The 69,299-nt window shown below is 45.0% G+C and overlaps 4 protein-coding genes across 11 annotated transcripts; 1 reads left to right on the top strand and 3 right to left on the bottom strand.

The window, feature by feature from the left end:
• Positions 1 to 11,078: 11,078 nt before the first annotated feature.
• Positions 11,079 to 16,693, bottom strand: CNGA4 (cyclic nucleotide gated channel subunit alpha 4). The gene is made up of 6 exons (XM_037051625.1): positions 16,516 to 16,693; positions 16,276 to 16,377; positions 15,976 to 16,082; positions 15,053 to 15,698; positions 13,930 to 14,279; positions 11,079 to 12,097 (listed from the first exon to the last, which is right to left on the bottom strand). Exons 1-6 carry the CDS (start codon positions 16,575 to 16,577, stop codon positions 11,637 to 11,639), a joined length of 1,728 nt encoding a protein of 575 aa, XP_036907520.1. The 5' UTR covers positions 16,578 to 16,693; the 3' UTR covers positions 11,079 to 11,636.
• Positions 16,694 to 19,445: 2,752 nt separating this feature from the next.
• Positions 19,446 to 44,792, top strand: FHIP1B (FHF complex subunit HOOK interacting protein 1B). Of its 8 annotated transcripts, XM_037051571.1 has the most exons (14): positions 19,446 to 19,556; positions 21,131 to 21,275; positions 23,930 to 24,037; positions 29,314 to 29,641; positions 29,773 to 30,411; positions 30,757 to 30,915; positions 31,093 to 31,179; positions 31,388 to 31,555; positions 35,465 to 35,544; positions 35,735 to 35,940; positions 36,308 to 37,087; positions 39,575 to 39,753; positions 39,912 to 40,074; positions 42,405 to 44,792. In XM_037051571.1, exons 4-14 carry the CDS (start codon positions 29,504 to 29,506, stop codon positions 42,764 to 42,766), a joined length of 2,961 nt encoding a protein of 986 aa, XP_036907466.1. In that variant the 5' UTR covers positions 19,446 to 19,556; positions 21,131 to 21,275; positions 23,930 to 24,037; positions 29,314 to 29,503; the 3' UTR covers positions 42,767 to 44,792. The 8 variants fall into 8 exon arrangements, with proteins under 8 accessions (XP_036907466.1, XP_036907467.1, XP_036907469.1 ...); XM_037051572.1 differs by lacking the exon at positions 21,131 to 21,275; XM_037051574.1 differs by lacking the exons at positions 21,131 to 21,275; positions 23,930 to 24,037 and having other exon boundaries at positions 35,735 to 35,898.
• On the bottom strand, positions 43,308 to 48,116 carry CUNH11orf42 (chromosome unknown C11orf42 homolog). Its single transcript, XM_037051579.1, has 3 exons — positions 48,045 to 48,116; positions 43,729 to 44,527; positions 43,308 to 43,453 (listed from the first exon to the last, which is right to left on the bottom strand). Exons 1-3 carry the CDS (start codon positions 48,114 to 48,116, stop codon positions 43,308 to 43,310), a joined length of 1,017 nt encoding a protein of 338 aa, XP_036907474.1.
• Positions 48,117 to 53,080: 4,964 nt separating this feature from the next.
• Positions 53,081 to 54,149, bottom strand: OR52W1 (olfactory receptor family 52 subfamily W member 1). Its single transcript, XM_037051624.1, has one exon. It carries the CDS (start codon positions 54,041 to 54,043, stop codon positions 53,081 to 53,083), a length of 963 nt encoding a protein of 320 aa, XP_036907519.1. The 5' UTR covers positions 54,044 to 54,149.
• Between the last annotated feature and the right edge of the window lie 15,150 nt (positions 54,150 to 69,299).

Raw genomic sequence — 69,299 nt, 5'->3', positions numbered from 1 at the left:
AGGGGTCATTCTGAATGCCTGTCCCTTTATGCTTCTTCATCCCGGTGTGGACCCTATGATGAAAAGCCCGGACTCCTTTCCAGAAAGGAAGGCTTTGTTCTCCAGCAGCTGAGAGAGCTGTTGGAAGAGAGCCCTCAACTGTCAGGCCCTTCAGGAATTGCCTGAGCTGAAGAAAGCTGCCTCCTGGAAGGTCGTGTTTGCTTTTGGGGACATCTTGCATCCAATGACCAATGAGTAGAGAGGCATAACAGTTCACCCCCCTCATCCCAACATAGGGCAACTGTTAAACACATTTTCAGCTCCCTATTGGGGCTGACTGAGGCCTTTCTTGGGACCAAATTACTGCTCAGCTTCTCTGTTTGCCCAATTCTCCTTTCACCCTCTTTCTTACACAGGTGTTGGCTCCAAGAGCACTCTTTAGTGAACATCCTGCACAGTATTTCTGTTTTAGAGTCCACTTCCTGGGAACGTAACCCCCTCGCTCCCATATTTAATCATTCATAAAGCCCTGTTGATTTTAGCTACTGAGTGTCTCTTGAATCGGCCTGCTTGTATCTTCATGGACATCACCCCACTTGTTTCTTGCTCTACTCTCCTAACCTCATAAGTGGTTTACAACATTTTACTGATGCCTCCGTACATCCATCCTCCACCTTGCAGCTAGAGTGATATGTTCAGAACACAGATCTGATCATGGCACTCTTCTGATCTCTGCCTCGGTCCAGATAACATCTTTTAACAGAGTCTGTGAAGCTTGCATGCCCGGACTCCTTCTGGCATCTGTAACCACTGTTCCAAGTCATCACACTTCCCATTCTGTCTACTGTAGACACACTGGCCTTCCTTTAGTCCATTTTTAAAATACATGTCCTCCAGTTATGTGGATTTTGCTCAAGCTTTCCTTCCTTTTCTAATTAACTCCCACTCATCCTTCCCATCTCAGCTCAAGGTCTCAGCATTTCTCAGGGGTGTTTTTCTGGTTTCCCTTCTGTGCTAGGCAGAATTATAAAATGATCCTCAGTGACTCTCACTCTTGTATAATCTCCTTCCCTCGAGTGTGGCTAAAACCTGTGAATAAGGTGCTATTCCTAAGATTATGTTATATGGCAAAAGGGAGTTTGCAGATGTCATTAATGTTACTAATCAGTTGATTTCACAATAGAGACATTATCCAAGTAGTCCTAACCAAATCACATGAATTCTTCACTCAAAATAAGCCAGTCTCCTACTTCATGGAGAAAATGGTAACTCTCAGATAGCAACTGCCACTCGAAACTCTGTTCCATTTTAGACATGTTGCATTCCAAAGGTCTATTAGACATCCAAGTAGGAATTCTGGTAGGAAGCTGAATGTACAGGCTGCATAGGAGGTAATGCAAACTGTAGAATTAGTGGAAATGTGTTGTATTAAGAAGAAATGAGGAACCAGGTCCGAAGTCTGGAAAAGGCCATTATTTAAAAGATAGAGAAAGACCAGCCTGCAAAAAAGACCAGGAGGAGCCGAGGGCTGGGAGGGAAATGAGGGGGGCATCATGAGAGTGAAAGGAGAAAGTGATAAACGGATCCAAAAGCTGTTCCTGCACCGAGGCAATGAGGGCAGAGAAATGTGCTCTGAATTTAGTGACCTGGAGACCTTTGACAACTTTGGGGACAGTGCCATTGTGGGGAGGTTGTAAGAGAAGTTAATTACTAGTGCAAAAATTCTGAGAAGGCAGGAAGCTATGGAACCCAGAGCACATATGGAGGGCTCTAGATAGGAGTAGAGATTCAATTGTAAGAAGAAGTTAGTAAAAGAGGATAATTAGAGATGAAAAATAAATAATGGCCAAACAGACAACGACTATATTTCCTAGATTTTTGGCAGCTAAGTGTGGCTTTATGACCATGTCTGAACAGTGGTTGTGGGTGACAGTAATAAATTCAGCTCCCAGATCAAGGTCTTACAGGAGAGGAGTAGACTCTGTCTTCCTCACTGTCTTTTCCTGCAGATCTAGTGTGGATGTGACGCTGGCCACCTTTCTTTAGTCATGCATCGGAGGGAACACACTAGGGAGGACTGAGTGACAAAGTGGACGGGACCTGGGTCTTCCATGCTCTCAAGCTATTTTACCACCTCTGGTTCTCCAGTATGAAAAAGGAAGAAACTACAGTTTTAAGCCCCACAATTCCTTTAGCCTCTTGTGTCATAGCAACTTGATTTGTATCTTCATTAAGGTAGTAGGTGTGTAGATTTGGCGAGACGAAGCTGCAATCTGAGAGTTCCTATTTTCTCTATGAGGTTGGAGATCTGGTTACACTGAATAATGTGTGTGTGTGTGTGTGTGTGTGTGTGTGGTCTGCCCAGAAAATATCCAGCCATGTATCATGAAAAATACAGGCATTTGTTGAAGAGGATGCAAGATGCAAGAAACATTGTACATAGAACAAGGACACCCCAGTCTCCTTCAAAGCAGTCACCTTGGGACCTCATGCAGTTCTCACAACTGCAGCATGATGTTCCTTCTGCTCTAGTAGTAGAAGCTGTGGAACACATTTAGCCATGACGTGTTTCATGCCAATATCCTGCATCAAAACCTCAGACACAGTAGTTTTATAGTCTCCAGATCAGCTTCCAGTTCCTGCGCTGTGAGTCACTGATCTTTGTGGATTGCTGCTCATACATGTTCAATATTCCCAGATGTTCAGCTTGTTGTACGCCTTCTAGAACATGGATCACTTTTAAGATTCTTAAACATCTTTGAAGCATTTGTGCCATACTTTTATTTGTTTTGCACTCATTCTATCATCTCCAGAAACTTTCTGAATCATCCCAATAGTTTCTGTGGAAGAATATTCAAGCTTAGTGCAAAATTTGATGCAGATTCATTGCTCTACTCACTCAGTGATTTTGAATGTGGTGGCTACACAGTACACATGCTTATTCAACAACATCTACTGCCCCCACTGACTAGTACAGTGAAGTCGTCATTGTTCACACATGCTCAATCCAGCCCACTCTCTTTGGCTACACGGTTATATCAATGTCATGTAAACCATTCTTGTTATACTGGCAGTGACTGGAATACACACACACACACACACACACACACACATGAGATTAAAAAGTTAGGAGTCAAGATAGTTTGAAACACTGTATATAATGGGAAAGGAAGATGGAGACCTGAGGAAGGTAGTAAGATAATTAGGTAAATAAGAAGGTAGTAAGGTAGTTAGGTGTTGAGGACACACTGAAAAAGAATTTCTAGTGGTATCAGTTTCTCCAGCAGAGCTCAGATGGTTGGATGCCAGCATGGAGACTGTTGATGGTTCCAGTTTATCCAAAGTTGAGATTTTACTGGGTGGGTGGGATAGAAAAACAAAGGGACAAGGGCGAAATAATGGCCATGAAATCTCAGCTGGACATGGAGAAGACAGAACAATGAAGTAGGTGGCAAAGTCTAAAGTGAATGAATAAGTGGGCTTCAGAGGTGTGAAGGTTGGCAGCAACAGAAAAGGGAAGAGTGGAGATCTGAGTGTCAAGGAGCAGGGGTCTGTTGGGAGTGTAGCAGCTGCACTGGTGAGTGCAGAGGGTACTAAATCTATGTACATGGGTGCGAGAGGGTATGAAGCCATTGCCCTCTGTGCCATCTTTATAGGACTGCTGGTTATAGTTAACCAGCAGTCATGGTTAACTGGTTAACTATGGAAATTGGGAGAATGTTTAAAGAAGTTGAAAATACGAGAGTTTGCTGATGTTGGAAAAAGAGTTTCAGAGGACAAACTTTTTTGAAAGGCTTTCCTTAACCCCACGAGTCCGGGTTAGGTGTCTCTCCTGTACCTTGCATGATGGCGATTCTTACCATTACAAGTTTTGTACTTGCCCTTTTTCTGTTTATATTTCAAGGGCCTGCTTCTGGCCTTTTCTCCTACAGTTTTTCAAACCACTCTCACTACTTATTTTCTATCTTTTCTTTATGCTCAAGAAACCTTGAATTGCTTAGAGAGTTTCAAGGTGCATGCATATTGTCCATCAGCCTTGTACCTTGCTTATATTCTTTCCTCTAGCTAAAGGCAGATGGGTAATAGGAGGTGAAGGCCAGGAGATGGTGGGCACAGATGGTTTCAAGAAGATGGTTTGTAAAGAGGGACCCCGCCAAGTAATATAGGTACAGTGGAGAAATGGGATATACTGTGAGCAGAGGAAGGAGTGAAACTGCAGTGCTGAGAGGGTCAGAATTTATTTTTCAAAATCAGGAAATCCCATCTATGCCAAGGATTAAGCCAGCATTCAGAGAGACTGGAATTGCTCAGGGCCAGGAGATGGGAACTCAAGATCAGACTAAGGAGGGAACTGCAAAGTTAGTATGGGTAGCCAGAGGAGAGAGACCTGCACCCTTGTCCCAGAACGAGTTAGAAACCCAAGAGGTCAAGGAAGTAAGTGCAAGGTGTCCTGAATCAGGGCCAGGCTCAGTCCTGAAGGAACTTGCCTTTCTGACTCAAGACTTGACCTGCCAAGGTTGTTGGGGTTTTTTTTTTGTGTGTGTGTGTGTCCCCTCCCCCACTCAAGCCTCTCTCTGTTTTGGAAGGAGGTACCAGCCCACCTAGCTTGACAGCTTGACTCCTGTGGGTAGGACAATTTACCTTTCCCTCAGGAAGTCTTGATCACCCAGCTACTGCTCTACTGGCCCAAGTGGCACGTGGTCCTTCTTTCAACAGTGTCACAACTGAAATAAGAGGGGGACACTCAAACAACACTTCAGTACGTGTTGAGCAGAAACAACTAAGGAGATGAGAATATAGTGCCTAATGCCCAGCCAGATAACCTGCTTTACAAAGTACTGCTTATTCTAGATAGCTTGCAGGTCCACAGAATAGCATCCTACGCAGGAAACTCAGTGCTAACGCATACAGTGGTGTGAAGGTCATGGAATAGGCTTTGCCTCCAGCATTCCTCTCTCTCTCTCTCTCTTTCTCTCTCTCTCTCTCTCTCTCTCACACACACACACACACACACACAGGCACATGCGCAGTGCTGGGATCCAGTTTAGTAGGGAAACTATGCCAGTTTAGTCCTTGAGGCGCTCACTCCTCCATTAGCTTAGCCCCTCGCTCTGTGGCTGATTAGGCTGCCTTCTCCCCGAGTCCTTCAAGGCCTTCTTTTCTCTGCATTTCTATGATGTGCAGATATCTTTCTGTGCTGAGCTCCTGCCCACGCACTCCCTGCCCACATAGGAGGCTTTTCTCTTGGGATAATTGAACGAAGAAGGAGCGTGCTGAGAAGACAGAGGGGGCTGAAGGAAGAGCAAGCAGGGATGTGGGCAGAGAAAAAAAAAACAGATGATAGGACAGGCTTTCCAGAGCCTGGGGCTTGTGCTGGGGAGAGCAGAGGGATATGCGCGGGCTGGCCCAATTAGACGGCTACACTTGGCTTCAGACATGGTTCTCACAGGTATGTGAAGAGATGCCTGGATCTTCCAGATCAGGGCCTCACTTGAAGGCTAAAAAAGCCATAGGAAGGCTTATTCAGGAAGTCATCCAGGGCTTCTGTGAACACATCCCTGTCATTAGCCTGTGGAGCCCTAGGGGACCCAGAACAGCAAGGCTGAAGACAACAGGTCAAGGTATTGAAACTGGAAAGGCAATGCCAAACACAAGGAGGGCCTGTGCCTTCTGGGTGAAAGCCACCAGGATTTTTCAAGTCCTGAATTCTTGAGGCCATGAGATGGTGCCACCCTCAACAGGGCTGCCTTGGGCTCTGATTTGATCAAACTCCCTCTGTAATGTCTCTCAGCACCACCACTGCTGCATTTTAGTCTTTCTTTAAAAATCTGAGTAAGTCAAAACCACCATTTTCTCCCTAAATTTCCTTTTTTTTCCCCTGTATAATTCTCCCAACTTTACAAGGCAATGCAATACTGAGGCCTGGGAGTTAGCTGGAAAGAGGGGAGAAGGAGGACCTGTGCGCCCTCTGCCGGCCAGTTTTGGTGTTGCCAAAACTGACCAGAGGCCTGGGGTCAAGCAGGGATAGACAATCTGTGTGTGCTCCGGGGCCCTCAAAGGCACAGCTGCTGCTAGAGGGGTAAGAGGAATAATGGTCATAACTACTATTCATTGTTAAGCAATTGCTATCTGCCTGGCACTCATAGGCAGTTTGCATTCATTATCTTATTTGCATTTTAATTCTCCAAGCATTTCTTTCAATAACACTGAAAGATTTTGTAGGAGATTGAGAATACCCCAGCTAGTAAACAATATTTCAAAAAAAAAAAGCTGACTCTGATTGGCTCCCAGCACCCAATCGTCTCTAACCTCTTTCCCATCTGTTGAGCTTTTAGGCTAGCCTAATAGTCACCCTGACTTGGGCCATGACTGTGACCCCAGCTTGACTGTTTATCTCTGATCCAAGCCTTGAGCCAAACCCTAGCTNTCTCCAAGCATTTCTTTCAATAACACTGAAAGATTTTGTAGGAGATTGAGAATACCCCAGCTAGTAAACAATATTTCCAAAAAAAAAGCTGACTCTGATTGGCTCCCAGCACCCAATCGTCTCTAACCTCTTTCCCATCTGTTGAGCTTTTAGGCTAGCCTAATAGTCACCCTGACTTGGGCCATGACTGTGACCCCAGCTTGACTGTTCATCTCTGATCCAAGCCTTGAACCAAACCGTAGCTTCAGCCGGAAGCTAGAATCCACCCACTCTGCCTCCTGCTCCTGGCTCCTAGTGTTTGTACCAGATCTCTCCTTCAGTTGAATAGCCCCTCTCTCTATGAATCAGATTTCCTCCAAGCTTGATACTTTATTTTTGTTTGTCTTGGAGGAAGGGAGGCTAGCTGCCAAACCCCTGGAAAGAAAAGGACGGAGTGGGGAGGGTCCAAGAAGCTCCTGTGGGGGAGTAGCTAATTGGGACACAGAGGAGGAGCGTCCATCCTAATTCTTAGCTAGGCTGAGGTGTCCTGAGGTTGGTGACCCAAAGAGAAAAGTGGGTGAGATTCTAGGTCCTGTGGGATGGAGAAGAGCTAAGCCAAAAGCAGCTGGGCTGTCAATAGGAGCCCCTGGGACAGCTCCTGACACCCCTGTAGGAATCTAGCACCGACTCCAAGATACCTGCCCTCTGCCCACAACTGCACAAATGTAGCCAGGAGAGCAGGAACTGGCAGCTTTCGTCTAGAGCAGTGGGTGGTCCCTTGTCTTTGGCTGAAGCCCTGAGATCACACTTCTGCACACTGGGCAGGCTTGCTGGTGATTCACAAGCGTTGCTCCGCTTGACTGGCTCCTTCTGCCTGGTTACCACCGGTTACTGTCTGTAACAGTCATTCTCAAAAAGGAAGGCAGCTTGCCTGGCTTGGCCTCAAGCTGAGGTAATCCCTTTCCTTATCTCCCTAAAATAAAAGACAGACCTAGGTTTCATTCCATGGCATTTTAAAATCCCTGTGATACTGGGCAAGGTATTTAATCACCCAGAGCTGTGCTTTGATTTCAAAATGGGGTAATAATAGCATTTTTCTCATATAGTTGTAAGGATGACACAATGTATTCAGACCAGGACCTAGCATAAAATGGACCCACAATAAATTGTACATAATATTTTTAGTTGCTCTATGGGCTTCAGTTTACTTATCTGGAAAAATAAGCATAATAATAATCATTTAGATTTCTTAATATTTTTCTAAGGACCAAATGAAGTAATGTATGTACAGCAGTTATGAGTGATTCTAATCATAACAGTATAAAAATTTGGTCTTTTTCTTGATTCTCTAAATCAACAATTCTCCTCTAACCTTTTAACTACCAACCTATGGAAGATTTAATTCCATCTGTGTTTTGTGGCTTTCTTTCCATTCTCTTTTCCCACAACTTAGTCTCTTGCAAAAGTCTCTGGGGGTTTTACTTTGGACAGACCTTGGGGGTTATGCTGACGTGCATCTTATCCAAGCCTGCACTCCACCTAGGGGGTGCTGCTTTGAGGCCTCCATGCCAACTAGGGCATGGTGACCTTTCTTCAGTTTCCAAAGACTCAAATCTCAGTGTTCCCTATTCTGGGATCCCTGTGGAAGTGGGGTCCAGGCTGCTTCCCTCTCTAGAAACTCCGCCATAGATAGTACAATTTTGGCTCCTAGTACCTTTGCCCTCTTGTGTTATTCCTGTGATTAAGGAACAAGAGATCTTGCTGATATACTTAAGGTTAATAATCAGCCTACTTTATAATTGGGATATTATCCTGGATTATCTGGATGGACTTAGTTATATGAGCCCTAAAAAGTAGAAATCCTTCTCAGCCTTGTAATAGAAGAGAACAGAGATTTGGAGAATGAAGATTTACTTGTCTTTGCTGTCTTGAGGATGAAGGGAAGATGTGTCAAGGAAATTAAAGACCTCAGTCCTGCAACCAAAAGGAACTGAACTCTTTTGACAGCTTGAATGCTTTTGGAAGAAGATTCTTTACCAGAGCCTCCAGAAGAGAGCCTGGCCCAGATGACACCTTGATTTTAGCCTCGGGAAGCCCCAAACAAAGGACCCAGCTGAGCCACACTGTGCAGGCTCACAGAACTGTGAGATAACAAATGGGTGCTGTTTTAAACTGCCCAATTCATGCCGATATACTACAGCAGCAAAAGGAAACTAAATAATGCTCAAGAATCCCACTTCTTTTCCTAATCTTGGAGAGTCTCTGGTCTCTGGGTTTAGAAGCTTCTGCTGCTCCGACTCTGAGCCTTCGCAGATAATTAGGTGTAATTCAGTAAGTGAATTTTTGTGAAAACTTCAGACTCCTTTTTGCAAACAGACGCTAGGGCATAGAAAATGTCTACTTGTAATGCTGTAATTAAAAAAAAAACTTTAAGTCCAGGGAATACAAAGATTTAGGTGCTTTCTTATAATGGGAGGAGTGATAAAATGAATCCAAATGAATCTATCTCCAAGTTTTATCTTGGAGTTTTATCTCTATCTCTATCCAAGTTTTATCTCTATCTCTATCCAAGTTTTCTCCCACATATATAAGTACATAGCCTAGTGCTTGATATATAGTAAGTAATATTTTTGGACTAAAATGTATAATAATAATAATAATAATTATTATTATTATTATTATTATTTTGATTATTCCAGGAGCTTAAAGGTTGGGTTCCCTTTTACCCATCCTGACCTAACTCTATCCAGCTTAATCCCAAATGGTCAAAACATTGTTTTCCACACAGCGATGGAAATATTTCCACGACAAGAAAACCCCAGCATGGAATTGCTGGTGTTCAAGGTGACTTCTGGTATGGTGGCTCTCAAATTATGAGGAACTTAGGACAGGTGTGCACCTTCTAGTATGCCAATGAAAGCGTATTCTCAGTTCCCTAAATCCACCACCAAAATGGCCTCCATAACACACCCACCCCATTCTAGCTCAACGTGAGTTGAGGGCTGAGATGGTAGGAAAAGCTTTTGAGAAATTGACACGTATCTTTCTCCAACTTTGAGCCTCTATATACTTCGACTCTCCCCTCTTTGGTCGCCAAATGTATATTTGGGTACCTACCATGTACCAGGTACAATTTGGGTCCTGAGGATCCGTGGATGAACAATGCAGACCCAGTGCCAGCCCCATGGAACTCATATTTTGTGAGAAAGATATCACAAAGTTACCACATATTTTAGAACAACTTAATGTGCAATGCCCCTCATCATCTCTTCTGTCATGCTGGCTTTAGTCACCTCCTCAGTTCCTATGGCTGTGTGAGAAAGTGTTGTTCCGAGTCTTTTGTGTCTGAGTGCACCTGTATCACCTGCGTCCACCACGTCCAAAGGGTTGGTCAGGTTGGAAGACACCACCAGGTCTGGGGAGCTGTCTCCAGGACCACACGTCAGCCAATGTGCTACACACGTCCTGCCCTCCCAGCACTGAGTACTCCACTCTACATTCTCTTGTACCACCTGTAATCATCATTCTTGATATTCGGTAGTTGGTAGTTTGGCATCTTGAAATCATGGGCCAAACGAATGACCAGAGTTGTTTATATCTCCCCCCAGTACAGCGTTTACAGGTGCTTGAATATCATATTGTGAACCCTCCCACCACAGCACCCATGATCTGTGTTTTGCTTTCTGCCTAATAGGAGATATTCCCATCTAAAAACTCACCAATGTAGTAATAAAGATGTTTTTTTGCCCATGATTTCCCTTCACTCCTCCTGTCTCCTGACCAACCCCGATTCTTCTCTGTGTGGTCCTGTGTGGTGCAGTGTGCCCCTCCTCTTGGGAATTGTAAGTAATAATTTTTTCTTTCAACGGCGTTGACTATACTGTGTCATTCATTACTCAGTCATATTAATAAATTAAGTCCCAGGCACATGTCAGAATAACAAGTGGCCCAGCTCAGGCACAGACTGGCCAGGCCTTGGAGAAGCTGAAGTTGTGACTAGGGTGAGTGTGATTCAGAGATGACATCAGATTCCTCCCCACAGACCCCGCAACACTTTCTCTGCCCAAACCTGCAGACCTTCCAAGTACGACAAAACCCTCCAAACACACATCTCCAGTTGTTCCCAACCATGGCATTCCACTGCATCTAGTCTCTACTCTTCACCCCATGTTTTGGAACACTGTATAGCGAATTAGGGGTGGGTGTCTGCCAGCATCAGGGCCAGCTCCAGCAACTGGCATGGTAGACCAGGGCCAGGTGAGTGGTCCTGGGAACTAGTCTCCCCTTGGCAACAGTCCTGAATGCAGGGTGGCCCTGACCGCGGGCTCCAGGGTAGGGTGAGAGGAGGGAGAAAGGAGCAGACATATCTGCTCCATCCCACTAAGCTAGATCAAACCCTGCATAGCTCACGAGGTTGAGGATGTACAATCTGCTATGAGATGTAGTGGTCAGTGTGTGCATGTGAATATACCTCTGGACGCATGTACACACTACAGCAAGGTGGTGTACCAGCCTGCTTCACCTTGGCTCAGTACTGATTCTCAGTCCATCAGGTATTCCAGCCCCTTTGAATCCAACCACCAGCTACTACACAGCCCAGGCCCGCCACTCTGTGACTTGGAAGTCAGACGGAAGTTGTCCTGCCCACTATTAAAGCCAGTAGCCTTTTCCAGTCAGCTCTGTAAATGCTTAGTGAGGAGGCAAATACTTTATTGAAGTGCAACTTGCAGGGTACACTTGTCACCCCATATCAGGGCATTGAAAGGACATCTTGGAACAAGAGGGTTCTGGGTGTCCTTTTGTGCATTTACAAATGTGTGCACACCTGTGGAGGGTACCTGTGTGTTTACTGGTGTATGGCTGCCGGTGTACGTTTATTTCTGAGGTGCATGACTGAATATGTCCATATGTATACATATGCATATATATGTACATATCATGTGGGTATAAAACATATCTATGTGAGAAAGCATGTATGCTCTGAGAATGGAAACTCCAGAGCATAGTAAAAGAAACACATACTCTCAGTATATGTGTGTGTAACTGTAGTGTGTGTGCATGGGTGTGTGGGTGTGTTGGCGAGTGGGGGATGAACGTGTGCTATGCTCCTACATCTCCAGGTGGGCCTCTGTAGACCTAGTTCACTCCCGTCTCTGTAACCTAGCAGATAAAATGGCAGAGTTTCTATAGGCAAGCCTTCCTGTAACTCTGGATTCACTCGGAGGTGGGGGTCCTAGGGATAGAGCTGGTATCACTCTGGGCCTGCGAGTCCCTCCTGGCCAGCCCTGCCCTCCCCATCCTTAGAAGTTTCCGCCCCAGGCTCGCCTTCATCATCTGCCTCAGCCAGTTCCTCAGGCATTGGCCACTCTCGAGTCTGCCACTCCAGCCGTTCGATACGATAAGCGATCTTGAGTGCGCTGGACTCCAGCTCAGCCAGGAGGCGAGCAAACTTGGTCTGTAGGTCATCAAGTTGTTGGTCAAGCACTTGCAGTCGGGACTCTGTGGCCTCCTGTAGGGCGATCTCAGCTGCCTCAGCATTTACATCAAGCTTGTTCATTTTGAGCAGGATCTCACGGCCCTTTTCCTCCATGACAGTCTGGGCCTTCGGATACTCACTCAGCACTTCCCGCAGGTCTTCCTTGCTCAGGCAAAACAGGTCCGAATAACCTAGACTCTTGATGTTGGCTGTGCGGCGGTTCCCAGACATATTCCCTGTGGCACAGGGGCAGACGGATGGGACGATAATTAGTCAGGGTGAATGTGAGGGGACATTTCACTCCTGAACAAGGACACGCACTCCATATTTGTGCTTCTGAGCCCCTCTTCCTGTTTCAGTAATTCTTTCATTCAGTACTTTACTGGGGACGAAACCTGTGCTGGGAGGGTATTAGTGACCTTCCTCCAAGAAGTCACAGTCTAGAAGAGACAGGCATTTAATCGGATAGTTGCATAACAGCATTGCTGGTGCAGTGTAGACATATGCATCTGGTTCAGCAGGAAGACAGGGAAAGAGCTCCTGACTGTAAGGCAGAGAACTTAGGGAACCCTGGAGGAAGTGGTGCCTGATTGAAGGGGAGGTAACCAGGGAAAAAGGGGTTGGAGCAGCTGCACAGAGGGAGCAACAGGAACTGAGGGATGGAGGTAGGAAAGAGTTTGATGGGAGCAGGAAACAGAACGCAGTCCAGAGTGGCTGAAGTGCAGGGTGTCAGGACAGTGGAAGGAGGAGGGGACAGCCAGGTCACACCAGGTCTTGTTAGCCATGGCAAGGCATTCAGGCCTTATGTTGAGGGCACTGGGAAACTACCGAAATATTCTAAGCAGGAGAGCTATATGGCATCATTAGCATTGGAAGATATTGGTGGGGGCGGTTGGGTGGGAAGATAGGTTAGGCCAAGGAATCCAAAGTCTGAAAGCTAGAAGAGGCAGGAGAGCTACATGCCAGGCACTACTCTGGGTGCCTAACCAATACACCTCATTTAATCCTCATGAAACCTTCTTTATTTTTAATATAATCCCTATTGGATAGGTGAGGCCTGAAAAAGGGAAGTGACTTGTTCAAAGCCAGAGAGACAGCAGCTGACCGCATACGGGATGCAGATCTTGAAGGGGGCCTTTGGGGGACAAACATGAGGCCTTTAGGACAACTGAAGAATAGGGCCCCCAGGCTGAGACAGCATCTAGCCTCATCAGCGACAGTGCTCACTCCCTTTTCAGGTTTTCCCATCTTCCATGTCCTGTGGTCTCAGTGTCTCCCTGCGATTAGGCATAACAACTCCCACTGCACAGGCCGACAAGAGGAATAAATGAGCCAATGTACAGTATGTGGCCTTGACTGGAGCTGATGTTCAGTAAACGGGAATTTCTTTGACTAATCCCATAGAAACAGGCAACAGTGTGGCGACGGCCAGAAGGAAGGGGGCCAAAGGTGGGGAGGGAGAGGGTGGGTGAAGGGAGAGAGAAAATGGGGACATCTGTAATAGTGTAAACAATAAAAGTAAAGTAAAAAATAAATAAATGGGAATTTCTTTGTTTCCATTTGACTGGGAGAAAGTTGTTCTTTGTACTGAGCCCAGGTGTGTATATTTATTACCTGTGTGACCTTGGACAAATTTCTTAACCTCTCTGTGCTCTTACCTTTAAAATGCAGATAATAGTACCTCCCTTAGAGTTGCTGTGAAAACTGAATGAGTTGGTACATGTGAGCACTTGAAACAGGGTGTATAATAAGCATGCAATAAGTACTGTTACTAGTGTTATTATCACCATCTCTGCTGCTTCCCACTGGTGCCTCAGGTCAACACCCGCAGAGCAACTCCCCTCTCTCTTGCAAGGACTCACTCTACTCACTGATCTTGGCTCAGCTTCTTCTCAGGGAACAGATCCTCTATGTCCTAATTCTGTCCTGATCCCTCTAGTGACTCAGGCAAAGGCCCCACGTCCTTAATCCGTAGGATCTGACGTACCATCTGGTCTCAGGACTGGGCTTTGCTGTCCCCCTCCCCCTCCCCTAGCCCTGTCTTAAGAACAAATGCTGGGGTGCCCACCTTTGATGTTGATGATGCTGATCTCCCCAAAGTAGAGGCCTGCCCCAAGCACGGCATACTGTGTGACACCGTCGTCTGCCACCACAGCCAGCTGACCCTCGCGGATGATGTACATCTCTCGACCGATGTCCCCCTTGCGGCAGACATACTCTCCTGGGGAGTAGGTCTGGGGCTGCAGCTTCAGGACCAGCTCCTCCAGCAGGCTCGCCTCACAGTTCTGGAAGATCTGCACGCGGCTCAGAGTAGACAGGTGCACAGACACAGCCACTTCTGCTCGCAAGCGCTCCGGCAAGTGCTGTAGGATGGCCACCTCGTTGGTCATCTTCTTGTTGATCTGCAGGTGTTGGTACCTGGAGACAAGGGAAGCACCGGTTCTTCACCAGCCTCCCATGTGCCACCCTCCATCCCTTCCTCCAGGGCTCAGCTCCGCTTTAGCCAAGAGCCCAACCACACTGAGCTCTCTCAGGGGTCATGGGAATACTTGACAGTTGGTTGATGGATATCTTCAGTGTACAGTCTCCTTTGTTGGTCACAGATACGTTTTGACCTTTTCTTTCTCACCCGGGGCCTGGCAGCCTCCGCCAGCAGGCAATGAATAAGATACCATCTACCTTCCATCAGTTTATACGCCACCCACCAACCAGGGATGTCTGGTACCGTCCAACTGATATCCACTTCAACCACCAAGCCCCAGCTTCTCTAGAGTTTTCTGCTTTAGTTGGTGACACTTCCCTTCGTTCAGTCCACTGTGCAGACTGCCATAACATAGTCAACCATCTTGTTTTTGGCCAACCTGGGGAGTTTTGCTCTTCTCCCTTATACTTCCCAGGGGAGTATAAGGGAGAAGAACCATACCAGGCAGTGGCAGTTCCCACTACCTAGGTTACCTCTCTTGTGCATAAGTTCCTCTCTTCATCAGCCTGACCACACCCCCAATAAGTCCAGATCCAGTTAGTGGATGACGTCCTTTTCCAAGTCCCATCCACCCTCACCCCTGCCCCCCAGTGAATGCCACGTCCTGATTGCCTTCCTGGCCCACCAGGTATTAAGAACGCAGCCACCTGCCTCAGATTCTATCCAGTGCACCTCTCCCTGTCCTGGTCTGGACCCCCAGCGTCCTCACCAGTCAATAACTCGCCGCTCCAGCCGGCGGTTGACATGCTGCAGCTTCATGTACTTCTTTACCAGAGCATGGTCAGGGTAGAAAGCTGCATCTGCGGTGTTCATGTTGTAGATGACAGAGCTCATGCTACCCATGATGGTGGCAAAGCCCATGACGGCCAGCAGGAAGTCACCCACCATAAAGAGGTACTCCTCCTCCTGCTCTGGCAGCGGTGTATCGCCCACGGTAGTCAGGATCAGAGTGGAGAAATAAAAGCTGTAGAGGTACTGGCGCCTTAGGCGCTCAAAGCCAGGTTGTGCGGGGTCTGGGTAAACCCAGGCGTCACGCCCGAAGCCCAGGTATTGGGACAGGGCAAAGTAGAGGCAGCTGTTCCAGTGGATGACCACAAAAATGTAGAGCATTAGTTTGGCAATACGAAAGGCATTGGGGTAAGCTGTGCGGGTCTCAGTGCGGTCAAAGGCTTCAAAGAGGCGGGGTACACGCAAAAAGCGGTTCAGCCTCAAGGTTGGTGTGTGTGGGCCCAGTCGCACGTAAGCAATGTCCGTGGGCATCAGGGAAGCCATGTCTAAGCAAAAGCTCCAGGTGCGAATGTAGCGACTCGAAATCCTACCCTTGTCCACCACTAGGATGCCCTGTTCCAAGAATCCTGGTGGGAGGAAGAGAAGGAGGGGATGGGGTTGGGGGTGGGGTTGAGTCTGGACACTGGCCTGCTCTAATAATAAGGGCGAGGGTGGGCATGCCAGGGTAGGCCAGGGAGACAGTCACAGGAGAGGGTGGGGGCAGCTATTACCTTGCTCCAGGGTGTCTGGTATGCGTAAGGGATACTGTCAAGCATAGAGGAATGTGGAAGGGGTCATTTCATTGTACTAAGAAGCTTTAGGAAGGGAACTTAGAAGAGAGGGTCGGTCTTGGGATTCACTAACCAGTGTGAAAGTGCACCACAATGTCCAGTAGGTATAGCAGGTCACTCGTGTAGTCCAGCACTAACCAGGCCATCAGATAACCATGTTGCAAGTCAGGAAAGCAGGCTCTGTGTGGCGGAGACAGAAGGGCTTGGCTTAAATGCACCCTTCGTGTGTGCGAGGTGGTCTCCCCAAGCCACTCAGTCCTCCCCTCTGGGTTCTTGCTTAGGCCCCGCCCCTCCCCAAGACCCCCCTCCTTCCCGGACCCTTACTCTCTCGCCCTTGTCTCTGCTAAAGCCCTTCCCTTAGCACCCGCCAAACCTGCACACGATGATGATGAGGTTATACATCACTGGGAAGACCATCGTGTTGAGCCACCAGTAGTAGTAATCCCCAGATGGGTCCAGGATAGGCAGTGTTTTCCTGTGGGTAAGAGGGGAAGTCCTGTTTTATTTATTCATCATTCCACATGAAGGTTGTAACTTGGGGCAGGCACCAAGAGGAATCAGGCTCCATCTAGTGATGCAAACAGATCTGACGCAGGATAACAGGTTCTCTCACCTGGCCTTGGATGGCACGGGAGGGCTGGATTCTGTCGTCTTCACTTTGCTGTCCTGGCTCATGTTTCTGTGGCCTGGTGCCTGGGTGTGAGATACCCGGGGCCTCTGCTGGCAGGTGGCTTAAGGAGGTGGGGGCTAGTGCCTGCCTGCCTGCCGACCTGGAAGAGGCAGCCCTTGGTTTCCAGCTGCGACGCCTCTGTCTTTGGCTCGTGAAGCTCTTAGCAACACAACCAGGGCCAGCTCTACTGAAGGGGTGGAGGCAGTGTGGCTCTAGCATCCCGCCCTGTCTCCCAGGGCCTGAGTTTACACCTGCTTAGCTAAACATCTCTAATGAGTTCCCCGGGGAAGGTGAGGGTGCATGCCTCAGAAATAAAGCTGGGCCTTTTCTCTACCTACCACATCCCCCGAGCTGGACTACATAGGGGCCTTCTAGTCAAAGACCTTGGTGACAGTATAGTCTCAGGCATCCTTTCTCTTTTACTTTATGCAAGTTCCTTGTTTGGGCCTCATTAGTTGTTCATTCAGCGACTATTTACTGAATGGCTCATTCGTGTTCGGTGCTGAATTCTCCAGGGACAAATACCTGTCATATCAGATTTGAGCTCTGTTTTTATTATCTGTACCCTACCTTATAACCACACACACCTTACCTAATTCCTGCTGGATGAGTGTGATGGGGGCCATCTGGTGGTGTTTTGCCCCATTCTCCTCTTGTTACCTCTGGTACCTGATTCCACCAGCTATTTCATGGGTTTTCTAGATCCTCCAACTCTTTCATTTCCCTTTCTGTGAATATGCTTACATCTCTCCCATACCAAAGCAAACAAACAAAAACCTAAAACTTCTCCCTTAACTTGATGTCCCTTTCACTACTATGATCTTTTTTAGTCAACAGGTCATAATTAAAACACCTGCTATGTGCCAGGTCAATATTAAACTAAATATTGGGGTCAACTGATGAATGACAAGTGTACTTCGTTTGACAGTCCCAGCTGAGCTCAACCTTGGAGTTGTCCCAGGTATCAAACATGTGAATGAAGCCTCCATATGATTCCAGTCCCTAGCCTCAAGTCACCCACCCCGGGAATTTGGACTTTGTAGATGTCATAGAGCAGACATGCCATTCCTGCTGTGACAGGCACAGATTATCTGAGCATGATAAAATGGCCACTGTCTTATACCATTGAGTCTGCAATGGTTTGTTACACAGCATAGTAATCATAATGAATATGCATATAGAAAAATACACATTTCCTAAGTATACAGTTTGATGAACTTCACAAACATGAACACACCCATGTAAGCAGCACAAACATCAAGAGTCCCACTCTATTTCCAGTCAATGCTTTTCCAACAGTAATCACTATCCTGACTTCTAGTTTAATTTTGGCTGTGTTTAAACTTAAACAAATTAAGCATCAGTTTTTAATTCTTCCTTTTATTTTCCCATCATATTCATCCAATCATCAAGTCCTGGTGACCTACCTTCTAATGTCCACATGTCCATTTCTGTGCATCCTTACTACTCAAATTTGGGCATTACCAATCTCACCATGGATAAAATTCTTTCACAGTTCTCTGTTATAACAAGGATAAAATCTAAACTTCTTAACATGGCCTACAAAGTTCTCTAGTACCCGACCTGTGTCTGTGTCTTCCGCCTTATCTCACAGTGTTTCCTTTACATGTTCCCTAGGCCCCAGAAATGCTGTAACAGATTGTAATTCCCAGGGCACCCTTGACATGTTGTCCATTCTTCCTTGCCTAGGTATGTGAAACTTCCTAGTTTGAATTGAAACTTCCTTTTCTTCAAAAACACTTTTTATTTTCAACCAACTTTAAAATTACAGAAAAGTTACAAAAATAGGACAGAAAGTTCTTGTAAACTTCTTACCCACGTTCCCGTTATCATTTTATATAACCAGAGTACAATGATGAAAACTAAGGAATTAACATTGATACAATACTTTCAACTAAACTACAGACGTTATCTGAAACTTTCATATCTCTTAGTCTATTTTAGTCTTGTTTGTTTTACAAGACTGCTCAGACATCATCTCCTTCTGGAAGGCTTCCCCAAGTCCCTGCGCCCTTCTTGTTCCTCAGCTTCTAGACAGAAATCACATCGTGTGCTATTCCTCCATAGCACTTAACTACGTTATGTTGCAATTATTTAGTTAAATGGCAAGTCCTGGAGGGCCTAGGCCTGTCCTAATCGTTCTGGAATCTCGCCTGACATAAAGACGTTTATTCCATGTGCTTAAGTGCAGGTGTTGAGTAGACGAAAGGAGCGGTCAGAGCCCAGAGGCACAATTCAAGCCATGCACACGGTTCAAGCAAAGCTGACTTGAACTGGTGGCGGTCAGCCCTCTCAGGGATCACCTTTACAACAGGCACCGCCCACCTGATCACACCTCCACTCAGACCTATACTTTCGCGCTAACCCCGCCCCTTCCACGCCCGCCCTTCCACTCCAAACGCAGCCCAGCGCCCGTGGCAGTGTCCCTCCCCTTCTAGCCCCTAGCTCGTTCCTACGCCCCAGCTCCCCGGTCTTTCCTGGGCTCTTAAAGTCGCGTCCCTTCTTAGGTCCCGCCTTCTGCCTTCAGGTTCAACCCTTCCTTCCCAAGCTCCACCTCTAGCCCGTCGGCCTCCAACTCCCCACAGGTCTTTCCCCAACACGATGGCGATTGCGTCCTTCTCAGGGGCGGGGTGTACCGCACGAAGAGGCGGGATCTGGGGAAGAGGCTATACACCGTTCTAGCCGGGCCGTCGGCGACCCCGCCCCTGCGCTCCGTCGTTGCCGGGAAACAGGCATCGACGCTCTGGCTGAGGCCTGGTCCAGCCAATGAGCTGGCACGCCATTGCCCAGTAGTGCGTCTCTGGGCAGTTACGTGTATTGCGCGGGGGCAGGGATTGCGTGGGGCACTGGGCGCGGGGCGGGGCGCGGCTGGTGCGTCTGAGGAGTGATGGCGGCGGCCTGAACTCACCTAGCGGTTCCGCGGCAGTCGGGCCTGGTTGGAATCGGTGTTCCGTGAGTGAGCGGTGAGTATGGGCCAGAGGGCTACGAGAGCACGCGAGGGAATGAAAGAGTGGGGCATGACGGCCCTAGTTTTGGTGACTGTATGGGTTGTGGGTGGACAGGGCTGGGGGCTGGCATCTGATGAGGGGCCGAGTCTCAGGTAGGGGAGCAGGGTTAGAGCCTAGGAGTGGGTGGGCAAGTAAGGAGCTGGCTTGTATGAGGGGCTGTGCAATGTTTCCGAAGGGTCGAGTGGAAGGGACTTGTGAACAGGAGGGGGCTGGGGCTCCTGTGGGCGGGGGTGAGGGACAGCGCCGGGACCCGAATGTGGGGGTAAGGCCCGTGCAGTGTGGGGGAGAGGAAAGGGCTGAGGCTGGAGCGGATAGGCTGCTGGTGAATTGGTGAGGGAGTTGAGGACACGGCATGGGAGGAAGGACTGAGGGTACTGAGATTTGAATAAGGGTGAGAGCTTGGTTCTGAAGTCTCATTCAGTGGACTGCCCTGGCCATTGAGAGTAGTAGTTGTAGACTGAGTAGGACAGCTTGGGTAGAAGTACCCAAGTGCACTTGGGTAGTGCACTTGGCTCTTCAGCTCCTGTGAGTCCTACATATTTCGGAGGACAAAAAAAAAGGCATCATGGGCGAGAATAACTATGAAATAATTTGGGGGGCTTAGTGTTCAACAGAGTAATCGCTGGGACCCCCCATTCTCTCAGGTTCTTATTTGGGACTGCAAGCTTGACGGTGGTCTCTCTCATGGAGGTTTTAGGGCTGTGACTGCCTATTTTTGTTTTCTTTCCACCTGATTCTGGGTAGCCTTACTCTTCTGCTGTCCCTCACCTACGGTGAGCTGTGGGGCTTTGATGGTTGTCATATATATTGGATTAACCACGTTCAGTTGCTAATTCTACTTTCTTGGAAGTCACATGGTTTGTTACATACAACATATTTAGGCTCCCAAACAGGAAGGCTTTGCTCTCATATTTTTACGGTAAAAAAAAAAAAAAACAACTTTAGATAAATTTATGTACAGTAAACTGCTTGTATTTAAAATGTACATGTTGGACGTTTTGACATGTTTACATCTGTGAAACCACTTTCAAGATACTAAATATTTCTNGCTGTGGGGCTTTGATGGTTGTCATATATATTGGATTAACCACGTTCAGTTGCTAATTCTACTTTCTTGGAAGTCACATGGTTTGTTACATACAACATATTTAGGCTCCCAAACAGGAAGGCTTTGCTCTCATATTTTTACGGTAAAAAAAAAAAAAAACAACTTTAGATAAATTCATGTACAGTAAACTGCTTGTATTTAAAATGTACATGTTGGACGTTTTGACATGTTTACGTCTGTGAAACCACTTTCAAGATACTAAATATTTCTCTTGCCCCCAGAAGTTTTGTCCTGTACCTTTGTATTTTATCCCTTCCCCCATGACCTGATATTGGCATCACTTTATTAGCATTTACAAGTCCCTATCTTCCTGCCAACCCACATACACGTGAAAATTTTGAAAGTTCTGCAAAGTAGGATTGACACTCAGTGATGATATCAAGTTAGTTTCACATCAGTACATTTTCCTCTCTGCTGACAGTTTGCCACAAGGCTTAGACAGCTTCCTCCTCATCAGGAAGAGCTAGAGCTTGCCTACCTAGACCCTTCTGAGAATTAGGGGCAGCCGAAGTTCCCATTCTATTCCAGAGACTCAGCATCAGAACGAATTACTATTCTGTTCCATGGTATGTTCTCATTGCTTCTTTCTGGAGGCCAAAAAAGTTTTCATGCTGGCTGAACTCTTGGCAACCTGTTCGGACTCTCAGAACCCTATAGAACCTACATGTATCATAACAGGGTAAACCCTGTTATGGGAGCAGGGATTTAAACACTGGGCCAGGGATTTTGTCAGTCCACGATAAAGTTTTCATCTACCCAAGGGGGAAGGAAAGAAAGACAACATGTAAAACATGAGTTTTTCATAAAAAATTTAATCTGAGATTATTATTTCTATTTTGGTGTTAAAGTGCTCTCCCACTAATGAAGTAATGGTAATAAAAGATGGAGGGTTTTTAAAAAAATGGTCTTATTTAAAAAACACTCCTACATTTTAATATTTAAAAAATATCCCCACTGGTTAGTAAATTCCAGAAATTTAGAGTGATGATGTGGTTGTTGTAGTATGGTGACGAAGCATGTCTTTATAGAGTAATTCTAAAAAACTTCTATCTCTGAACAGCATTATGCTTTATAAAGCAATCTCACATTTTACTGGATTTACATAGATACCTTGTGAAATAGGCAAGGGCAGGAGTTCTTATTTTATAGATGAGGAATCAAATGCAGAAGCCAGAGGCCACATAGTGATAAAGTGCCAAAGTTGAGTCCAAAGTTTGGTCTCTTGAGACTGAGAGTGACTTGGAGAAAGAAAGTTTGTAATAGAGAGTGTAGGTGATATGGACTAAAAAGGCACATGAGGTGTAAGAAGGATTATGATGACGTGGAGGACATTATAGTGGCAGGGAGTGTTTTTATGATTTGCAATTGATGAAAGATGGAAGGTAGTTTGAGGGTGACATAGGGATGAGGGTTCTGCTTAATATGGTGGCAGTGAGATAGGAACAGGTATGCATGATACCTGGATCACATCGTGCTAGTGATAGGATGCTATGTCAGAGGGTTCTTTGGGACTATTCTAAATTCTTGGATATTTTGTAGAAATCACTGGGTTTGGTAAGCTTATTATTTGCTACACTGAATTCTTTGTTGAGTAATATAACCTTATTGAATAGTACATTAAACATAATGGACATGTAGCTCCGTGGTAGATCTGAGAAGATGAAACAGATGAGGGTGATGATGTAGAGATGGAAACATGCGTGTAACCATATATTCCACATTTGCTAGTGCCAGGCATTCTTCCAAGTGCTGGGAGAACAAATTCATGCATTTATATATTAATTCCTTTTATTCAGCAAATACTTTAACATATAGTCTGCCCTTGTGGTGCTCACATTTTATGAGATAACAAGGTAAATAAGACATGGTCCTCTGAGGTCTTAAGGAATTCTCAATCTGGTTAGGAAAGATAGACACATGAAAAAAATAATTTAAATTTAGAGGAAAAATAAAATACAAAAATATATGATAGTGAGGTGATTACATCTCTGTATCTATCTCAGTCTCTTCCTGTGTTCCAATTATATCTGTTAAGTGAGCTGCTATATATCTCCAGATGTATCTCAAATTTAACATGTCCAAAACAGAACTCATTGTCTTTGCTCTGAAAGCCTGCTTTTTCACCTTATGCCCCATCTCAATCCAGGCAAGGACTTCCACGTCATCTTCCTTTCTTTCTGCTCCTTCACCCCTTGCATTTAATCAGTCATTAAAATCTTAATATATTTTCTGTTTTGATATCTCTCTTTCTATTTCCATTGCAATACAGCTTCATTGATAAAGCTTTAATTTCTTCATCTCTCATCTGTACTTCTTTTTGCCCCCAACAGTCTCCTACCTTCAAACTTGTTTTTTTTTTTTTTTCTTGTTCATCCCTGGAATGATCTTTCTGAAAAATACAAATCAGATCATAGAATTCTTCAGTTTAAAAAGTTTTGGCTCTTTGTGTTTTGTAGGACAACATCCAAATTCTTTAATGTGGCATCATTTGGCCTCAGCTCACCTCTCCAGCTTCATCTCCTGCCACTCCTTACTTTGTTCTAGCTTGAATAAATTGTTCACAGTTTTTTCTAACAAACTTGTTACTTTTTTTGAGCCTTGAAATCGCAAACTGCTTCCTCTACTAGGAATGTTTTTTCTTCTCTGCTCATTGAACTTTCTTCTTCTTTAAGATTTAGTTCAGCGTCACTCCTTTTGATGACATCTTTGACATCCTCACCCAGCAGGGGTAGAGGTAACCATGTATGTGACATGGGGATTCACTGTTGTAAAGGGGAGTTACAGTGTGATTCACATGGTGAGTTACAAGGGCTCTGCTGGAGTCGGATGAGAGGATCTCCTGTAAGAAGCAGAGGTTGTACTGGGGAGAGGTGAAGTGGTGAGTTGGGACCATACACTGATAGACCATTTGTCTCACACACATAGACTGAGGGATAGACAAGTTATGTAAGCTGAACTCTAGGTGGTTAGGCTTCTTTGAGGTAGTTCCCTACCCCCCCATTTCTATGAGGTTTTAATCCAGTTTTTTTGCTTTCACTACTTAGGGGTCACAGCCCATCCATACCTCTTATATCAATATCAGTCATCTTGTTTAGGAAGAGAAGCCTTAGGATTTTACTGACCTGTTCTTAGAAGGCCACTCTGGTCCCTTTCTGTCTGTTGTAGGTATTGGCAGGTGTATCCCTACCCCCACCTCCCTTTTTTAGTTTGCCTCTCCTAGGGCAAAGGTTCAGGAGTGAGACTGAGCCACTTCCTGCCTTGTGGTTACTGTTCCAAGGTTGGTGAACACTGGCCGAGTGTGCCTGTGAGGCTGTATTTTGGGCTCTAGGTGAGTGCCTAATCTTGGCTTTTTGTGGGTCTGAAAGGTTATCTTCTCCTTTACTTTTCCCCCCTGTGGTTGGAACCTGAAGGTAAATCTGTAAAGGGGGTGGGGGGGTCCACCTTTTTCCTAGTCTTTGCTATGGGAGAAAGAGGCACAGTAATAGGGTGGTGATTCCATAATCTTTTTTTGTCTTATTCTGAACTTTACAGAGGTTAACAGAGAGTGAGGAAGTCTAACTAGGTGATGAGGGGCACCAGACCATGATTTCTTATATTTCTGTAGTACATGAACAGATTAAGTGTCAGCTTTTAGGTTCTGAGACACTGATTCCAGCCTGGCTCTTGTCCTTGGGGTCTTTGAAAAGAGGGGGTGGGGGTGAGGAAAGGTACTGGGGGCTAGTCCCCCTTAGGTCTGTGAGCAGTGCCCTTTGTTGGTTAACCAGTGGAACAGAAGGGGGCACCCAGGTACATTGCAATGCAGGTTGGTTAATCTTTGGAACTGAGTTCAAGTAGCTGGAGGCAGTTTGGTTTTGGACACTTTTAACGCCTTGCTTTGCTGAGATTGTATGCTTGACCTTCCTTCAGCTGACGGGTGTGAGTGTGAGATGGTGAGGAGTGACATATTAGGGCAGGTTAGATCTTTCCTCGCAGTCAGAGGTGAGGGAATCTCACGGGATCAGGAGTGGGAAGTGGGGAAAGGTAAATGTCATTTATAGAGCACCTGCCTTTATGCCTGCAGTGGTACATAGGTTATCTTATTTAATTCCTAAAACAGTAACAATACTTATTTCATCAGAAATTTATAGATGAGGGAACTGAGAGGCTCCAGTGTGTGAAGTGATTATTTAAGTTCTTACAGCTGGAAAGTGGTGGCCTGAGATTCAAGCCTTTGAGGGACTCCAGAACCCATGCTTTACCTACTTCTTTGTGTTTCTCTTGCTTGACCATAGGGTGACTATTTATTTTCAGTCCTCAAATGAGATGTGATTGAGAAAGCAGTCTGTAAACAATAATACTGTTGTCTCAGTCAGGGTCTTTGCAGGTAACAGATGGCATGAATTGAGTTTGGGACAATTTAATACAGGGTTGATGTTTACAGAGACATGGGCAGAGTTTAAGGAATCCAACAAGGATGACCCAGTATCTCAGGGCTAATAACAGCGAGTGGGCTAGTAAGGCTAGTAACATGAGACTTCTTACCAAGATTTTCAGCTGTTGGCTTTGCCTTCATCCCATGCCTACTTGGGACTGTAAGTATTTGGGCAGATGATGGGTAAGTACCTTTTCTGGTGTATTCCTGCTGCTGATAGTAGTTTGAGTAACTGTTTTTGATGGTTTATAGGAAACCATGCGTGAAAGACTGAGCTTCCATTCTTTGGCTCTGCCACCTTCTCACCCCTTCTCCTTGCCCCCCACTGCCTTGGGTGAATGGTAGATGGAAGGTTGGCTGGGGGTGGTAGTGGTAGATATTTGCTTCCCTCTTTCAGATTTTGGATTTATCTGAAGTGGCATCCATCCTTCATTTATTTCTGTTATCTCCTTTCTTAGAGAAAGTGGTATACCTCTTTTTTCTCTGACTAATCCTGTACCTTATTTTTTTTGTCAGTTATTCCCATCTTATTTACCCATCACCTGTTATTTTCTCCAGATTTCTTTTCCTTACTTGACAAATACCTTTGAGGCTCCCCAGTCTACAACCAGACCAAACCAAACAATAAAAATTCTCTGGACTCCCCACCACCCCTCTCAACTTTTTTAAGCTGTTGCCCTCTTTTCCTCCTTCTCTATATTATTGAATTTCCTGAAACTGTATCTTACTTATCTTTGGCTTGAAGTCATTCTTTAACCAGCTACTTTCCTAAGGTTATCGAAAACTTGATTGCTAAAACCAGTTGACCATTTTCTATCTTCGTTCTTCTTAATCTCTGTAGACTATACACTATCGGAACCTCCAGTTTCTTGAAACGTTTTCCCGCTTGATTTCTAGATTACCACTATTTCTTGGATTTCTCCTCCCATTTATGGCTGACTTCATAGTTTTCTTTGAGCCCTCTTCCTTTGCTTTTCTAAATCCTGGTTTTCCCAGGGATGTCACCCTCAGCTCTTTTTGTGATCTACTGAACTCTGGATGGTCCCACCCACTTTCATAGCTTTATCTACCAAGCTGATGATTCCTGGATTTTTATCTCTTGTCTTGATTTCACTCTTGACCTCAAATATAATATTTTTACTTATTTTCTGGACATCATGGATATTCTGTATGTGTGTCAAAACATGTCTAAAACTATACTTATTCTCTTTTCTAAAACACAATTCCCTTTGTTATTTGTTCCTGGTCTGTTAGTGCATTATGTTTTACTGAGTCTTCTATACTTCATATTAGGGTCTTCTCTTATCCTCCATTTATTTGCCATGTCTTGTTGCTTTTATTTCATAAGTGAGTTAAATCTGGAGGCAGATTTTCTGCATATGCATCCCAGTTGCACTTACTGGCTGTCTAGCTTTGGTAGTTTATTTAACCTTTTTAGGCTTCCTCGTGTGTAAAATGGAGATAATAGTATATCTGGTGTTTTTATGAAGTTTAAGTGAGTTATTATATGTAGTACTTAGAATAGAGCCTGGCACATAATAAGTGCTTAATATATGTTAGGTGTTACAATTATTTTAAAGTCATCATTCAGTTCCACAGGCATTTTTGAATGCCAGGCACTGTGTTTCCACTGAATTTCAAAGAAGAGTGAATGATATGGTCACTTTGTTAAGGAACTTGCTATTAATGGTAGAGATATTAGAGATATAAATAATTTCCATGTGGGACATGCTAAGGTAGAGGTGAATCTCAGATTTACCTTTTCTTTTCTAATCTTGACCATACCAGCTTAGTTTATACCGTCTTTTTTTTTTTAAAGATTGTTGAAATTGATGCTCATAAACTCTCCATTGCCATCTGTTTCTCTGCTCCACCTTATACTGCTATTTGACATATTTTTAAAGGCAAATTTGATCTTGTCATTTCCTTGTTTAACAACCTTTGTCTCCAGGGTGTCCATAGATAAAACCCAAACTCCTTAGCATGGTATTCAGTGATATTATAACTTTTACCCATATTTACTCTCCAACTCAATATTATATCTTTCTTCTCTATATAGTCTGTAAGCCACACCAAATTTGCAGCTGGTCTTCCCATTGGTCATGGTCTTTCGTAGCTCCATAGTTCTGTACACACCGTTCTCAGTATGAACAAGGCCTTTCCCTTTGCTGTCTTTGTTGCCAGTGTCTATCATTGAAGATTTAAGTCAGGTAACAACCTTTCTGAGATCCTTTTATAACCTCCCAGGCAGAATTAGTTGCTTTCTTTTATGCCCCCAAGCTTATAAATATTGTATTTCTTGGATTATAAGACGCACATTTCTCCCCCCTTCCTACCCACACACAGATTTGGGAGGAAAATAGGGTTGTGTCTTACAGTCTGAATGTAGCTTTACATTTACATTGGTGAAATATTATGTTATTTATATTATTAAATATTTTACCACATTTTTTGCTTCAAAATTTTGTTTTCTATTTTCCTCTAAAACCTAGATGCATCCTGTGGTCTGCAAAACACAGTTCTTGTGTTTATAATATTTACTAGAATTTTTTTAATGCTCCCCAGCAGTTTTTATTCATCTCCATATTTCTAGTGCTTATGTAGCAAAGTGCCCAGTACTTTGTCAGTGAGTCTTGCTGCTCTTTAGGACTGGTTCCACTCTTTGTAAGACTGCCTCCTGTCCCACGGAGGGTTTCCTTAAGCACAGGTGCCGTATTCCTTTGGTTGTGAGCTGGGAGTGGTGAGGGAGAGGGTCTGGGTTGAAGGGGATGGCAGTGTGGGGCTGTTGCCAGGTCCCGGAGTTTCTTCAGCTCTTGCTGAGTATAAAGAGGAAGGACAACTAAACCACACCTTTCCTCTGAAGTTTTTGCTTTTATGAGAGACAATCCTGCTGAGGGGTGTGGTGGGTGTGAAAGAGGAGGAACTGTGAGCCAACAGCTCTTTTGGTGCTTTTTCCCCTTTCTTTAGTGAGGGTGTCATGCCCTGTCCCCAGGAGTGAGTATGGGTGTCTGACAGGAGTGGGGAATATGTGTGTACATAGGAGTGTGTCTGTTGTTCTATTCTTTTATTGGTTCTGCATTTCTACCTTTTAAGAGTATTCAGATAATTCAGACAATTAAGGGTCTGTTTGCCCATTTCCTACTGGGCAGGTTTTTAAGGAGGGAACCGTGAATAATAGTGATAGGCAGAATAAAATTTATTCCTCAGCAGTACAATAGGGCTGGAGTCAGATCAAGACTGGGTTTCTTGATTGTTTATTTGTTCATTCATCTGTTTGTTCATTCATTCACTCAATTCACTTAAGTATTCACACATTCAACAAATAATTGAGTCTTTAGGCACAATGGTAAAGAAAACATAAACCACGCCCTCTGTGAGCTTACTTTCTAGTGGGGAATATAGACAAATAAATAATTTCAGGTACTGAAAATTGCTAAGAAGAAAGTAGGATTAGGCAGCTAGAAAGTGAAGGTGGGAAGATGTGCTATTTAGATAGAATTGTTGAGTAAGGCCTCTCCTAGGAGATGGCATTTGAAAAGACCTGAGAGATGGGAGTAATGTGAGGATCAGAAGAGCATTCCAGGCACAGGGAATGGGGAAGTATTCACAAAGGCCTGTGTGTGTAAAGTCTGAGTGAGGAAGAGGATGGCAGCAGGTTACACAGGTTAGATTATACAGGGCTCTATAGGCCAAGGTAAGGGATTTGGATAATGACTGGTGTGATAGGAAATCATTGGAGGGTATTCAGCAGAAGAGATAGAAAATTTAGGTTTTAAAAATAATGCTCTGTTTGCTGTTTGAAGAATAGACACTCAGGGGAGAAGACTGGAAGCCTGGATCCCAAATTGGAAGCTGTTGCAGTAGTGAGACCTATTTTGAAAGTAGAGATGATAAGAGTTTGCTGATGAACTGGATATTAGGAGTAAGGAAAAGAAATGAGGATGACATCCAGGATTTTGGCCTGAGTGTGTAGGCGAATGTTGATTATTATGGAGATAGAGAAGGCTGAGGGTGTAGTAGGTTTAGTGGTAGAAATGAGTTCTGTTTTAGATATGTTAAGTTTAAGCTGCTCATTGTGTGTGTGTATGTATGTGTGGAGTTTTCAGTGGACTAGTAGTTCTGAGTTCTTTCTGCTGGGTAGTGGAGAGTGGCAAACTTCTGTTGACCTCTTCCATTCTCTCTCTTTGAATTAGATTTGCAAGTCTGGACTGGGCAGTAACCTCTGGGCTTGCCACTCCAGCCTGGGCATCTTCTGGCTCCATGGCCAGCTGCTGGCTCCTACAGACCGGATGAAGCTGACTGGAAACACAAGTGGAGAAGGCCTCCAACTGGCAAAGTCTCAGAGTGTGATACTCTGGCCGCTGGCCCTGCCCAGCCTTCCTCATGGAGAGGATGAACTGGCTGAGCCGACTGGCCTCCCGGGGCCCTGGGCACCGTGTAACTCAAGGGGCCAGTCAGCAGACCCCTGTCATGGCTGACCCTGAGACTTGTCTTATGGTCTTCAAGAATCACTGGTCCCAGGTAGGGGACTATATGCTAAAAGGCCTAGTCTGCTGGCTTCCTGAGTCCTCCTAACCTCTGCATTCTGTCATTGACCCATTTAATCACTGTAGTCATCTTAGAGTCCTTCTTTCTTCTGTCCTGTTGTCCAGGTGGTACGAATCTTGGAGCGGCAAGGCCCCCGGGTAGCTCCTGGGGGTGCAGATGATCTCAGCGCTGTGTGCAACCATACTTACCAGATGTTGACGCTGCTGGCAGAGGATCGTGCAGTCCCTTCAGCCCCCACTGCCCCTGGGCCCCTTCTGGAGTTTGCTCTGCGCGAGGATCTGCTAACTCGTGTGTTGGCATGGCAACTTCAGTGGGATGGGCTTGGGGATGGGGTTGAAGAACGGCGGGCTGAGCAACTGAAACTGTTTGAGATGCTGGTGAGCGAAGCTCGCCAGCCACTGTTGCGCCATGGTCCAGTTCGTGAGGCTCTGCTGACCTTGCTGGATGCCTGTGGCCACCCTGTATCCAGTAGTCCAGCACTGGATGAAGGCCTGGTGCTACTTCTCAGCCAGTTGTGTGTTTGTCTGGCCCGGGAGCCTTCATTGCTTGAGTTCTTCCTGCAGCCACCTCCTGAGCCTGGAGCTGCTCCCCGTCTCCTCCTTTTTTCTCTCCTTGTTCCCTTCGTCCATCGAGAGGGCACCCTGGGCCAGCAGGCCCGTGATGCCCTACTCCTGCTTATGGCTCTGTCAGCTGGGAGCCCCACCGTGGGTCGCTACATTGCAGATCACTCTTACTTCTGCCCGGTTAGCACCCCCTGGAATGCGGGGGAGGTAGGGTATGGTGTGTGGGCATTGGACAGGAGATTGAGAGGGTCTCTGTATCAGGGCTCTTTCCTCAGAAACTAGCCTCGTGGATTTGAAAGCAGTGCCTGGAGGCGGGATGGGGATGAAACATGGGCTTAGGTGGGTGGACCAAATACTAAGCTTCTTCATGGGCCAAAGTTCCTAGATGACTGAAACATTGGGTAATTAAATACCTGCTCTGGTAATAGCTCTTCCCCTACTCCAATCAAAACTCTAGTAAGTTCCCTCTTCCTGTGTTTTATATTGTCTGAGCCTTCATAACCTGTCTTTGGGGGTGGCCAACAGGTGCTGGCCACAGGGCTGAGTGCCCTGTACTCCTCACTGCCCCGAAAGATTGAAGTTCCAGGGGACGATTGGCACTGCCTGCGACGGGAGGACTGGCTGGGAGTGCCAGCCCTTGCGCTCTTCATGAGTTCCCTAGAGTTCTGCAATGCAGTCATTCAGGTGGGACTGGGGTTCCCAATTGGTCTAGCCTAAGCACATGATGTGGGAGGGGGTGCACTTTCTGGAGTTCTGCTATTCTGTCGTCTTGGGGGTAGGGTGCCTACTTGTACCACTCTACTTTCGTTCAGACTGTTGTTCCCTTCACAGTCCTCCCGCCTCCTTCTTGCACCCTTACAGGTGGCTCACCCTCTGGTGCAGAAGCAGCTGGTTGATTATATCCATAATGGGTTCCTGGTACCTGTCATGGGCCCTGCCCTGCACAAGGTGAGAGTCATGGGTAGCAAGACAGAATAGGGGAATAGGCCAAGGGGTGGCAACTTCAATGTCAAGACCAATGTGGGAGACAGTGGGCTAGGTACTCCTTCTTTCTTTCCCTATATGCTCCTGGTTTCTTCTTAAAACTCAGGTAAAACAGCTCAGTGTATGTTCAGGGAAACCCTAAATTTCCAAACTTTCCCTTCCCTTTATCCAGACCTCTGTGGAGGAGATGATCGCCAGTACCGCCTATCTGGAACTTTTCCTACGCAGTATCTCAGAGCCTGCCTTGCTCCGTACTTTCCTGCGATTCCTGCTGTTACACCGGCATGACACCCACACCATCCTTGACACCCTCGTTGCCCGTATTGGCAGCAACTCCCGGGTATGACCTTTACCTCTGTCCTGGCTTAGAGCCATCTTCTCTCTCTAAACTTTGTTCTGGAATGGTGTTACTGCCCTTTTGTTGGCTGTTGTCTCCAGCAGTTGACTTTAAAGTTGACAGCATTGACTTTAGTTATCTAACTTTTAACCATTTTGGGTACAGATTTTAATCTATTCCCCTGCTTTTGTAGTTTATAACTCTAGAACACAGTTTCCTTTTGTGGGTGACTGTGGCTGCTCATTATGGCTGTATGTTTTGACATTGTGCTACACTTGCGATGTAGCATTAACATGAGGTTCTTTTTAGTTGTGCAGTGCTCTGTGGCCTGTTGTGGGTGACTCAGGATCACTTTTTTAGGTTTTGTGTCTGCTTTGATAGCTGACCCAGCTCCTGCTGGTATGCTTACCTTTTTTCCCCTTTTGGATTTGCTGCATTTGAACTGCTATATCTTGGGGCACCCATCCACCTATCTACTTACATTCCTTCTTGAACATTTCTGTTGAATGTTCACTATGTGCCATAATGTTCTCTAGTACTGAGTGTATAATGGTAAACCAAGTAGGCATGGTCGATGACTTCATGAAGCCTTCTGTGTAGCTGAATTATGTTGGCCTGACTTTGTAACTTCCGTAGCCTCTTTTGTGACTTAAAGTAGATCTTACTGACTAGCCAGTCTGTGTGCCTGACTATTTGTATTAGTTTCCTGTTATAATAACAGATTACCCAACCATAGTGACTTAAAACAACACAAATTTATTATCTTTATTAGCAAACACATTACTAAAATAATTGAAAATTGTGGTCATTGTAATGAAAAACCAAACATGGTAGAAAAACAAACAACCTCTCTGAGGAGTGACATCGAGCTGAGACTTAAAGGTCATGCAGGAGTTAGCTTATTGAAGAGCAAGTGGAAGTCTAGCCCGATGGAGCAGCCTGCAAAGGTCAACAAATAGGGAGGAGCTTAACACGTTTGAGGAAGTGAAAGACCAGTGTGACAGGAGGTGTAGTGAGTGAGGGGAGAAGGGAATTGGATGAAAGTAGAGGAGTGGGTAGGGTTCAGATTGTGCATGGCGTTGTAGACCATGGTGAGAAGTTTGGATTTTAACTATCAGAAATATATATAAAATAGGAGTAAATAGTTTCCATATAATAAGGATCTGAAGTATTTCTGGGGGAATGAAGCATTAATTTAGCCATGGACTTTCTGGCATTTATTTTGGCTCTGGAACCATTTTTGTTTCCTTCTTTTATTACAAATAATTGGAGTTCCATAGGTCCTTGTGTTTAAAACAAGTTCTTGGATCACTAAGTGTTCTAGAAAACTGTTCTACATAATCAAGGTACTTGGTAGTAGGTTCCAGGTAGGTGAGGTTCTCAGATGTGTTTTGTATAGGTGAGATTTCTGAATAGCTAAGTTAGGGTATATATATATGAGATATTCTAATCTCTGATCAGACAAGTGTTTCTGAATCAAGATGTACACTTTCAAATTTGAAGGTGACAGTAACTATAGAAACAGATTCTAAGCTATTCCTTAGATCTTGAGTTATAATCTTTGGGAGTAGGCCTATGACATGCATATTTTAAAAAATGCTCCAGAGTTATTATGATACATGTCTTGGTTAAGAATTTTTGGTTTAAACCAATAGAGAATAGATGCGAAAGCTTGAATTTTACAAAGATATAAAACAGTTTTATTTCTCATTATGTTGACATTAGACCATGGTCTTACATCTGTTTGACCTCAAGGAATGCCTGTTTATGTTCAGGACAGTTGATAGTTGGTTTCCTTCTAGGGGTTGATTTTCTTTGTTCTGGCCTCTATCCATCTTGCTTTTTTTCTTAATCTTATCCTAACTTCTTTGATTCTCCTTCATTGTCTTTAGTCTTTAACATATATTACTGTCAGTGTCGCATTTGGTCCCCTGGTCTCGAGCCTTGTATGTTCTTGGGGTATTTCGTCTTGGTTCCTGGCTCTTGGAGGAACCACATCTCTTCTGATTTCAGGATGTCATGCTGATCATGCAGATGCTTTCCTTCCCACTGTGTTGCCTTTTTAAGCTTGATTATGTTGGCCTGACTGTGCAACTTTTGTAGCCTCTTTTGTGACTTAAAGTAAATCCTACTGACTAGCTGCCAGTCTGTGTGCCTAACTGTTTGTGTTAGTTTCCTATTGCTGTAATAGTAAAAGATTACCACAAACATAGAGACTTAAACCAACACAGATTTATTACCTTACAGGTCTGTAGATCATATGTCTGACACCATCTCTGTGGGCTAAGATCCGTGTTGGTGGGGCTGTTTCCCTCTTTGGAGGCTCTGGGAGAGAAGATCCATTTCCTCGCTCATGCAGCTTTTGGCAGAATTTATTTTATTGTAGTTATAGGGCTCAGAGTCCCTTTTTTTTTTTTTTTTTTTGCTTGCTGTCAGTTGAGGACCATTTCTAGCTTCTAAAGGCCAACCAATTTTTGGTTTATGGCCCCCTTCTATCTTCAAAGCCATCAGTGGTGGATTGAGTCCTTCTCATGATTAAAATCTCTCTTCCTTTTTTTTGACCTTGCTGGAAAAGGTTCTTTTAAAAAAAATATTTATTTATTTTTAGAGAGTGGAAGGGAAGGAGAAAGAGAGGGAGAGAAACATCAATGTATGGTTGACCCCCGGCTGGTCCCTGGCCCACAGCCCAGACATGTGCCCTGACTAGGAATCAAACTTGTGATCCTTTGGTTCTAATGCCATTGCTCAGTCCACTGAGCTGTACCAGCCAGGGCTGGAAAAGGTTCTTTGCTTTTAAGAACTCTTGTAATTTGGTTGGGCCCACCTTGATAAGCCAGGATTATCTTTCCATGTCAAATTCCTTAACCTTAATCATATATTCAAAGTCCCTTCTACCATGTGAGGTAAAATTTATAGGTTCTGGACATCTTGGTGGGGGAGGGGGGCATTCACTTTCCAGTGAGTCTGTTTTCATTGCTAGTTAAAATTGTCATTTAGAGTAAACCTCCTTAACATCTATGCTCTCTAAAATGTGAACTACTGTTTCATCTGTTTCCTACTATCGCTGGCCTTTAATTATTAGTTAGTAAATGTTGAGCGCCTAGACTGTGTAACAGGTGGTGCCCTAGACTAAGACCCAAAAGTTGTCTTCAGGGAGCTCAAGGTGTCTGACATGCTTACCCTAAGCGTAGTTTATAGAATGTGCTGTGGGGATTCAGAAGAGTGAGGGAGAGCTTACACATGGCTGTTCTCTTTGTCTATCCAGGGGCTAACCACCTGTATTCCTTTACTAAAACAAAAGGTTTCCCCTATTGTGGACCCACCTATTTTTTCCTTTTCCTGTCAGCTGCCCTTCAGCTTTCTTTATCCTACCTTCTGAGAGATAACACTGGTGTTGGTGAAGTGACTCAGACTCCTGTTCACAGACCCACCCACTTCCCAGCTGGTATTCTTCCAGGTTCCCTGTCTCCCAGGTTTCTTCGTTGGTAGGCATTCCCTTACGGTGTTGCTACAGTCTCTGATGACACCCATTTACCTGTTTATCATGTAGCTGTTGTCTCCCATGATTTATTCAGTCCTAGTATTTCCTTGGGTCTCTTTTTATGGATATTCATTCCATTTAAATATTGCTGGAATCTCTGCTGACCAGTGAATATAGCTAGAGAGTCTGCTGATGTGTATGGTCTATAGAAGTACATTGAATTTGACACATGGTGCATTCCTTTCTATTAATAGTGAAGTCTTGCCCACAAACATGTGATCATTTATTGAGTGGTTATGTGCTAGGCCTTGTGCATATCATTTTTTAGGAGTGGTTGGTTGGGCCTGGGGCTGGGGGCGGTTTCCCATTGGGTAAACATCTTGAAGGGTAGAGTGGTCTTACAGTGACTCCCTCCTCCCTCCCCCCACCAGCTCTGCATGGTGTCTCTGAGTCTCTTCAGGACCCTACTGAACCTCAGCTGTGAGGATGTCCTGCTGCAGCTGGTTCTCAGGTACCTTAGGGGGCAGGGCTGAGGGGTGGCAGATCGTGAATCCGGGGCCTTGTGATTGTTGGGGTGATGGGTTGTATTGGGGTTGCTCATGTGTTTCTTATTGGAGCCAGTTCCGTTGGCCTGATGTTCCCCCAGACGCTGTCCCTCCTTCCTTATTCAACCTATGTCTCTTTTCTGCTATATTTCTCAGGTATCTTGTCCCATGTAACCATGTGATGCTGAGCCAGAAGCCAGCTGTGCGTGATGTGGATCTGTATGGACGAGCAGCAGACAAGTTTCTCTCTCTAATCCCACGCTGTTGTCGGCACCGTGCCCCCAGCCCACCCCGTCCAGAGCATGCCTCGTGGGCACGAGGTGGGCTTAGCAGAGAGTCAGGGAGAAGGGAGGATACCACGGGTATGGCCTGGATTCTGGGGGAGCCTAATAGGAACGGGTGGGGGGAGAGCAGTGGTCATGAGTGGCATTCTATCTTCGCAGAAATCATGAGGGGCCTTCTGAGATGGATCCTTAACTCCACCAGAGAAATTTAGCTTCTGAGCAAAGTAGTTCTTCTCTAATCCAGTCTTTTTCCTTTGTTTTTCTATTGTTTCTTTGGTGTTGGTGGTGGTGAGATGGGGTGGTGGTTGAGGAAAAGCTTCATTTGGAGGATGGAGAGTCTGTTCTGCTGCCTCAGTGCCTTCTTTCTCAGTTTTGCTGTGTGTCTTATCTGCCTCGTGGACCTCTGTTTCTTTGATCCCACTTAACGCTTTTCTCCCATCCGCAGGCCCTGGAAGCCCAAGTGTTGACTCCTCCTCTGTGGTGACAGTATCCCGGCCCTCCACACCATCTCGTCTGACCCTATTCCTGCGACAGCAGAGCTTAGGTGGCTCTGAGTCCCCAGCCCCAGCCCCTCGCTCACCAGGGCTTGCTGCATCCCCAGCCTCCAGCCCTAGTCGACGGCCCAGCCCTGCAGAGGAGCCTGGTGAGCTGGAAGACAATTACCTGGAGTATCTGCGTGAGGCGCGCCATGGTGTGGACCGCTGTGTCCGAGCCTGCCGTACCTGGTCTGCTCCCTATGATGGCGAGCGGCCCCCTCCTGAGCCCAGTCCTGTTGGCTCCCGGACTAAGAAACGCAGCCTACTGCCTGAGGAGGACAGGGACAATGTGGGGGAAGGGGAGGAGGAGGAGCTGGGGAGTGGCGGACTGGCTGGGGGTATAGGGGAGGGCCCTGGCCACCTGCCTCCTCCTCAGCTCAATGGGATGCCAGGACCATGGCCTGAGGGGGCCAAGAAAGTTCGTCGGGTGCCACAGGAGGGAGCTGGGGAACTGCTAGAGGGCACCTCTGAGGGCATGGCAGGACTAGAAGGCTTTGGGCAGGAACTCCGGGATCTGGAGGTGGCATTGAGCAATGGGGGGGCTGGCTCAGAGTCTCCCCTAGAGCCTCCGCTACCTCTTGAGGAGGAGGAGGCCTATGAGAGCTTCACCTGTCCCCCTGAGCCCCCTGGCCCCTTCCTCAGCAGCCCTTTGCGGACTCTCAACCAGCTGCCAAGCCAGCCCTTCACTGGTAAGCTACTTACCCTAGGCCTTTTCCTTTGTGTATTCTTTGCATGTTTTCAACGTTGTTTGTGCTGGTTTCTGAGACTTCTTGGCTATGTCATTTCTGTGCACTTGCCTAGCTCCTCATCCATTTTGCTTGGGTTCCTTCCAGATACATACCATGTCGTACTTGTGTCTCTGTGTCTCTATGTACATCTTCCATGCTTGTGCCTTTTTGAGTATTGAATTATGTTTGAGCTGTGTATGTCCATTTTATGAGCATGTTCCTCCTCTTCCCCGCTCTGGCCACTTCCTGAGATTTGTGATCAAGTTATTCTTGGTTTGGTGTTTCCTTGTGAATCACAGCAATATATCTGAACCATGTGGAAGACATACCTTCTGACCTGTGTATGAGGCACCTGTCTGTAAACCATGCTGTTCCCACCAGTTATCTGGCTGGGTCTTAGCTATCCTGTCAGCTCTTCTGTGACCCAGAATCAGCCCTTCTGGTGTTCTTCCACTACGCAGTTTTTCCTGGCCTCCTTGCTCCCATCCTCCTCACAGAAGGACTCAATGTCGAGTTTTTCGTGTTCCTTGTCTTGTATCTTGTTGGTTGCCGTGACTATTCAGTAAAACTTTTTAAAAGGATTTGTGGTTAATAGTAAAGGAGTAGATAGAGTGAAATACTTTAGGGCAAATGACAAAGTGTGGCCCTGAGCTCATCATCTGAGTTCTTTCAGTCTTTTCAGGAGGCCCTTGGAGGTAGACCTGATCTGAGTGGCTGGGCTAACTCCTTTTTTTTTGTTTTGTTTTGTTTGAGAGACACTTCTATCCAGCCCAGCCCTGAGCTGGTTCTTGTTCTTATTCCATACCCTGTGTGAGGACGAAGAAAAATGAACAAAAATACCACCTATGGGAAGGAGTGTAGTGCTTTGCACTAGGCCTGCCTTGAGTTAAGATCCCATCTGTGCTACTGATGCATGTAAATCACTTACAACAACGCTGGTACCTTGTGAGAACTCAGCACATGGTAGCTTTTTCTGAGGATTATCATCTCTGGGTGCATGGCAGATACTAGTTGACCAAGGAAACCACCTACCTCTCTGGTTGTTTGTAGTCAGGTTGTCATGCCTTGATCAGTACTGTTCTAACTGGGTCTGGGATATGCCGCCATCCTGCTTGCACAGCATTAGGGATTCTGCTCTGGAGTCCTGATGACTCCCTCTTGCAGACTACAGAAAATATATCTCTTCATTTATTTGTTTCCTGTTCGCTTTGCTCCTTCCCACTCAGAACCACTAGAAGGTGGTGTGCAGGTTTTACCACGTTCTTGAGGCATTAATCGAAGCTTTGTCCTTTTACTTCTTTGTAGACTCATCTGAGCTCTTTGAATTTTCTCGTTAGAAAAGTGCCAGGAAATGAGAGGAACAGAAGGACAAAGTTATGAGGTATATTAGGCTAGAGTTGTGTTGGAGCTAAGGCTAGGTGTGTGCATCTGGATTGGAGAATATTCTAGAATCTTCCAGGATTCACTGCTGCTTGTTCTTCATTGTTCTCCTGTCCCAGTTCATAGGGAAGTTCTTAGGTACACTCCTTTCCCCCATAGACCCCTGATCGGACAGACTGATGGTCTGGGGTGCTCGTGCTGGGGCTCTGGTCTTTCTGACACCAGTTCCTCCAGTGGACCATTTAAATCCCTTCTGTTATCGTCTCCCTCACCCCACGGTCTGCTCTGAATTGTTTTTCTCTGGCTCTTAACTAAGCTTTTTTTCTCCCTGCAGATTCTCTTCTACCTTCTTGATTCCCAGCTCCTGAACAGAGTTGTTTTCTTCTTTGGTTTTCCAAAGGTTTCTCTCTGGACTTTAAGTTGGCCCATATAGTCACCTTCTTTGCCTTTGCTACACTTTTTTTTTTTGCTTTCTTCTTGACCCAAGTCTAATGTTATCCTCTGTTTTGTGTGCAACCTGATTTACCTTTGGTCCTAATCACTGTCTCACTTGTTCTTTCTTCTGATGTGCCTCTTGGATGAAGCTTTTAAAAAACAAAACTGGAAAATATTATGTAGCTTATAGTTATTATTGGATACTTATAATTTGCTAGATTTTGGGCTAAATGCCTTATATTCGTCTCTCTTTCATCCTCTTAATAACCTTATAAGGTGGGTATATTTTCTTATTTTACCAGGTAGGAAATTATGCTTGGAGAATTTTGGTTTATCCAATAACTAGTAAAGGGTAAAGCTGAAATTTGAAACCAGGTCTAACTCCAGAGCCTGTGATCTGGCTCTTCAGCTCAAGTGTGTGTAAAGTTAGTATCTGGACTCTTCTTGTGGGTCCATGTGGTGCTTGCCATTTTATCTTTTCCAGAATAGGTGGTCACAGGATATTTAAACATACCCAGACACTTGACATACAAATAATATTTCTCTATTGAGGGTGGGGGTCTCATTTTTGGAAGGAATAAGTGTGATGTGCGTTGTGTTCAGGTCTTGTTTCCTTGTGCCCATCTCCCCCAGGCCCCTTCATGGCTGTGCTCTTTGCCAAACTTGAGAACATGCTGCAGAACTCCGTCTATGTCAACTTCCTGCTGACAGGGCTGGTGGCCCAGCTGGCCTGTCACCCCCAGCCCCTGCTCCGCTCTTTCCTGCTCAACACCAACATGGTCTTCCAGCCCAGTGTCAAGTCCCTGCTGCAGGTGTGCGATGCATGCAGGCATGGGTGCGTCCAGGGTCCATGGTGGGCCAGGCCCGCAGCTGGACTGACTCTTGGGGGCTGGGAACCGGCCCAGTGGGACTAGAAAGGACAGTGTCAGTCCAGAACTACCCAGAAATGTCATGAAATTGTGCTTCCTAGGTGTTGGGCTCTGTGAAGAATAAGATTGAGAGCTTTGCAGCGTCCCAGGAGGACTTCCCAGCATTGCTCTCTAAAGCCAAGAAGTACCTCATTGCTCGTGGCAAGTTGGACTGGGCCGAGGGCCCTGCAGCTGGACCTGTTCCTCGCCGCTCTGATCCTCTAGGTGAGGGCTACCCCATCCCCTCTCTTGACCCTCCCTACTTAGTTAATTAGCCTAGATTAACTGAACACTTACTAAGGGTGAAGCCTTATACTGGGTATGGGGAACTTGAGTCTTGGTGTTTGTTCTCAGGCTCTGGTCAGAACATGATATACTTCTGTCTACCTAGAGCCAAATCAGCAGAACTGCTTTAATGGTTGGAGACAGGCAAGAGGGACAGCATAGTCTCTAGGCTAGATATTGTTATAGCTTTGTAAAGGACATGGCATTTGACATGGACCTTGATAGATGGGTAGGACTTGGATAGGCAAAGGCATAGGATGGCCTTATTCTTTTGTTTCGGAGACAGCATGAACTATTTAGTTGGAGCAGGGTATTTGGAAGGTGGTGGCACTCTTAGTTGGTAGTAAGGCTGGAAAGATTTGACCAGAGCAGAAGGTTCTCAGAATAGTATTTGGGCTGGGTAGTTGTGATCTTCTAGGCAGTGAGAACCTATTGGAGGTTCTTAGATCTGGGAGTGTAGTATATTCATGTACAAGGTGAATTGGAGCTAAGAAAAAATGGTTAGGTCAAGCGGTCAGGATGTGTGACCTTTAAGGCTTGAATTAAAATAGTAGAAATAAAGAGTTTGATAAGGTAGAAGTGGGATGGAAGTATTGGCAAAATTTGGTGAGTGGTTGTGGGGTACAAGGAAGAAGGATGAGTTAAATGTGACTGAAATTTTAAATCTAGATTTTTTGTCAACAAATATCTGAACACTTGCCATATGTGCTCTGTGTTATCTTTGGTATAGGAGACTCAGGGAGGTACACGATGAGATTCCTGCCATCAAAAAGCTGACAGTCTAGAGACTAGAGGAATGTTATAACTAAGGAAGCAAGGTCTCAAAGGTGGTGTGATATCCAGAGCAGCAGGAAAGGATTAACTTTGGATAGGAAAAGATTTTTTTCCTCCTTTGAGTCAAATGAGGAGAGATCAAAGGAGGAAATGATACATACCAAAGGAGTTGTGAGGTATGGAAGGGAAGGTTAGGGAATTGAAGTTGTCATTTGTTAATCCAAGTAGGAGGTACAATAATATGCCAAGAGCGAGAGAGCAAATGTAAGATGGAGCTTAAGGAAAAAAGTGCATGGGTTGGTAAGAGAGTACCAGAAGAGCTATCATACAGCTGTGAAGACCCTGTGAAGTTCCTTAGCATGATTTCCTGATGGTCTAGTACTGTGAATATTGCTTGTTTCCACATTCCCGGTACTGTGTTCTCTGTGAAGGGTCCAGGGATACAAAGGTAAATGACACAGAGCCCAAGCCCTTAAGCTCACACATGAGTACACGATGAGGTAGATGACATGTAAATGAGTTATTGATACAATATGATAAGGGCAGTAAAATGGGAAGTCAGGGAAAAGCAAATCAGATTTTCTTAGAGAGGTGGGGATAGTGAAATGAAGCCAAGAATGCAAACAGTAGAGAACAAAATTAAGACAGAGGGGAGTACAGAAGCATGGCAAGAGCTCGGAGGGTCCCAGAAAGAGCAGATGGGCGTGGATGCAAAAGGAGGGTGGGGTCTAGAGAGTTTTGAGAAGAGGTTGGAGGAGTGTGAGTCTAGTTTTGAAGGGTTCTTAATGCCGAATTTCATAGACCTGACTAGCATCATTCTGTAGTCAGTATCAGAGGTGGCGAATGGGGACCATATGATCTAGACGTGAGACTAGCCCCCTACAGTGTAGGGTCTAGATATGAATGTAGATCCAGAGCCAGGGATTTAGAGAATTAGAGGAGAGAGGGCAATATTTTAAGTGGCTCATTTGAGGCCAAGCTGACATGAAGTTGTCTGATCACAACCAGTGGGAAGGTGGCTTTTAGGAGAGGAACTAGTAGAAGGTTAAGTTGCATAGGAGAGCAGATCTTGGAGGATGACAGAAATGATAGAGTGTCTGAAATATACGATTGCATACATGGCCTCTGGGTATTGAAGGAGCAGAGGGTCAGGTAATACAGATAGGGCAAAGGTGGAAGTGGTTGACTCTAATTCAGGAGAGTGGTAGGAAGCATTAAGTCAAGTCATGTTGTGGACTGAGGAGAAATAAGGTTATGGAAGAATAGTGACTGGAAAGAGGGTGAAAAGGAAGGGATCTTGGTTGGGAACGAAGTGGCTGAGGTGTTGACTTATTGAGAAGACTGAGGATGGTTTGCTGGGTGTGGAGGCTGGATAGAGGGCAGGGGCCTGGGCAGTCAAGAAGTCCATGTACCTAGAGGGTGGGGACGTTTTGTCTCTTAGATCAAGGGGCAGTTTGCCAGACCTCCACACCTTCATGATACCCGTTTATTTGCAGTGAAGAGCCGGAGGCCATCCTTGGGGGAGTTGCTTCTGCGGCATGCACACAGTCCAACCAGGGCCCGGCAAGCAGCACAGTTGGTTCATCAGCCTGGGAGAGATGGCACAGGACTTGGCCTAGGTGGGGGCTCCCCTGGGGCTTCAACTCCGGCTCTACCCGCCCGGGGTGGAGCCACTGAGCGCCAAGGTGAGGCTCTGCGAGTCAAGAATGCTGTCTACTGTGCAGTCATTTTCCCTGAATTTCTCAAGGAGTTGGCTGCCATCTCCCAGGCCCATGCCGTCACCTCACCTTTCTTGTTGGATACTTCAGAGGAGGGAAATATCCTTCCTGTCTCAGACTTTGGGCCCCTCAATCCTTAACTTTCTTCCATGCACAATCAGGGCCTTGAGTGGCCTGGGTTGGGGCCAGGGTGCAGGCTCCTTTTTATGTTTGGAGGGAGTGGCAAGAGGACTTTTTAATTTATTTCAGATGAATGTTTTATGGAGAACTTGTTGCAATATGTATAAAAGGGAAATCTCTATTACGTGTTCATTCTTCTTTCCCACCCTTTTTCTATGGGGCTGGGCCTCAAAAAGATTGTATGCAGATGGGGAGGTGGTCAGGCATATTTTTTTCTGATGAGAACATTGATGCCAAGGTTTCAAGGTATTCTAGGCTGGCACGCAATCCACTGAGCCAAACCAGCCAGGGCCGTCAAGGTTAAACCTTATTCCCTTAGCGAGTGAGAGAACACAAAGCCTAGGGAAAAAAGTAGAGACTCTCTCCCTTGTCTAAGCCCCAGAAGGAAGAAGCAGTAGGGGCCCAGGATGGTTTGGGGGAGCAGCAGCTGATGTTTATTGGGGACCAGTATCCCTATGCCAGGTCTTGGGGGCCTTGCCCCCTGCATTTCTTGCTGCAGCTTCAGTTGTCGCTGTCGAACTCTGAGGACAGACCCTGCAGCAGGGGCAGGGACATGGAGTGCCGGTCGGGGTCCCCGGCAGTGAAGGGGCTGGGGCCCCCACCCTGGGCTCCTGGTGGGGGGCTGCGGGGGCTGAAGAGCCAGTTTTCTGCCAGGGTTAGGGATAGTCACAGATTGACTCATGCTCTGGACTTTTTTGCCTCCCTGTTCCCCTCCCTGTGGTTTTCTGTGCTGTGCCCACCCCCACACCAAGACCATACTTCCATTTCGTTGTCCCCTGGCTCCCTCCATCCCCCTTACCAAAGTTATGGGTGTCCCACACATTCCTAAGCTATATTCCTCATGGTTTCTCCCTCCACCTTGCATGGTCTGTCCCTCCAATGCATGTCCCATCCATTTCATCTTCATTTTTCCCAGTAGTACCTGACAGCATCTGGGGTCCCCTTCGGAATGGGTTTCGGCCCTTGTAGGAGACTCTGGTGAGTCTGCCCTCTGGCCCTTCCTGGGGAGGTGGTGTAGAAGGGGCTGGGACAGGTGGGGGCATATCAGCAGCTTCAGGGATGTTGTCAGGGACTGATGGGGGTGCTGGAGGTGGCATGATGTTGAGGTTGGGTCTGACCCAGTTAGTCCCGTGGAGCAGTGGGTTTTTGGCCAGGGCCTTCTGTGGTCCTAGCACTCCCTTGGGATGCAGTGAGAACTTGAGGCATGAGAAGGCAATAGGCAGTGACCGTTGTAACCGGAACATCTGGGGCTCATGGCCTGTAGGCCATAGCCCCAGCTGCATCCAGGAACAGGAGAAGACCTGGTAGATGATATAGATGCTATGGGTGCTTCGGAGCCAGGGAAGAGTCTTCTGTAGGCTCACCTGCCCTGGTGGCAGCAACAGGAAGGCCACCTTCTTGCGTAGGCCACCCATGTGTAGGCGGATCCGGCAGGGCTGTCGATCTAAGAGTCGCATTTCTTCATAGACTGTCTCTGCCCCAGGGTTTGGTGAGTATTCCCGAGTGCAGTGGGAAAAGGCACCCTCAGACCCTGCCTGCTCCAGGAGGCTGGGTAGCGGTCCTACTGGTTGTAGTGCCCGCCGGCTCTGCCGACTGGTCAATGCGAGGCGGGTGTGGCCTGGGCGGGACTGCTTCACTAGCACACCCAGTAGGTCATAACAGGTTGCATCTGACAGGAAAGGTACTGCCACTACATTGGGCCCAAAGCGCTCTTCAATAACCTGCAGGTAACCAGTTTATGGGACCGGGTTAGGGTCAGGAGTTAACCTGATAGCCTCCTCTAGATTGACCCTCCCACTGTCACTGTTCAATTATGTCTCCACAATGTGCTCAGACTCTCCTACTTCCTGCTTACTTCACAGTTCTATCCTGTAGCAAAACTTTGAATGTTTGCTATGTGCCAAATTCTTAGATACAGGGGATACATAAAAGGATGAAACTTTGTCCTTGTCCTAATATAGCTCAGTCTAATAAAGGAGACAAAAATGTAAACAGTAGTCAGCTAAGTAAAATAATAGCAAGATGTGGAGATTAGAAGCGACTTAACAGCCCTTGTCTTTGATAGAAGATTTCAACGTGATAATACTCGAGCCAGGTAGGAGAGTGGTCAGTCCGGGAAAGGGAACAGCCAATGAAAAAAAACCTGAGCTTACAAACTAAGATGGCCACATTCAGGAACATGTAATTTTGTATTGTGTAAATGTACAGTGTGAGAACAGACAAGTATATAGGAACTTGATTAGGAAAGGCCTGTGTATATGCTAAGTGATGAGAATTTTGTCTTGAGGACAATGGGAAGCCACTTGAAGGGCTCCAGTTAGGGGCAAAATCAGATAAGCATTTTAAAAAAGCTAATTTTGAATAGGATGGCATAAAATAAAAATAGATCGAAAAATCAGTTAAGAGTATTGTAATGTACCAGGCAAGACATGGTGAGCACCTTAACTAAAATAAGGGGGGAAGATATTAGGTTATAGAATTAGAAATTGGTCTCAATGGGTGTGGGAAAAGGCTTCCTCAAGGATTATTCTCAGGTGATTAGTGGGATGGGTGATGTCATTAGCCAAGAATGGGTGTACAAAAATAGGTTTGGAATGTCCATTCTTACGCTGTCATTTTTTAATATACACCTTCTGCCCAAGTCTCAGGGATCATTCTTTTAGGAACTTGAGGCCTAATCTTTGTCATACTAGTTCCAGCGGTTTTAAGGATTCCAGCTCCTTTTGGTTTTGTCCTTTTTGTTTTGGCCTTTTTGGGTTTGGTAACCCAGTTCTAGAAAGTTTAATGTCATGACCAACTGGGGAACCCTGTAAGATTCTAATAATTGTAGTTAGGTATGATATCAACTCAAACAGGATATTTTGGCTGAGATTTCTGGCTCCAGGTTCTGCTAGGAAGCATACAAAATTCATTCTTTGGTCCCCTTTCATGTTAGACCCTACTCTTCAAACGCCGTGTGCTCTACTTTCCCCCAGCGCCCCAAATCCACATGTTCGTGTCCCTGCTAATGGCACTGTCTGCTTGGCTGGCCTTGTGGAATTCGCCAGTGGTCTCAAGTCTGATCTGCTTTTTGCCACATAGTCACTTTGGCAGTGCTGCCCCCTAACGTAAGAGGGGAGGGTAGCTGTAACTTGTGTCTACTTTGGACAAGCTGAATGAGGTAGCCTGGAGGCTACTGTCTTTTGTTGTCCAGCTAAGGAAATAGCTAGTGGTCTTTCTTGGTGGAAATTGTACATGGAAGAATTTCCCAGCATTTCTTCTCCTTTGCATCACTGAGACATGGAATGCTTATTTTTGGGTAGGGGTATCGGGCAGAAAAACAGGACTCTGAGCAATGCCAGTTGGGTTTCCAGGGGTGGGGGCAGAGCTTTGGTGGGTTGGCAAGTCTGTATAGAATGCTCTGCTCTATGACAGAGAGAGCGTAGTCACCAAGGATAACTTAGGAATCTTACCCTGCAGAGGTATCCAACCTATCGCCCATGGGCTGCATGTGGCCCAGGATAGCTATAAATGTGACCCTTCACAAGATCATAAATTTATTTAAAAACCTTTTTTTCCCCATTAGTTCTCTTTAGTGTTTGTGTATTTAATGTGTGGTCCAAGACAACTCTTCTGTTGTTGCCCAGAGATGCCAAAAGGTTGGATTCTCCTGCCTAGCGTTTCTCCAGAAGAGGTCCCTCTAGCAGAGTGTGGCATTTAAACACCTGGTTCTTGTGGTCCAGGTTTTTGCTAAAAGGTGAGTTCGCTGGAGACTAAGAATATTGACATGAATGCCACGGAGGTCTGTTAGGTCCTTTTTCTTACCCTGAGGGTCAAAGTGGTTATCCTAAAATAGGAATAATAGGGTGTTTCGTTCTATGCGAGGGTGACTGTTCTTGGTAGAATCACCATTTGAGACCACCACCTGTTCCCACTGCCATTGTACTTCCAGGCGGAAATTACATGGAACTTAGAGGCTATAAATTTAGCTCTCCCAGGGGCAGCCCAGGAGAGTATTGGTAGGCGATTATCTTCTTGGTTGTACCTTGGCCTGTTTGGATTCTGAATGATTGACTCTTAAGGCACATTCTGTTTAGCTGATGTTCTACAGAGTGCCCAATAAACTTAGCCGTTCTGGAGAGAGGAAACCAGGTCACCCAAAGGTGCCCTAGTCCTTGAATTTGTCCTACTACCAGTGATTTGTCCTACATGCCTCTACGAGGACTTTCTAGCAGTTTTCTATTTAAATAGGATTGGAAGCTTTTCTGATACTCAGAGATGGTGTAGCTTTCTAATAGTGAAAGATTTCATTTACTTTCATCTTAATTTTGATTGATGTAGTCTGAGACTAACTTTGTACTCTAGTACTTGGGAGGACCCTGGCTTTCATGTTTCTGCTTCTCTGGCAAGCTGACCTTTGTGGTGAGCAGCTAGTTCATTTTGAATGGGAGCTATGTGCCCTTAAGGCTGCTTTGAGTATGGTTGTTTTAAACTTGGTCATCTGCCTTCTACAAGTGCTTTAAATTTACTCTCCTTCAGATCACAGAACCTGATCCCTAAATTCTCATCTCAGAATGTATGCTCTGTATTTGTTGAGATTTGTTGGCTGCCTGCAACTTAGATGTAGTTGAGATCTGCCTGCTCTTTGAAATCTACATATTTGGCTCAAAACCCAAATTGCTTATTCTGTGGACAGAATATCCATCAAGAGCTCAAAGGTAAAGTTCAGGTTTCTTAGAAAGCTTAAAAGACCTTTCATAACCCCTTTGACCTTATTTTTATCACTAATCCTTTGAATTCTGCTTCATAAATCCTCATTTTTCATTTTCCTTTCCTGTCTTTGCGTATGCTCTATTTTTAATTAGCACACTGTTCACTCACCCACCCACTGCTCATGAACTCATTCAGGTGTTTATTAAGCACTGTTGATGTGCCAGATATTCATCTCCTGTATGTGTGAATAACTCCTACCTGCCCAGCTAGAATGCCCACTCTCTTCAGGAAGCCTCCTGACCTCCTAAGTCCTGTTCCTGATTCAGTGCTGCTTCTCTTTGCTCACATAGCTCTCTGTACATTCAAGGAACTTTTCTTACTGCTTTTGCAATTGTGATTCAATTGGACAGTTTGTGCAAAGCCCTTATTGAAGTGGCCAGGCTATAGGAAAGCACTGATTGTTAGTTATTACTATCTTCAGGCTTCCCTACTCAAAAGCTACTCAGTCCCGTCCAGGCCACACTTTAGCCCTCTTACTTGACCTACCTTATCTTTGATGAGGGTCCATGTGGCATCGGCTTCATCAAGTGTTAGCAGGTGGGGGGTACCAACCAACATGGTGGGATATGGGAGGGGTTAGGCAGGGCACTGGCTGCTGCAGGAACCCCAAGCCACCCAGGGAGGTGAGTCTTGGCCTTAGGCTCTGACCTACTACAGCATGAGGTCATAGAGATCTTGCTGGGTGATGGGGCCTTGGGTGGGGAGAGAGCAGTCGCTTTCCTAGCCTCACTGTTTTCACAGCCTGAGTCCATTCTCTTGTCACCTATATATTCTTCTGCTTTAGGGAAGGAAAATGCAGGTACCTGTCAGATTGTCTGTATGTCTGCCTCTGTGTGTGCTCTTTAAGGAAATAGGATCAGTTCTCTCCTCCCTTCAGCAGACTCCTTGAAATAATTTGATATACTATCTTGTCACCTGGAGACAGTCCTTTGTGAGGTTGCATTGTGGTTCTAAAGCACATGTGAGAAGTGCAGATCAGAACTTAAACTGAGAATCAAGTAGTGATCATACTTTGGAATCTTGACCATACTTTGGAATTTTCTGAGAGCTTTAAAACTTACTTATGCCTGCATCCTAGCCCCAGAAATTCTGATTTAATTGATCTGGAGTGTGCCTGCACATGAAGATTTCTAAAAGCTCTTCAGGCAATTTTAATGTGCCTCCTGGGTTGAAACCCATTATTGAGTGGGCTACAATTGCAGTGCAAACCAGCTGTGTGTAAGAGCGTGGCCTGCTGGAGGTTGGCATGCTGCTCAGTGACAGTGGAGGATAAGAATCTAATTGGGATACTGCTGCCTTAGTAATTGGAGAGAACTTTAGGGAAGCCAGGATACCCAGGTAGATTTGTGGACATTCTTCTTTGTGTTCCATACCCTGTGCTAGGTTGATCCGTGTCTAGTAGGTACTCTTCCGCTATAGCCCTAATCTTTGTGTGATTTCCCCTTGTGTCTCTGTCTAGAGATTTCAGCCTGCTCTTTTGCTGAGAAAGAGTGCTTTCCCCCAAGAAGATCCACCCTAGAGAGTCTTTCTGGTAGCTGCTGTTCCACTCGCCTCTTATCTGTCCAGAGAGTTCTCTATTGAGTCCCTCTGCAGAGGGTCTGTATGCCGAGGGAGACCTGTCATGCGTGGGGTCTTCCCTGACCTGGATCAGCAGGTGGAGCCACCCCACAAAGCCAGCCATCATCTGAGTTGGCTGAGCTAGTATGAGTTTGGGGCACAGGAAAGGGTCCTACACTGATATGAGAGAGTATTACCAAAAAAAGTTTCCTAAAAGATGTTCCTGGGCAGGTCTCCCTAGGCAGAGCTAGGGGTGAGGGTACCAGGTACTTGAGCAAAGGGATGACAGTGGGCATGAGCCTGTGCTCCAGGAGAATTAGTATCAAATATTTGTTGAACTCTTATGTGTAAGGGCTATGCCAAACACTTTGAGCACATTGTCTTAGTTAATCCTTTAAATAACCTCTTGAAGTAGGTCCTATTATTTCCCCATTTTACAAGTGAAGGAACAGTTAACCACTCAGAAGAGGTTAAATAAATTAGTACAAGTCTGCCTGATTCCAGCTCTTAACTATTAAGCAGTAAGTCATTCCTTTGGGTGAAGGGAGAAACCAACATGTTCCTTCTGCTTGCCTGAGTGTGTGGTGGGAAGGGTGCATGCTAGATGGACGTGCAAAGTTGTAGAATGAAGAGGAAATGGGTAGAATGAGAGAACAGCTGCAACAGACCAAATCAGAAACCCCAAGTTTCCTGTTGAGACAAGTGAAACCAAATCTCTTCCTCCACAGACCCCTTTAGCACATGTTTTTTATTTTGATGACAAGGAGAGGCCGTTTGGTATAGTATGTTAATACCTCTGTTCCCTGCAGAAAGGAATTCTGAGGGAGACAGAGGTAGAGAGCAAGATACACAAGGACAAGAGACAGACATGGGGCAAAACTGACAGTGGAAGGAGAGAGCCCCAGAGGTATACAGAGATGATGAGAGCTATTGATACATGGGGGCAGAGAATGGTGCACACCCCTATGTTGCAGAGGCTCCAGAATGAGAAGGGCCTGGATGAGGTAGGTGCAGGGATGATGGGCTCTTGGTAAAATCGGACTGAAAATGGAATTTTTGTTCATAGAGGGGGCTGAAGGGAAATTGATGAACCCTGCACCCCAAAGCCCATACCTCTGTTTTGCCCTAGGCTGTCTGACTACCATGATCCTCTAGGCTCCCTCAGTTCCACACCGCCCCATTCTGACATTAAACAAGTCTGTCTCTTTGGCTCCTAGAGTCAGCCTGCAAGTTGCTGGAGGAAAACAGATGCCAGCTGAGTTTGGATGCAGTTGATGAGCCCCCCGCCTGGGCTTTGTGGGCTGTATTCTGCTTATGGGGCTCACCTCCAGGGGGCACGTTCTGGGGCCTCCTTGGGGAGAAAACAGATCACATGTAGCATATGGGGTGATCAGAGTGGAGAGCACGAGGGCAGCCAGCTGGTGGAGACTGATACCCAGAGAACACGACGTTCTCTGCAGGCAGCCTCCAGGGCAGGATGGAGTCGTGTGGAGAGCAAAGGGTTCAGAGTGACAAAGAGCCTTGAGTGAAGAGGGATAACGTGACTCTTCACTTTTCCCAGGTAGCAGGGATAATTGTACACGTTTCTAATCCATCTCTATTTGAAAACTTTAGGGATAGATGTGTTTTGTAATTCAGAAATTTACAGATTTTTAGAAAGTGAATATAGTGCCCACATGGAAGAGACACAGACATGGGGCAAAACTGACTGTCAGAGCAAGGAGGAGGCGGAAATGCAGAGGTACAGAGATGCACCCCAGTGAAATGCAGGGCAGTGCCCTGTAATCAAACTCATCGATGCATCTGCAGCTAAATATGAATAGTCACACTAAGATGAATGTAAATATGATTGTGAACGATTCAGGTGAGGTTCTGGGCCAGTTATGAACAAACTTGTTTCTTCATAGATTTTTAAACTTTGGAATTACAGATAAGGGATTATGGGTTTATACTTGTTCTCAGGTTGTAAGGAGCACAAGAGTGCTGGTAAAGCCATCACATGGTAGGTATGTATACAATCTCAATCCAAACTAAAATAATCAGTGTCCAAGAGGGTGGATATTTGGCTTGTAAGGAAGAAAGTTCTTACTGTGAGTGATAACACAGCTTTGGAATCCACTGCCTTGGGAGTTGTGTGCAACCAGGGGGCCAAAGTGCCTTAGAAGAGAGGCTTCCTCTGCTGGGAGGGTGATAGAATTCGTTGCTTATGAACATTGGCTGCCTGTGATTTCCCCTTTTATGCACCAGAGGGGAGAGGCAAAAAATGGTATGTGTGTGTGTATGTGTGACAAAGGACTGTCACATTTTTTATAATAAATATCTTATTGCATACATCTTTGTTCACATCTCTAATTATTTTTTCAGAATAATTTTATTGAAGAGGAACCCTTAAGAGAAGGCTATCTTAGAGACATCTTAGAGACCTGTGACCCACTGTAATTAGAATTTTGTCACAACTATCCACAAAAATTATCAGGAGGGTTTCTTAACTCTGAATTTCATGAGAATGACTGAGCTCACACTTGGGTTGAGGGAAAGTGTAGATTTCTTCCTCTTCCTCTTGGTTTCAGTGGGACAGCATCTCTAAAAAATCAGATTCTGGGCTCTCCAGTTCCTTGAAATGAGGACCTAATGAAACCCCACGCAGCCCTGGAGATGGCATTCACCTGCTTTTGTAGATCTGCGGCCTCCTGTGTTGTATGTGCCAGGGCATGTGGTCCAGCTCTCTGCTGAATGGTCAGGGTTGCACCTGGCTTCCTTAGGTCTTCATGGCCAACTCCAATACTTGGGGCTGTGGTAGCGCTTGGTTCCTGGAGCGCTTGGGTCTGCTTCTGCAGCCTGCAGCCTTCTATGACCTCATAACAGTGACTCTCTGCCTTATGTCTGAGCTTATACTCGTTCTGGACTCCATGCTGGAGTGAAAGATAATTTGTGCAGTTTCCCTCCTAGTGTGGAGTGGAAAGTGAATCCCCTGTTGGGCAACATTGCGACACTTCCCGTTAATATATCTAATTCTTTGGCAGCCAAAGTCATGTGCAATATTCCAATTTCATCATATTGTACCAGTGTTGCTCCTGATGATGTTGGCCAGGACAAATGTCGTTGCTGATGAGGATTTTATTTGGAAATTCTACATTCTTGGCTCAGGATGCACAAAAGAGCAGATTGGTAAGGGACCATAGTGATCCTGGACGTCAGGCAAACAGGTGATGTGGTTTCAGTGATTTTCTGGGATATCAAAATTTATTTCAGTTGGACTCTTGACTGCTGAATGTACCTGCAAGCCCAGGGACGGAACTTCAAGCCATTCATTAACTCTTGAGACTTTGGCAGTGGAGTGGGGAGTAGCGGAGGCAGTGATTACACACAGACCAAGAAGATTCTCTGAACTGGGAATGTCTTTAAAGATCAGTGTTCTATTGAAACTGGGACCCCAAGACACATTACCCAGATTCTCAGAGGATGGGGGATAATCCTGTACGACTCCTTCCCTCAGGACTGGCTGAACAGAATCTGGCTCCAGGAATAGAGAGGGCTGTGACCCCTGATAAGTACTAGTCTCTAGAGGCCATGCTCCTCTTCCCAACCCCTAGATGCAGGGTCTGTGGAAGAACTTTTGGGAGGGGACACGGGCACACTTAGCAAAAATGATGTAGAGAGGCAGGAAGGGGAGTTTTCTTGAAGTTAAATCTTGTGTCTCTGACCCTACAGTAATTCCTGATCTTAGCTTCCCTGCGTGGCAACACAGTCCCCTGTGTCTTGCCTCTCCCCAAGCAGGATATGAGACTGGGCCAATCACATTTCAGTGGTACCCAGAGTAGGGGCTTCACAGCAAATGTCTGTTGAGTGATCAGCACAGTCCTGTGCGGATAATGGGACCAATTACATAAGCCCTGCCTCCAGACCCCAGATTCTCTCCATTCCCCCCCAGCTCCACCTCCAGGCTCCACTGTTTGCACTGACCATTAGAATTTGAATTTTTTGAATGTTAAGGTTTCCAGGAGCCGGTCCCTGATCTGCTTGGTGCGCGCCCCATAGATGAGAGGGTTGAGGGCAGGGGGCAGCAGCAAATAGATGTTGGAGAGAAGAATGTGGATGGGCTTTGGGACAGTGTGGCGACCAAAACGGTGTGTGAGGTAGGAGAAGAGACCAGGTATGTAGAAAGCCAGGATGACGCAGATATGGGAACTACACGTACCAAAGGCCTTAGCCCGGGCCTCCTTGGTCGGCAGCCGCAGCACAGTGTGGGCAATGAGCCCGTAAGAGCCAGTGATGCCCAGAATATCTACACCTGACACGGCCAGCGAGAGCGCCAGTCCATACAAGTTGTTGGCCCGCGTGTTACCCACCACCAGCTCCACCACTGCCATGTGCGCACAGTAGGCGTGGTCTATGATCTTGGCTCGGAAGTGTTCAAATCGTGCCACCAGCAGAGGGAAAGGCACCACAATAGCCACAGCTTTCAGTGCCAGTGCCAGAGCTGCGTAGCCCACACGAGCTTTGGTGACTAGGGTAGGGTAGTGCAGTGGACGCCCTACTGCCACAGCACGATCACAGGCCATGGCCAGCAGTACACCAGATTCCACAGCCGTCAGCGCATGGACAAAGAACATCTGGACCAGGCAGGCAGCATATGGCACCAGGCGGGGCCCGAGCAACAGCACAGCCAGCAGCCCTGGGGCTATTGATGTGGCTAAGCCCAGGTCTGTGGCTGCCAGTGTGGCCAGGAGCAGAAACATGGGCTGGTGCAGTGTGGGATCGACCTGCACCACTGCCAGCAATGCTCCATTGCCCAGCAGGGCCAGCAGATACATGGGCCCAAAGACCAGTGTCAGCCAGGCCTGGGCAGCCCCTAGCCCTGGAATGCCAGTCAGTAGGAAGAAGGCTGGGCGTGGGGAGGTGGAATTGGGCTGTGGAGCTTCTGCCATCCTGTGGGGGTCTAATCTTTAGGGCTCATGGGAGCATGACTCCTGACAGGAAGGACAGGGATTTTGGGGGTATTGCAGGGGCGCGGACCTATCCATATAGTATGTGAGGGGTGGTACAGGGCTGAGAGGATCACACGGTTATAATCATTAGTTGGGGTTTTGAGTGGATAATCAAGGTCATAACCCTAACTGAATGGGAGAACCCTTTACACTTGAAAGCCCATGACTGTAGAGGAAAAAAATGGGACAGATGTACCGAAGAAGTTGAGGCAGGCGGGGGCAGGGGGTGCCACTGCTGTAATCGCTGATAAAGTCAGAGCCCTTTAGTTGGAGGTAAGCTGAGAGGGGAGCTCAGAATTTTTCTTTCTCAGGATCCGAAAAGACTCAGTCTCAGGCGATGGGGAGAAAGCCAGTGCTGTGTGGGGGTCCGGCTTCAGGACTGTGTCCTTAGGCACAACTGCGGGGTGTCAGCCTCACCTCAGCAATGGACAGATGCGTAAAATGTTGCTTAGCTTTAACGTCCTGGGCACTAACTCTCCAAAAAGAAAGGGGGAGAGTAGAGAGAAAGGGAGAAAAGGAAGATGAAGTAGATGGAACCTGGGATGAAGCTGGAAGCCTGTGTGACAGGAGAAAACCGGTAGGCTTTTGGGGTGTGGGGTGCTTACGTTTTCTTTAACTTGCTGAAATAGCACACTCGGCCACCAGCTGGAGAGTTGAAGTTGGGCCACGGAAGCAATGTGGAGAGAGATAGTAGCAGCACAGGCACTTCTCTCTTGTCCTTCTTTCCGATCCGAGGGGAGTTCTGCTAGAGTGTCTTTCCGGGTGTGCCAGAGGGAGCGCTGACGGACCGGGAGGAAAGGGCCCTCATCCCAGAGTAGCAGCCACGCGAGGAGGAAGCGCCTCCCATGCTGGAGGAGTCAGGGAGAGTCCAACCGATTCCTCCCAGAATCTAGCCCACAGCAGAAGTTAATCACTGTTGAATGAATAAATGGGGGAAGAAAACACTAGCAGAAGACTTGACTGAGGAAAGATCCTGAGTATGGTGTGTTGGCCGCTGCATTTTGCTTTGACCTGTGCCTCTAGGGCCCTTTATGTGGCTGTTCTACCTGCTTCCCTCAGGGCCCTGACCCCTCCCACCTGGGCCACATTAACTCTTCCCTGTGCTGTCTTTGCTCAGTGCTGACAGGCCTGGCAACTCAGCAGAGTAAGGAGGCAGAGGAGGCAGAGGAAGGGGAAACAAAGAAAGAGATGGACTTGGAAGGTGGTGAAAAGATCTGGGAAAGAGGAACACTTCCTCTGGGAGGTCCTTGCTTCCTTCTTTAATAACAACCCCGCTATTGTAATTACTTGTTTTTCTTTCCCCCACTAGACTGAAAGAGTTAGAGGCAGTGCTTCTTATTAGTCTCAGTATCTCCACTGCTCATCACAATGCCTGGTGTGTAGTTGTCTACAAATAAATATTTATTGTTTTTAATTATGGGACAGAGGTGCTGGCTCAAACAGTTTGCTGATCAACAGGGGCTTCTATAGTTTCAGATGCCTTAGGTATCCATGGAGATGAGAAAGGAAGAATTAGTCACCATCAACCACAAGTCTACAGAGTATTATTTTTTTCTGCTATAACAAAATATATTCTAAAAATCACCACACTATGCAACACAATGCAAAAAACACCACACCCCCCAAAACACAGGGCTTACAGGAAAAGTGGGAGGAGGAGCACAACATTCAAAAACTTTGTCAGTGACATATTTACAAAGGATAGGAACCTAATAAAAATGGTAGCACATGTTAAATGATTAGAAAGTACATAAATGTACCAATAAATGTGACACTTCACCTTGAAAAAGACCTGGAGTTTTCCCTTTGGAAGTGAGTGTTGGAAGTAGCTTGTGAATTATTGTGAAAAGATAGAGAGACAATCTGAAATCAGGTGGAATGCTGTAACAGCATATGTGGATGGGTGTGGCTCATAAATAAGTGGTACACTGAGGCAACAGATGACTGTTTGCATGTGGGCATGTGTGCTTGTTGCATTTTCCAGGGCAGTTTGGTTCAATGGGTGCAGTTTTCCATGTTCACCTCATTTCTCACAGATGAAACCACACATAAACAAGCATGAAATTCACATGATGCTCAGTTCTCTAATATATCAATGGGTTGGAACAGATCTGCATGTCAAAGCCAACTTTATAGCAGGATTGATGGAATCTTTTTTGTGCCCGGCCCTGTGCCATGTGGTGAGCATACAATGGCAATAGCAAGACCCCGTCCCTCCAGGAGCTCATAGTCTAGTGGACACAGTGATCCCCACAGTTGTCCGAGAACTATTAAAGTAACTGTGTTAGCTCAGTTCAGTACCAGATATGGTGGGAGTGCAGAGGAAGCCTCTCCCCTCTCCTGGGGGAGTCAGGGACCCCTTCTCTGAATGTCAGTGGTGCCTACAGTCCTCTGGAGAGTCCTACGTGCAGGCACTGCTCTAAGTCCTGTCCTTACAACAGGCATTTGCAGTAGGTACAATTATTTTCCCCATCTTCGCACAGACAAAGAACTAAAGTAACAAGTCCAAGGTCATGCAGCTAGTAAGTAGCAGTTAGGATAATAGCTCAGTCTGGCTCTAACAGCCCTGCACTTGGCTACTACTTCAAACATTTCCACTGAGATTTAGCACACGTGGTTTTCTAGGAGGAAGAGTTCAGGAGACAGATTGGCAGGTGGTTCTAGGGTTGCTGAATGGGGAGGTGCAGAAAGAGCTGCAATTATTTGTCAGGAGATGGTGAGCTCTCCTCCACTGAGGGAGGAGTGGAGCTCCTGGGAGGTGGGAGCAGTAGGAGGAAAGCCGTGAAAGAGAGGTTGGGAAAAAGTCCTCAAATGCCATTATATTCAAATGGCCTGAAGAGAACACTAATAGGATTTTGGCTGACATATGGGCACTGTTCGCACAAAGGTTGTTCATGAGATAAATCACAGACCCCTGAAACCACAACAAAACTGAATTCACTAAGTTCCTGCAAATCTGTTGTGTTCTGCATTTCCCACTCTCTAGTAATCCAGGATACATGGAGGGATATCACTGACTTTGTTTCTACAAAAGTTCCTTTGTTGGTCTCCCAGGCCCTAGCCTAACATTACAGGAGATTTCTGAACACATATTGGGGGCCACCTTGTCTTTCTCTGTCATGGTGGCATTAGAAGAGAGTGTCTGACAATATACCTGTGACCTTTGGGGACTTTATGCCAGAGCTTGCTCCCCAGAGGTAGGTGCCAGCCTTCTGTGGGGAGTGCAGGTAGAGTGGGAGAAGGAGGGTTGCTCAGTTGCTCCTGAGCAACCCCTCAGTTGCTCCTGGACTAGCATGGGAAATAGGATAGAAGAGGGCTCTGCCTGGGAAGTGAGCCTGATTTTCTCACTGCTTTGACTAATGAAGCTACTACCAACACCTGCTATAGAAAAGGGATCCGAGATATCAGCTTGTGTCCATGTGGGTCTGGCAGGAGTGTTCAACCTTTTGGTGTCTCTGGGCCACACTGGAAAAAGATGAGTTGTCTTAGGCCACGCATTAAATGTACAAACACTAATGAAACCCGATGAGCAAAAAAAAAAAAAAACCGTTTTAAGTAAATTTATGATTTTGTGTTGGGCTGCATTCATAGCCATCCTGAGCTGCATGCGGCCTGTGAGCTGTGAGTTGGACACCCCTGGTATGGTTTTCTGTTTATAATAACCAGTGGAAAACAACACGTAACAACATGTAAGAGTAGATGATCCATTTACACAATAGATTACAGATCAGTAAATCTTGGGTCCTAGTGGTGCCACTTGACACTGAATCCTCTTCTAGAAATATCCTGAGGCAAACTCTCAATTGTCAGGTCTCAGTTCTCAAATCAGTGTGAGACCTGTTTGTGACCAGTAGCAACACAGTAGCCCAGGCTCCACCCACCCTCAGTTTCTGGAGGTGCAGAAGAACTAACTCTATAATCCCAAGGTAAGATCAGGTGATAGCATCTTCTGGAGATGTGGAAGTCATGGAACCTGCCACTCCTTTCTATCTAGGTCTTCTAGCTTCACTTCCCCTCCATCTGAGGCTCCCCAGAATGTCCTTAATGTTCCATAATGCTCTGGGGGCATTGAGAGTCTCCAGTCCTTAGGTTAGTGGATATTCTGGTACTGAGGTTGTAGATTTGGGAGAGAAATTGTTTTCCTTCTGTATTATAATAGGATCTAGTACAGGTTCTGTTGGTGGTACAAAGTAAGTTAGACCTAGTTTTTATCAACTCTTTATAATGTTGCTTGCTCTTATCCTTTTCCTCTTCCTCTGCATCTGGATCAGTTGTTTGGACTGACTCCATCTTTGACCACACATACTCTTGTTGGGATTTTGATAGGATTGCTTTACATTTATAGATCAATTTGGGAATAATTGTTATTGTTACTGTGTTCTGTTTTTCAATCCTAAACAGTTTGTTCCTCCATTTGCTTAGGTCTTCTTTGATTTTTTAATAGTGTTTATAATAGTCATCATATAGATTCTATGCCCATTTTAAGTTTACATAAGTATTTTGTTATTTGGATGTGATTGTAAATTATATTGTATTTTTATTACCACTTTATTGAGGTGTGATTGACTTAATAAAAAGCATATTTAATGTATACAATACAATGAGTTTGTGTATAAGTATATTATACTCATGAAATCATCACCAATATCAAGGTCATAAACATATCATCTCTTCCTAGACTTTCCTCTTATCCTCTTTGTTATTAATATTATTGTTACTATTGTTTTTTAGTGATTAGAACATTTCACAGAAGATCAACCTCTTAGCAAATTTGAAACATTTAAGACAGTAGCTATAGGTACTGTCTTGTATATGTTATATATGCTGAGAAGTAGATTTCCAGGATTATTTATTTTGCATTACTGAAACTTTGTATCCTTTGACTCTCTCCTCCCCATTTATCTCTCCCCCAGCCATTGGCAACCACCATTCTATTCTCTGCTTCTATGAGTCTGATTCACTTATTTTAAAAAAATATTTTATTTATTTATTTCTAGAGAGGGGAAGGGAGAGAAAAAGAGAAGGAGCTAAATATTTATGTGAGACAGAAACATCAATTGGTTGCCTCTCCCATGTGTCCCAACAGGGCACCTGTCCTACAACCTAGATATGTGCCCTGACCTGGGGTTGAACCCTGGACCTTTCTCTTTGCAGGGCAAAGCCCAATCAACAAGCCGCACCAGTCAGTGATGAATTTGCTTATTTTAGATTCCACATATAAGTGAGATTATACTGTGCTTGTCTCTCTGTGGATGCTTATTTCACTTAGCATAATGACCATTCATTTTGCTGCAAATATAAGTGTCTCTTTTTAAGGCTTGGTAATAGTCCCTTGTATGTATATACCACATTGTCTTTATTCTTTCATCTGTTGATGAACATTTACATTGTTTCCAAATTTGCCTATTGTGAGTAATGATGCAATGAATATAGAAACGAGAATATCACTGAGGATAGAATGAGGATATAGGAATGAGACCTGATTTCTATTTTTTTGCATCAATATCCAGAAGTTAGATTGCTAGATCATGTCATAGATCTAATTTTAATTTTATGGGGAACCACCATAAAGTCTTCATAATGGTTGTCCCAATTTACACTTCTACCAAGTGTACCAGGGTTTTTTCACATAATTGCCAACACTTGTTGTCTTTAGTTTTTATTTATTTATTTGTCTTAAATTTATTTTTATTTTCATTTTTCCCCATTTTTAATTTTATTGTTGTTCAAGTACAGTTGTCTGACCCCCCCCCCACTTTCTCCCCCTATCCTTACCTCCCTCCCCTGATTCCACCCCCTTCCTTGGTTTTGTCCATGTATCCTTTATAATTGTTCCTGAACACCCTTCACCCTTTCCTTCCCATTATCCCTCCCATCTTCCATCTGGTTACTGTTTGTTTGTTCTTAATTCCAATGTCTCTGGTTATATTTTGCTTGCTTGTTTGTTTTGTTGATTAGGTTCCACTTAAAGGTGAGATCATATTGTGTCTGTCTTCCACCGCCTGGCTTATTTCACTTAGCATAATACTCTCCAGATTCATTCATACTGTCGCAAAGGGTAGGAGCTCCTTCTTTCTTTCTGCTGCATGATATTCCACTGTGTAAATGTACCATAGTTTTTTCATCCATTCATTCACTGATGGGCACTTAGGTTGCTTCCAGCACTTGGCTATTGTAAATTAGGCTGCTATGAACATTGGGTTGGATAGATTCTTTTGGATTGGTGTTTCAGAGTTCTTAGGATATAATCCTAACAGTGAAATTGCTGGGTCAAAAGGCAGTTCCATTTTTAGTTCTCCGAGGAAATTCCATGCTGTTTTCCATAGTGGTTGCACCAGTCTGTAATCCCACCAACAGTGCACTAGGGTTCCCTTTTCTCCACATCCTCTCTAACACTTGTTTGTTGATTTGTTTATGATAGCCATTCTCACCAATATGAGATGGTATCTCATTGTGGTTTTAATTTGCATCAATCTCATGGCTAGTGATAATGACCATTTTTTCATATGTCTCTGAACCCTCTGTATGTACTCTTGGAGAAGTGTCTGTTCAAGTCCTTTGCCCATTTTTTAAAATTGTTTTTTGTGTGTGTGTGTTCCTGAAGTGGAGTCATGTGAATTCTTTATATATTTTGGAGTTCAAATCCTTGTCTGAGGTATCATTGGCAAACATGTTTTCCCACATGGTTGGTTCTTTTTTTATTTTAATGCTGTTTTCTTTAGCCATGCAGAAGCTTTTTATTTTTATTTATTTTTTACCTTTTTTTAAAGATTTTTTTATTTTTATTTATTTATCTTTAGAAAGGAAGGAGAGAAGGAGAGAAATATCAGTGTACGTTTGCCTCTCATGAGTCCCCTGCTGGGAACTGGCCTGCAACCCAGGCATGTGCCCTGACTGGGAATCAAACCACGACTGTGTGGTTTGCAGGCCTGCGCTCAATCCACTGAGCTATACCAGCCAGGGCTCTATTTTTATTTTTTATTTATTAAGAGATTTTATTTATTTATTTTTAGAGAGAAGGGAAAGGAGAGAGAGAGAGAGAAACATCAATGTGTGGTTGCCTCTCACGTGGCCCCCACTGGGGACCTGGCCCACAACCCAGGCATGTGCCCTGACTGGGAATCGAACCTGTGACCCTTTGGTTCACAGTCTGCACTCAGTGTACTGAGCCATACCAGCCAAGGCTCAGAAGCTTTTTATTTTGATGAGATCCCATTTGTTTAGTTTTTCCTTTATGTCCCTTGCTCTAGGGCACATATCAGTGAGAATATTGCTGTTTGGAATATCTGAGATTTTCCTGCTGATGTTTTCCTCTAGGACTTTAATGGTGTCATGACTTATATTTAAGTATTTTATCCACCTTGCATTTATTTTTGTGTATGATGTAAGTTGGTGATCAAGTTTCTTTTTTTTTTTTGCATGTAGCTGTCCAGCTCTCCCAACCCCACTTGTTGAAGAGGCTATTTTTGCTCCATTTTATGCTGCTGACCCCTTTGTCAAATATTAATTGACTGTAGAGATTTGGGTTTATTTCTGGGCTCTCTATTCATTGGTCTGTGTGCCTGTTTTTATGTCAGTACCAGGCTGTTTTGGTTACAGTGGCCTTGTAATACAGTTTGGAATCAGGCATTGTGATCCCTCCTACTTTGTTCTTATTTCTCAAAATTGCTGCAGCTATTTGGGGTCATTTGTGGTTTTATATAAATTTTTGAAGTGTTTGTTGTATATATGTGAAATATGCCATTGGTACTTTAACAAGGATTGCATTGAATCTATAAATTGCTTTGGGTTGTATGGGCATTTTGATGATGTTAATTCTTCCAATCCATGAACACAGTATATGCTTCCATTTGTTTGCATTTTCCTTAATTTCTTTCTTCAGTGTTGTGTAGTTTTCTGCATAAAGGTCTTTTACTTCCTTGCTTAGGTTTATTTGTAGGTATTTTATTTTATTTTTTGTTGCTATATCAGATGGCATTTTTTCTGATTTCTGTTTCTGATATTTCACTGTTTGTAGGGGGGCTCTGTCCTGCAGAGCTCTCCCAGCCACCAAAAATGAGAATAAATCTACCAAGACATGGTCTCCTTGGGGAGGAAATGTTGGCCAGTCTCTCAGAAGAGAAGGGCTTCAAGCTTCTTTCTCAATAGGAATACAGGGCATATGCGTAAAGCTCATTAATCATTGTTAGGCAGTAATGATCAAGGAATACATAACATTCAAAGGACTATAAGGGCTTATTCTGAGTCAGGGTCAGATAGATAGAGTGACAACAAAGGGCTATAAAACTCAGGGAAATAGATGCCTTTCTAGAGAATTCCACCAAGATGGAGGCATAGGTGGAAACACTGTGCCTTCTCCCACAACCAAGTTTGAATACAACAAAGGTTTGGAGAACAAAGACACAGCCAAACAAGAGAAAATTGAATTATACGGAAGTCCGACAACAACTAACTGTTAACCGGGATGGTAAGAGGGGTGGAGCCAGCAGCAGAGCGGGGTCGGGCAGGAAGGATCCCCCGACCTGGTCGCGTAGGTGGCCCGGACCCAGGCAGGGTGTGGGGCAGACTGACCATGGTTGCACATTCGTGCACAATGAGATGGACCATGCAGGCCCTGGAGGGCGAGCCCAGAGGTGGAGGGCTGACGGCTGCGGCACACTCATGTGCAGTGGGACGAAACGCGCGGGCCCCAGTGATGGTGGCAGCTGCGGCACCTGTGGCTGAGGAGGCGGGAGACGGCAGACGGGACACCATTGCTCCTCTTTGACCCCACCCCCACATACAGAGTCACAACCCAGCAACTGAGTTGCCCTGCTCTGGTGAACACCTAGGGCTCCAATCCTGCTATGTAATAGGCACGAACAGCCCAAAAGATGGTGCAAGAAGACCTCAAAGTCCCAGAACCGATAACTCTAAGCGACCAAGAGATTGCCAGCCTCTCAGATGCACAGATCAAGACACTGTTTATCAGGATGCTCACAGAACTGGTTGATTATAGTCACAAATTAGAGGAACATATGAAGGCTAAACTAATTGAAATGAAGGGAAGATGTCCAGGAAACAAATAGTGATGGAAAGGAAACTAGGACTCAAATCAATGGAATGGACCAGAAGGAAGAATGAAACATTCAACCAGAAAGGAATGAAGAAATGAGAATTCAAAAAATTGAGGAGAGGCTTAGGAACCTCCAGGACATCTTTAAACGTTCCAACATCTGGATTATAGGGGTACCAGAAGGGGGAAAGAAACAGCCATGAGTGGAAAACTTATTTGAACAAATAAAGGAGAACTTCCCCAGTCTGGCAAAGGAAATAGACTTCCAGGAAATCCAGGAAGCTCAGAGAGTCCCAAAGAAGTTGGACCCAAGAAGGAACACACCAAGGCACATCATAATTACATTAGCCAAGATTAAAATGAAGGAGAGAATTCTAGAAGCAGCAAGAGATAAAGGGACAGTCACCTACAAAGGAGTACCCATCAGACTGTCAGCGGATTTCTCAAAAGAGACTTACAGGCAAGAAGGGGCTGGAAAGAAGTATTCCAAGTCATGAAATCCAAAGACCTATAGCCAAGATTGCTTTATCCAGCAAAATTTTCATTTAGAATAGAAGGACAGATAAAGTGCTTCTCAGATAAGGTCAAGTTCAAGGAGTTCATCATCACCAAGCCCTTATTATATGAAATGCTAAAGGGACTTATATAAGAAAAAGAAGATGAAAAATATGAACAGTGAAAGGACAGCAAACTCACAGTTATTACCAACCACACCTAAAACAAAAGCAAACCAAGAGGACAGCTAGATCAGGAGTGGAGCCATAGAAATGAAGAACACATGGAGGGTTAGCAACAGGGGAGTGGGAGAAGGAGAAGGGGGAAGAAGGTACAGAAAATAGCATAGACAGTAGGTAGAAAATAGACGGGGGGAGGGCAAGAATAATATGGGAAATATAGAATCTAAAGAACTTGAGACACGTGGTTATAAACTAAGGGGGGGGGAGAATGGTGGGGAAGGGAGTATGTGGGTGGAGGAGAATGAAGGGGGGGGAATAGAACAACTGTAATGGTATAATCAATAAAATATATATATAAAAACTTAGGGAAACAAATTCATTTTATGCTTGGACCCTTGACATTTAAATTGAGAGTTTACCATTCTTAGCAAGTAGGTTTCACAGGATTTTATGCATTCTCTCTTAAGTCTGATCCTCCTTGTTACCAGGACTGCCTGTTCAGGCACAGGGCTGCACAACTCTTTGGCAAGGTTCCTGGCTTGAGTCAGGCAGGGGAAACAAAGCAGCCAAGAGATTAGTAGACTTTTTACAGATAGAATGAGGACTCAGGCTATGATGAAGCCAAGGGGTGAGGGTCTTCTGTCCCTCCTCCACAATCCCCTAAGTCCTTCCCTGATGGCCCCTTCATGACTGTGCCTGTCTTAGGTTGTTTATTACCTGTCATTGACTATCCAGCCATCCTTCAGGGGCCAAGCAGGGTGAAGTAAAGGGGGCAGAGACTGTACCCCTTCCAGGAGGATAAGTTTGGTGTCCTTTGTGGCTTATGGTCCCTAGGTCCCCTAGCCATGGGGCCTTTTTGCCTCTTAGTGGGGTTACAGCTTCTGAAACCAGGCAGGACAGTTCCCAACAATTGTTGGTATTAAACAATGAATGGTGCAAGAATGAAATCAGAGAAGAAATCAAAAAGTTTCTGAAACCAAATGAAAATGAACTCATAACAATCCAAAACTTATGGGATACAGTGGAGGCAGTCCTGAGAAGGAAGTTCATAGTGATACAGCCCTACCTAAAAATAATAAAAACATTTCAAATAAACAACCTAACCCTACACCTACAAGAACTGGAGAAAGGACAACAAAGAGAGCCCAGGGCAATAGAAGGAAGAAAATAACAAAGATAAGAACAGAACTAAAGAACATAGAGACTAAAAGTACAATTCTAAGGATCAATAAATCTAGGAGCTAGTTCTTTGAAGAGATAAACAAAATTAACAAATCTTTAAGCAGACTCATCAAGAAAAAAGAGAGAGGACCCAAATAAACACAATCAAAAATGAAAGAGGAGAGATTACAACTGATACCACAGAAACACAAAGAATTGTAAGAAATTACTACAAAGAACTACATGACAAGAAATTTGAAAACCTAGGTGAAATGGACAAATTTCTAGAATGATGTAGTCTTCTAGAACTAAATGAAGAAGAATCAGAAAGCCTGAACAGGCCAATAACAGCAGATGAAATTGAAGCAGTAATCAAAAAACCTCCCAACACACAAAATCCCTGGACTGTACAGTTTCACAAGAGAAGTTTACAAAACATTTAAGGATGAGCTAATCCACAACAGACTATTCCAGAAAATTCAAGAAGACGGAAGACTCCCAAACTCTTTTTTATGAAGGCAGCATCAGCTTAATCCCAAAGCAGATAAAGACATAACAAAGAAAGAAAACTTCAGGACAATATCGCTGATGAACATAGACACTAAAATCCTCAACAAAATATTAGCAAACTGCATCCAGTAACACATTAAAAAGATCATACACAATGATCAAGTGGGATTCATCCCAGGGATGCAAGGGTGGTACAGTATTTGTAAATCAATAACCATAATACATCTCATAAACAAAAGAAAAAGCAAAAATCACATGACCATATCAATAGATGCAGAAAAAGCATTTGATAAGATAAAGCACCTATTTGTGATTAAAAATTCATCAAAGTGGGAAAAGACGGAGCATTCCTTAACCTAATAAAGGCCATATCTGAGAGACCTTCAGCAAACATCTTACTCAACGGGCAAAAACTAAAAACTTTCCCACTAAGATCAGGAGCAAGACAAAGATACTCACTTTCACCACTTCTGTTAACATGTTTAACATAGTATTGGAAATCCTAGCCACAGCAATCAGACAATAAAAATAAATAAAAGGCATCCAAATTGGAAAGGAGAAAACAAAACTGTCATTGTTTGCAGATGACATGATAGTGTACATAGAAAATCCTATAGACTCCACCAAAAAGCTGCTCAACCTAACAAATGAATTTGGTGAAACAGCAGGATACAGTTATCTTTTGTTTTTAAAATAATAGCCATCTTAACAGGTGTGAGGTGGTATCTCATTGCGTTTTTGATTTGCACTTCTCCAATGACTAGTGATGTTAAACATTTTTCATATACCTGTTGGCTGTTTGTATATCTTCCCTGGAAAAACATCTATTCAGGCCATTTTTAAATTGGGTTGATTCTTTTGTTGTTATTGAGTTGTATGAGTTCCTTATATATTTTTATATAAACCCTTTGTCAGATATATGGTTTGCAAATATTTTCTCTTTTCATTGTGTTGATTGTTTCTCTTGCTGTTCAGAAGTCTTTTTTTATTGCTGTTCAAGTACAGTTGTCTCCATTTACCCCCATCACTCCTCCCCACCCAACCAATCTCCACCTCTCATTCTTGATCTCACTCCCCCTAGCTCTGTCCATTTGTCCCCTATATACGTTCCCTGATGACCCTTCCCCTATTTGTCCCCATTATCCCTCTCCCCTCCCCTCTGGTTACTGTCAGTTTGGTCTTTATTTCAATATCTGTGGTTATATTTTGCTTGCTTGTTTGTTTTGTTGATTAGGTTCCACTTATAGGTGAGATCATATGGTATTTGTCTTTCACTGCCTGGCTTAATTCACTTAGCATAATGTTCTCCAGTTCCACCCATGCTATTGTGAAGGATAGGAGCGCTTTCTTTCTGCTGTATAGTATTTCATTGTGTAAATGTACCATAGTTTTTTGATCTAATCACTTACTGATGGGTGCTTAGTTTGCTTCCAGCACTTGGTTATGAACATTGAACATGTTGCTATGATCATTGAGGTGCATAGGTTCTTTGAACTGGTGTTTCAGGATTCTTAGGTGTTCTCCCAGCAGTGGAATTCCCAGGTCAGTTCCATGCTGGATTCTGGGTTGCACAGTCTATCTCATTCCCCAGCTGTTCTGCCTGGTTATCTGCACACAAATGCGGGATCTTCCAGTCCACCAACTACCACCTTGCCTATTCAGGTCTGCCAACCACTGCCTCACCTCCTCTGTCCTCCAGTTTCTGCCTTGCTGCATGTCCTCTCCTCCCTGCCTTCCTGTCTCTGCCCCTCCTACCAGTCTGAATGAATGTTTCTTCTTTAACTCCAAGGTTGTCAGACCTCTACACTGTTTGATTTTCTGGCAGTTCTGGTTATTTTTTTGTTTTTAAATTTGTTGTTGTCTTTCTTTCGTTTGTGTGAGGAGGCAAAGTGTATCTACCTATGCCTCCATCTTGGCTGGAAGTTTTGTAATTTTTTTCTTTGGTTCGTCTTTACTTGGTTTTGGGATTAGGATAATATGAGCCACATAAAAAGAGTTTGGCAGTCTTTCTTCTTGAATTTTTTGGAATAGTTTGTGAAGGATTCGCGTTAGTTCTTTTTTTGAATGTTTGGTAGAAGTCACTCGTGAAGTGATCTGATCCAGGCTTTTCTGTGTCAGTAATTTTTTGATTACTGCTTGAATTTTGCTACTTATTATAAGTCTATTCATATTTTCTGCTTCTTCATGATTCAGTTTTGGAAGATTTGTTTCTAGAAATTTATTCATTTCACCCAGGTTGTCTGATTTCTTGGCATGTAGTTGTTCATAGTAATTTCTTACAATCCTTTGTATTTCTGTGATATCAGTTATTAGTTCACCTTTTTCCTTTCTGATTTTATTTATTTGAGTCCTCTCTATTTTTTTTATTTGATGAGTCTGGTTAATGGTTTGTCAATTTTGTTTATCTTTTCAAAGAATGAGCTCCTAGATTGATCCTTTAAATTGTTTTTTTAGTCTCTATGTCATTTAATTCTGCTTCAATCTTGATTATTTCCTTTCTTCTCCTTGCTCTAGACTTTGTTTGTTATTCCTTAGTTTTTTTTTTTACATGGAGGTTTAGGTTGTTATTTGAGATTTTTCTATCTTCTTTAGGTAGGCCTGTATTGCTATGAATTTCCCTCTCAGTACTGTCTTCACTGCATCCCTTGGATTGTTTTGTGTATATTCATTTTCATTTGTTTTTAGATACTTTTTGATTGTTTCCTTGATATCATTGTTAACCCATTCACTACTTAATAACCTGTTATTCAGTCTCCATGTATCCTTCTCACAATCAATTTTGGCCCTTCTGGTGCTGGTTTCCAGGTGAGTGGGCTTTTGTACATTCTAGGACCCTGTGGATCTCTCCAATGAACTCTCCTATGAAGGTGGAAGTTTCTCCTGCTGCCTGAATCCCCACCAGTGTTTTCAGTCAGAGATTTTGAGGCTTTTCCCCCCACACTGGAACCCTGGTTTGCATGGTCTGTGTTGCTCCCCAGTTGTTTCTACCAGCTTATCTGCACATGAATGGGGGACCACCCAGTCCATAATCTGCCACCTCGCTGGGTTCTCCAGCTGCTGCCTTGCCTGCCCCAGTCCTCCAGCCACCACTTTGCTACATACAAGTCTGCTCCACCCAGCTGCCCATCTCTGCCCTTCCTACCAGTCTGGTTGAATGTTTCTTCTTTAACTCCTTGGTTGTCAGACTTCCATATAGTTTGATTTTCTGTCAGTTCTGGTTGTTTTTTGTTTTTAAAGTGTTGTTGTTTTTCTTTTGGTTGTGTGGGGAGACACAGCGTGCCTACCTATGCCTCCATCTTGGCCAGAAGTCCAAATAAATAAAATATCTTCTTTCTTTTTATATTTTTTCTTCTTTAAGCAGTTCCTTTAGCATCTCTTGCATTGCTGAGTTGGTGGAGATGCACTCTCTTAACCTTCTTTTGTCTGAGAAGCTCTTTATTTTTTCCCCATTTTACATGAGAAAAAAATCTATCTCGCTGGATAGATTAGTCTTGTTTGCAGACCCTTGCTTCTCATTACTTTGCATATTTCTTGCCACTATCTTCTAGTTTGTATTGTTTCTATTGAGAAATCCACTGATAAGCCTATTGGAGCTGCCTTGTATGTTACTATCTGTTTCTCCCTTGTTGCATTTAAGATTCTTCTTTTGTCTTTAAATTTTTCCATTTTGGTTTGTAATACGTCTTGGAGTGGGCTTTTTTGGCTTGATCTTGGTTGGGACTGTCTGTGCTTCTCAGACTTGCAGAAGTTTTTCCTTCACCTAGGCAGGAAAATTTTCTGTTATTGTTTCTTC

Source organism: Sturnira hondurensis, unplaced genomic scaffold (genome assembly GCF_014824575.4).
Source record: "Sturnira hondurensis isolate 20B ecotype Veracruz unplaced genomic scaffold, ASM1482457v3 Scaffold0007378, whole genome shotgun sequence".
Classification (NCBI taxonomy): domain Eukaryota; kingdom Metazoa; phylum Chordata; class Mammalia; order Chiroptera; family Phyllostomidae; genus Sturnira; species Sturnira hondurensis.
The sequence above is the reverse complement of the archived record's forward strand: the minus strand, read 5'-3'. Positions and strand labels throughout refer to the sequence as shown.

Bases quoted from the DNA above. Each gene is read 5' to 3' on its own strand.
- FHIP1B (XM_037051570.1), top strand. From the start codon at position 29,504: ATGGAGAGGATGAACTGGCTGAGCCGACTGGCCTCCCGGGGCCCTGGG. The intron at 31,180-31,387 runs GTGAGAGTCATG...CCCTTTATCCAG, and splicing joins TGGGCCCTGCCCTGCACAAG to ACCTCTGTGGAGGAGATGAT. The intron at 31,556-35,464 runs GTATGACCTTTA...TCCCCCCACCAG, and splicing joins GTATTGGCAGCAACTCCCGG to CTCTGCATGGTGTCTCTGAG.
- OR52W1 (XM_037051624.1), bottom strand. From the start codon at position 54,043: ATGGCAGAAGCTCCACAGCCCAATTCCACCTCCCCACGCCCAGCCTTC.
- CNGA4 (XM_037051625.1), bottom strand. From the start codon at position 16,577: ATGAGCCAGGACAGCAAAGTGAAGACGACAGAATCCAGCCCTCCCGTG. The intron at 15,699-15,975 runs GTTAGTGAATCC...TCCTCCCACCAG, and splicing joins TGTGGTGCACTTTCACACTG to GATTCTTGGAACAGGGCATC. The intron at 12,098-13,929 runs GTGGGCACCCCA...CCTGTGCCACAG, and splicing joins CAGCATCATCAACATCAAAG to GGAATATGTCTGGGAACCGC.
- CUNH11orf42 (XM_037051579.1), bottom strand. From the start codon at position 48,116: ATGTTGGTTGGTACCCCCCACCTGCTAACACTTGATGAAGCCGATGCC. The intron at 44,528-48,044 runs GTAGGTCAAGTA...GGTTACCTGCAG, and splicing joins GGACCCTCATCAAAGATAAG to GTTATTGAAGAGCGCTTTGG. The intron at 43,454-43,728 runs GTACTACTGGGA...TAACCCTGGCAG, and splicing joins GGGACCCCAGATGCTGTCAG to AAAACTGGCTCTTCAGCCCC.